This window comes from Elgaria multicarinata, chromosome 12 (genome assembly GCF_023053635.1).
Source record: "Elgaria multicarinata webbii isolate HBS135686 ecotype San Diego chromosome 12, rElgMul1.1.pri, whole genome shotgun sequence".
NCBI classification, from domain to species: Eukaryota; Metazoa; Chordata; class Lepidosauria; order Squamata; family Anguidae; genus Elgaria; species Elgaria multicarinata.
The window spans coordinates 5,800,597-5,865,020 of NC_086182.1; the positions used below are offsets into that span (position 1 = coordinate 5,800,597).

Sequence of the window (64,424 nt, forward strand, 5' to 3'; positions counted from 1 at the left end):
GTTTTAAGCTTCTGTATTTTATATTTTATGCCGCCGTACCTGATGGTTTTAATTTTTGTGAACCGCCTAGAGAGGTTCGGCTATTGGGCTTTGTCGAAATAAATGAGTGAATGAAGCTCGTCATGCAGGGCCAGACCTCTCATGAGGCAGGGTGAATCCCCTGGCTCAGGCGATGACATGGGGAAAGCAGCAAATTGTGCCAGGAGGGCTGCCTTCTGCCACCTTGCTGCAGCGAGGTGGATGTTCTGGAAAGCCTGGCCATCCACTTTCCCACTGTGGAATCTCTTGCAGTGGGAAAGGTGGCCAGCAGGGCTGTCCAGAGATGCTGCCCACCCTCCAGAACATCTACTGGAATGCCGCCACTCCACTCTGCCACTCCGGCAAAATCTGCAGCAGGGGCCATCCGGAGTGGCCACCTGTGCTCCGGCTTGCTCTGAGCATCTCAAAAGTGAAAAAGAAGGCAGGCAGGTTCTCTGCAGAGAAGCATCAGACAGAGAAAGTGGCTGGCAGGGCTCTTCAGACGGTCGGCCCGGCCCAAATGTCTGGCTCTGAGGGGGTCCTTCCTCAGAGCCAGGCATTGTGGGAGGGGTGTCCCAGGAGATCGCCTCTACCGCCGGGAATGCTGGGAGTTGCAGTCCAACACACCTGGAGAGCATCAGGTTAGAGGAAGTCTGCTCTAGAGCCCCAGGGGAGGGTGCTGAAACCGGCTCGCACTCTGAAAAGGCACCTCCCTGCAAATCTCCATGCACCCCTTGCCAGGCGAAAGAGAAACTGTGGCTTGCCAGTGGAAGGGAATAGAAAGCCGGGGCTGTCCCTGGTGAATGGGGCCAACTGGATTCCATGTTAATTAGCGGGAGGGCGCCTCATTTGAACAGCTGGCTCAACCGCACACCTGGAGGCATGTGGGTGGGTGGGGGGTGAGACAGAGCCCCTCCAGGGCCATGTCTAACAGATGGTTTTGTGGCTGAAATAGCAACCTGTCCCATTACAATATTCAAGACGGAAATATCTGAATGACTGAGGCCTAACCGATATTCAGAAGAATCTTTTTTCTTTTTTAGCGCCAGGGCCCCTGCAGAGATGCTCAGGCATGGCTATTGAAACCTCCAGAGGAATGGGGTTTCAGGGCCAGAGCACAGTCAGAAAGAACGCCTCTCTTTATGCCCTATCATGGCAACGCTCTAGACTTGCTAATGTTTCTCTTAATTAGCTATGTCGTTGTGCCTGTGTAAGGTGACCCTATGAAAAGGAGGACCAGGCTCTTGTATCTTTAACAGTTGCATATGAATTTCAGCAGGTGTCATTTGTATGCATGCAGCACCTGGTGAAATCCCCTCTTCATCCCAACAGTGAAAGCTGCCGGAGCCCTGCCCTCTTTTAAATGTGGTCACTCTAGTATAGCTCCTGCAGCTTTCACTGTTGGGATGAAGAGGGAATTGCACCAGGTGCTGCATGCATGCAAATGACACCTGCTGAAATTCAATACAACTGTTAAAGATACAGGAATCCGGTCCTCCTTTTCATATGGTCACCCTATGTAAAAGCAGCCTGATACGCAGAAATTTGGCAGGAGAAGCTTTGCTTGCCATAGAAAATACTGACGGGGTGGGCAGCTTTACTTTCTTTATAGCTCTCTGTTAAGGCAGGGGGCTTGAACCTCTTTCAGCCAGAGAACTGAATCTCATTCCAGTGGTGGGTGCACCCAAGGCAAAAGACAGGGCCAAAATACCAGCATCATTTAACTTAAAGCTTTCACTGGCAGTAACACAGTCTTGGGTGAGGCATTTCAACTTTTGAGAATAGGTGGGGGGAACCACCCAAAAGCATGGACAAGGGAATGGGGTTTGGGCTGAATTGGGAACCCAGGTCTAGATTTGGCCCGCATGCCTGAGGTTGAACACTCCTGTGTTAAAGGCACAGCAGCAGAGCAAAAAACTAAGGTGGCAACTCTTTAGATAACTCATCAACGGAAACCTTTTTTTTGGAAACTGCTTATGGACGGCCTTAGTAGAGTAGTCATTCCCAAACTGTGTGCCATGAGGGAAATGATCAGGGGTGGGGAGAAATAAGTTAAATTGTTGGAGTGTCTGGACCAGGTTTGGGTAGATCCCAGTGGAGGCAGGTGGCTCCGTTGTTAGTGGGGTGGTGAATCCACTCCAGGTTTCTCTCAGAACTTGTCAGAACTCTAAAGGAGCTATTCAAGGTGCTCCAGACCTTGGGTAGGACCTTTAGAGTTGTGACAGGTTCTGAGTGAAACCTGGAGTGGATTCACTGCCCCACTGACATCAGAGCCACCAGCCTCCACTGCCTATTCCATATGTTCCTATTCCCTACTCAGGCTTAATGCTTCCATTGAGCCATAATTTGTGGAGACACACACCATGTCATTTGATAGTGAAGAGGCCGGACCCTGAGCTTTTAATTCCTCTGCCATTTGGTAATATTCATGCACTGAGGTCTTTTCAGTACACTTTTGATTCCTTTTGAATTACATTTTAATTTAATATTAGACTGCCTTAACTCCCCCTCTCCTCCACAAACCCTGAAACACGCATTTCCAGCCTTCTCTCTCACTTTCTGTCGGGGAGAATGATTGACAGCAGGCCTTGCGTCAACACGCGGCATCGCTGGGCATTTTACGGTGACTCCTGTCTGCTCTTGATGAAACGATTGAGTTGCAGCTCAGCTGGCCTAACAGCTGCCATTTTGTTTCCCCCCACAATTCACCGTGGGAAAAACAAAATGGCAGCTGCCAGGAGGCTTGTTCTTTATGGTACAAAAAGCAAAAAGAAGAAGAATCATAGAATCATGGAATAGTAGAGTTGGAAGGGGCCTATAAGGCCATTGAGTCCAACCCCCTGTTCAATGCAGGAATCCACCCTAAAGCACACCTGACAGATGGTTGTCCAGTGGCATCTCAAATGTCTCTAGTATGGGAGAGCCCACAACCTCCCTAGATCATTGGTTCCACTGTCATACTGCTCTAAAAGTGAGGAAGTTTTTCCTGATATCCAGCCGGAATCTGGCTTCCTGTAACTTGAGCCCATTATTCCGTGTCCTGCACTCTGGGAGGATCAAGAAGAGATCCTGGCCCTCCTCTGTGTGACAACCTTTCCAGTATTTGAAGAGTGCTATCATGTCTCCCCTCAGTCTTCTCTTCTCCAGGCTAAACATGCCCAGTTGTTTCAGTCTCTCCTCATAGGGCTTTGTTTCCAGACCCCCTGATCATCCTGGTTGCCCTCTCTACTGAACACAGTAGAGCAGTCTGCCACTCTGTCCTGCTATAAGGCAGGGAGGGCAAAACTCAAGGCCTAGGGGATCTCTAGAAGACCATGCCCCCTTTCCCTGGCCCCATTTCCATCCACCACGGTTTGCTTGATGGTTTTCCAGCTTTTGTGCATTTCCCCCCCATTCTAAAAGGCTGAAATTCCTCTCCTGAGATTCAGTACCTAGCAGTAAGCCCATGAAGATAAAATGTGCTAGTATTTTTGTTTCTTGTTCCCGGGCCTTTTGCCTTTGGCCCTGCTCACCACTGCAATGTGTCCAAAAACGTCTCTGAAATTGCATTTGGCCCGTGGGCTGAAAGAGGTTGTGCACCCTTGCTAAAGCTGCAAAGAGGGCCCACCAAGGGCACTTTGCAGAGGGCCCCCCTCAAAGCTGTAGCTAGCCCTAAGTAAGAGACTGACACCAAAACAAGTAGAGCAATAATAATTCTATATATTGCCTGTGTACAGGAAAGAGAGAAAGAAGACATTTTGCTGCCTGAAGCAGAGGACAAGATGTCGCCACTGTAGGGCCGGGCAAAGCTGGTAATAGGCCCGGGCCAGATGGGGAAATGTAGGCCTCATTTCAAACTGCTTATTAAGTATATTTTAATGAGTTCTAAATACATATGAACTAGAACGATTTATAGAAAAGGTAATGGCAAGCACTTTTATTCAAGATGTATATAAGACATCACTTCTTCACATTCATCAACAACAACAGAAAAATCAAGCAACTTTGCCCAGGGGGACCCAGAATAGCCCCCCTCAGAATCATAGGCCCATGCCAACTGCCCCCACTGCCCCCCCACCCCCCTGCGCAGCCCTGACCAGATTTTTGGAAGGCTAAAGATTTCTTAAAATCAAAAACAAAACTTGATGCTAATGCTTGCAGATGCCCTAACAGCTGCTGCTCTCTGGGTGATTATTTCTCTCTGCCCGAGTGGCAGGGCCGACCCAAGACATTTTGCTGTCTGAAGCAGAGGACAAGCTGGCACCCCCATCCATTTCATACACAAAAGCTGACTGGATAGACAATTTGATCTTTCTTTGACCCTGGCAATGTGACCACTTCCTTCACTGCACCTGAGGGCAGCAGGCTCGCTTAGGGGGTGCAGGGCAGACCGCCTGGGTCACAGTGCTCTCCTCCAACACATTGTTGCCACCTCCCAGAACCTGCCACCTGAGGTGACTGCCTTACTCTGCCTAATAGGAGGGCCGGCCCTGCCACCTAATCATATAAGGAATCTCCCTTGTCATGTGAAGTCTCACCTCTAAAAGTAAACTTTTTAGGTGTTAAATGTGAAACAAGCCTTGAGTTATTATAACTCAGAACTTTTAAAATGGGACCTTGGGGGACTGAAGTTTGGGAAATTCTGCCCTGGAGACAGTAACGCCGGGACAGCGCTTAAAACATGTGATGGACGTTTCCAGCTTAAAGTCAGAATCTCGTCTTTGCTCTCTCTGTCGTCTCTGTTTCTAATTTCTCAGCGAGATCTCTTGACAGCATCTTTATGGCCAGCTATTATTGCTTGGAAAGTGCTCAAACCGCCCCCCTCCTCCTCTGGAATCTGTGTCCTGGACAGTCTGTTCATTTGCCCTCCAGATCTTACTCATGCTTGCAATCCAAGCGTAATGCCTGCACGGATCTCATCCAGCCTGTGAGCTGCATTTGGTGATGTAAGCTGATATTTTAATTCTCTTACAAGGAATGGTGTTTAGAGGAATGACTTAAGTGGATTACTCATCTTCTGTAATAACTTGGCAGCACTCCCGTTTCTATTCCTAGACATGACGCTCGAGGCTTTGATTCTTCTCCCGCTTTTCTCCTCCCCCCCCACTTTGGTTTTTTTTTTTTTCAATCCAATTTACGCTCATGTGTTTTCCAACACCTAAGCCTGCCCCACGTTGTGGCATTGCATTCTGGGGGATGTAGTATGTTTACATTTGAGGCGGAGGTGCCTGAGGCAGGGAAGCCAAAGGGCGCCCTCTGTGGTGGTCAAAGATACGCATGAAATGATACCCTATTTCTTCGATTCTAAGACGCACTTTCCCCCCATATAAACTTCTCTAAAAATGGGGTGCGTCTTAGAATCGCGGGTGTGTCTTAGGTTTTTTTTTTCTGTTGTTGGTACTGAAATTAGTGTGCGTCTTACAATCGATGGCGTCTTACAATCGAAGAAATACGGTAGCAAACATTTGGCCTAGCCCTGATCAGAGGAGATCAGTGTTTCTAAGAAGTAAACTTCCCTTTTATTTACTGAAATGCTGAGTAAACCCAGGACCTTTTTTTTCGTATGAAAGGTGATTCATAATCACTACCGGAAAGGAAGAAAGTCACCCAATACAGAGAATGTTGCTTGGAGGTAGAACAGATATTTTGCAGGTAAACGCATCTCCGGTTTAAAATTGGGGTGAGCAGACTTCAGCCTTGCAGGCTGCAGGTTGAATTTTTAGCAGAACCCCAAGATCTACTAACCGGACACTTGCTTAGAATTAAAGAATTCCAAGTCCTAGGATGTGTTTTGAATACCTGAACTGAATGGAGCTCACAGTCCTCTACAAAAAAAATCTACTCCTGGTTACCCCACATTTTCTTCATTTCAGCAGTATAATCCATTGAAGTATGTGTGTGTGTGTGTGTGTGTGTGTGTGCGCGTGTGTCATTTTGTTATTGCCATTGTTAAACAATCGGGGAGGTTGGTCTATACCGACTCGCAACGGCTCTCCAGGGTCTCTTTCCCAGTCTGACGTGGAAGAGCCACTGTATACAAAGCTTTACCACTGAGCTACAGCCCAGGACCGGCCCACCCACGATGCAGGGCGAAGCATCCGTATCAGGCAATGGAGAGAGATGAGAGGGAAATTGTGCGCTCCCCTCCCCATCCTTGCCAGGAGGGCCTGCTGCCACCTCCAGTAGGTGCTCTGGAAAGCCCTGCCAGCCGCTCCCCCACCGTGGCGTTTGCAGCAGCAAGAGAGTGGCCAGTGAGGCTCTCTGGAGAAGCCACCCGACCTCTCCTTCCCTTATTGTGCTTTATCAGAAGAAGAAGTGGCTCAGGAGCTCTCGTGAGAGCCTTGCAACAGCTTCTTCTAGCTGCACGAGTCTCTGTAAAGCTAATGTGGCGGTGGCAAAGGTAAGGGACGGGGGCACAGGATGGGGGAAGGGATGGAAGGGGCCCATGGGCAGCGCATCTTCTCTTGCCTCAGGCGACAAGAGACCTTGTGCCAGGCCTGCTACAGCCCTCCCACAGGCTCCATCCTGTAAGGTGCCAATAATCCCGGTGTACACCAAAGGTGTGAACTGACTCTTTTGAAAAGATGAAAGTTCTGTTTGAGGTGTTGAGTCTGAATTTAGTATAGTGGGTTGTAGCTAGGAAGTGCTGGATTTGCATTTTGTCTCTGCCATGAACAGAGGGAAGTCTCTTAGGGTGCAATCCTATGCATGTTTAGACAGAAAAGAAGTCCTACAGCTTCCAGCATGCCCCAGACAGCCATGCTGGCTGAGGACTGCTGGGAATTGTAGGATATTTTCTGTCTAAACATGCATAGGATTGTGTCCTTAATCTCTCTCCTTCAGAACCCTGTAACTTACCTGCTAGTATGTATATCTGATCATCGTACCCGTCCATTCCTCAATAAACTTAAGTTGATGACTCCATTTCATTCTATCTCAAGGACATTGGTTCTGTCATTAAGGGAAAAAATAATAATCATTTGACTATCCAGCGGATATTATGTCTGCCAAGGGGATGTTTGTGACTATATGGATATCATAATACTTATGACAGTGGTAGGGAACAGTCTGGATGTTGTTGGACTACAACTCCCATCAGCACAGCCGAAGGGAGTTGCTGTCCAACAACATCTGAAGGAGCACACGTTCATCCTTGACTTATGACCCACCCTACAGGGCTGCTGTAAGGATTACCAAGGCAATATTCCTGAAGCTCTTTGAAATGAGCTCTATGAAATGAGCTCCTGTTATTATTGCTATTGTTATTGGCTCATTCATACGTACAAGTTACCACTTAAGCAACAAGCGATGAACCTGCACTTCTGAACTGGGCCCGAGCTTTTTGAAGAGAGGTGGGCATGCAAATGTCAGAAATAAGCAGCAATTAAACCATGGGCAGAGCAAACCTATACTCACATTAAGCCGGGACCAAAGATATGCTGCCACTGTGCCAGCAAAACTGGCCCAAATATCCAATGTGTGTTTAGCTGAGGAGGGAAGAAGAAGAAGGTGCAGCTAGGAAATACAGAAACGGTGTCAAAACAACAAATGCCCAAACGCTTGGAAGAACCACTAGTGGCAAAGAATTGGGTGTGCTACAAAAACGCCCATGTGCTGCCCACACTCAACGGCAACCAATGAACTTGTCATTGTGGGCATCACAACACACGCAATGACGCCACAACCCCCCTACACCATCAGTCCCAGTGGCACCGTCAGCCCAGGGCCGGTGCCAGACTATTTTGCGCCCTAGGCAAGGTGAGCTACTTTTACACACACACACACCAAAAAATGCCAACTTTGATTTTTAAGAACATATGTTTCCTGGAAAAAATAAGCACAAATCTTGAAACTGCTAAATTTATTTTAAAGTGCAAGAAATAAGTCATGCCAATTATAGCAAACAAATTGGAAAGGAACGTCTATGGGTCTAAAATGCATTATTTAATAGGAATATCACCTCCAAATCATCCCCCCCCAACTCACACACGCGCGCACACACACACTCAGCATCACTTACTCCAAACAAACACACACATGAACACATGCATTCATTCAAAGACGCCCTGCACCCCATTCACGTTCTGGAAGTCCAAACATGGAGACGCCCACTCCCCATCCCAGCGTTCCTGGCTTCGCTTCAGCGGGCGAGATGGCGCTTCGCGCCCATCCAGCCAAAGCGAAGCCAGGGACGCGGTGTGTGTGTGTGTGTGTCTCCACGTTTGGACTTCCACCCGGAAGCCGCCCTCCAGGGCGGCTTCCGGGTGAAAGTCCAAACGTGGAGCCGCCCTCACACCCTAGCGTCCCTGGCTTTGCTTCGGCTGGACAGGTGCGGGGCACCATCTCACCTGCCCAGGCCCAGCTGAATCCTTGGGCCAGCTCACAGCCAACGCGCATGAGTGCTGTGCTGCGCCCGGCACCCCTCTTAGCTTGGTGTTCTAGGTGGCCGCCTGAGTGGCCTCTATGGTAGCACCGGCCCTGCATCAGCCCCAGCATCCCTTCTGGAAGGGGTTCGAATCCTCTTTTGCTCCCAACAACACACACAAAGGGAAGGAAGGAAAAGACGCACACGTGTACAGAGCCCACGTGGCTCCGTGGCCAGGATGCCTACAGAGAGCAAACACACACAGCCCACTTGAGACAAGGGTTCGAGACCTGGGAGGGACGAAACTCTGTACCTAAGCAGCCAAAGAGGAGGACATCCCACAGGGCCACATCCTGACAGCAGCAGCTTTCAGCCGCTCACTGCCTAGGAGATGGTCCTTTGAGCTCCACTAGGGAGAAGGGATGGACATGGCCTGCATTCACCTTTTACACAGTTGGCTCAAACCCACTCCTCAAACTCTTCGGATCAGTTCCCTTACTGTAAAGCCACAGTAGCAGGCAGGAGTTACACATGTCACGGAGCATTTGTCTTTCTTCCAGCTGCAACAGCCAGCCGGAGAACCCCGGAGCACATCAAGATGGCTGACATTTTACACGCAGGGGGTAAGTGTGTTCCTGGGTCAAATCCCAGCATGGCATTTATAACGTGTTGTGATTGGGTGCTGAATTACACCATAACCAATTACCATCATGGCAATGTGGGGGGCGGCAGCTATTTTTTAATCCCTCCTTCCATTGAAGTCAATGGGAAGGAAATTCTGTGTGTCTGGAGCTGCTATAAAATGTCATTGTGGATGGGCCCGTGGCTGTGGCCTGGAGGCTTAGAGGGTACAGCATGAGTGTGCACCAACCACGTCTACCCCATGGCTCCAGCCTGTTCCACAGCCTTTCTCCACCGATGTATCTGGCAGATGTGTATTTGGTGTTCTTCCAGTAGAGCAGGGCTTCCGCCAGATCCTGGTGAATCTTCAGTATAGGATTGTGCTTTAAAGCATCTTATAGCACTCTGTCGGCTTTGCTGCAACAGGCTAACCTGGCCTTGGGTGGCCTTGGGTCCTGTTTTACAGAGGACTGTGCTCTATTTAGAATGTGTTCTCTCTTTCAAAGGCAGCCAAGTCTGGTTTAATAAGATAAAGTAGGGTGACCATATGAAAAGGAGGACAGGGGTCCTGTATCTTTAACAGTTGCATAGAAAAGGGAATTTCAGCAGGTGTCCTTTGTATATATGGAGAACCTGGTGAAATTCACTCTTCATCACAACAGTTAAAGGTGCAGGAGCTATACTAGAGTGACCAGGTTTAAAAGAGGGCAGGGCACCTGCAGCTTTAACTGTTGTGATGAAGAAGAAATTTCATCAGGTTCCCTATATATACAAATGACACCTGCTGAAATTCCCTTTTCAATACAACTGTTAAAGATACAGGAGCCCTGTCTTCCTTTTCATTTAGCTCCGGCTATTGGGCGGTATAGAAATGTAATAAATAAATAAATAAATAAATATGGTCACCCCAAGATAAAGAACAACCAGAAGGGAGAGCAGAGCAGGCGCTGTGACATTGCCTGTTAACTGTTAGCACCTAGGTCACCTGCTCCCATTACAGTGAGCTGTATAGTATTTCTGTTTACATTTGAGTAGTTATATTTTTAGGCATACATATACATCAGCATATGCAAAGGTTATTCAAATCTACATCCTCTTGTCCGATGTGTAAGGTTTATGCTGTTTTAATCTTTTAATCTTTTTGATAGTTTAATTCTTATGTATATACTCTCCATATTTTAGATATTTTTATACTGTATTTTGTATTTGTGCTTTTAACCTGTTGGTTGTTTTATTATGGTTTTAATTTTGTGAACCGCCCAGAGAGCTTCGGCTATTCTGCGGTATAAAAATGTAATAAATAAATAAAATAAATAAATACTGTAAATAAATAAGTGCCTAAGCTACTCCTGTGGATGTTGTTTAAATCACTGTAATAGGCTACTTTAATTTTTTTATTTGATTAATGCAATTTATACTTTTCCTTTAAATGTTCTGAAATATTTCGCTGTGCATGAAAAATAATAAGAATATTTTCTTTCTTTCTTTCTTTCTTTCTTTCTTTCTTTCTTTCTTTCTTTCTTTCTTTCTTTCTTTCTTTCTTTCTTTCTTAATAGGTAACTGTCTATACAGAAGTTTTGTGCTAGAACCACACTTCCCAGCATCCACTAGGACAGAGCAGGCGGGCACCTTCCCTTTGAGTGATGGCCGCTCCCGCTAATCGCCTGATCCTAGCGCCCGGACCCGCCCTATCAGCGCGCAGAACTAAGCGCTGAACGAGAGTTTAGCGGAGCGAGCGAGCTGCTGGCTCAGTTGTGCGGTGGACTTAGTATCACATGGGCGCTGCTGGTGCTGAGCCGGGCAGGATCTGCGCTCCGGGCGATGGGTGAGCGAGCGCTGCTCCTTTGCGTCCTGACTGAGCCCTGCGCGTTTGGGAACCGGGAGTCGTGACTTGGGAGTCGGGCGCGCTGAGGACTAGGAACTTGTTTGGAGGCGTGTTTCTTTTGGCTGGCGCAGCTTTGTAGAGGAAGGGTTACGGTGCAAGTGAGGAAGGGGGACAGTTGGAGAAAGAGGGCGAAGCTGGGAGGTCCATCTTGGGGTTTTTATTGTTTCTCCGCAAACTTTCTCTAAGGTCCTATTTGCGTTTAGGCGCACAAACTTGGCTGGAATGGAGGTTTCTGCTCAGTGTGATCTTAAAAATGAAAAGAGGGAGGGGGAGGGAGAGTTCTGCGCATTTTGTGGTGGGCGCACCCCCCCCCCTTTGAGATGTATTCATAGTTTTTTATTTAGTTGGTGTCTAACCCTCGCAGCCGGATAAATCACAGCAGGTTGCACCCTTCTACAAACCTAAGAAAGCCCCGGCTTTCCATAAGTCGCCCGAGGAGGTGTTAAGGCATGGGAAACGACTCCGAATTAGACTGTGTCCTTGTAGATCTGCTTTTTCTCCCCGGTACCCTCCTTGGGGGCGCGGGGGGGGGGGGCGGAAGAAAGAAGGCGGTGTTTTATTTTATATTTCCAGGAGAGGGTTATTTTCAGTTGTTGGACTCTTGAGAAGATGGGTGTGTGTGTGTGTGTGTGTGTGTGTCTGGATTCAAACGTTGTGATTTTATAAAAAACAAACTTTTTTTGTTTTTTTGCGTTGGAAATAATCCGACCAGTCTCTATGCAAATTCTCCTTCCCGTTCTGTGTGGCTCAGCATATAATTCTTGGCAAGGGGATCTTCGATTAAGTTGTAAAAGTCACTGAGTTTGCATTTCTGAGCAGGTGGAGGAAAGAACAGAAGGCGGCAGAGGGAGTGTGTTCTGTAAACTAGCCAATTTTGGGGGAAACTTTTAGTTTACTGTTAAAACAAAACAACACCCCCTTTTTTCCTCCCCCCCTCCGACAAACACACACTTGGTATTCGGAACACTGTGTCTGTCAACCCCATTCACGTGACCAGACCCTTTTTTTAAAAAAAAAAAACAAAAAAACAGCGCCAGAACCAATTTAAACTCTCAGAAGTTTTCTTGTGCTTTCTCCCCTTAAATGGACACTGCCCCCCCACCCCCTTTTAAAGTATTTTCTTGGCTATCAGGGGTTTCCTGGTAATTTAGATCACATTTCTCCTTCTTTCTCTTCACCCCCCCCCCCCCCCTTTTCCAATTTAGTAAATTTCAGCACTCCTCTCTGATTTTGTCATCCATCTTCCTGTTGCGGTTTTTAATCTCTGGCTGTTCTCAGTTAATTTATTGTGTCAGCTGTCAGCAAAAGCCGCCCTCCTTCCCCACCCCCGCCCCCCAGTTCCCAGAAGGCTCACGGGTTGCCTCGTCCCACATTCGCCCAGCCTCTTAAGAGTTAAACCTGTAATATTGAATGAAATGTGTACACACAGTTCTGGTTCCATTGTACTCTGTCATTTCCTGTAAGTGGCTTGATCTACATTCTTTGAAGATGCTGAAGGCTTTGCTGCTTCCGCGTAAGCCAAGAAATATTTTTGTAGGTTGTTGACCTTCTCTCTCTCCCCACGCCACTCCCCACCCTGTGATTTCTCCCCCCACTTTTTTTTTACTGAATAATGTATCTGCTTGGAGGAATTGAACAAGTGTTCCCACTCTTCCTTTCCTCTGCTCCTATCGGCATGCCCTGGAAGGCTGTGCGAGGAAAATGTTTGATGCCTGTGTGAGAAAGAGAGAGAGATACAAATCGCTGTGAAATACAACCACATACTGTCATTGTTGGCAAAGTCAGAGTTGACTAGGAGCCAGAGAATTCTGAAAAGGCAGCAGGGCCCTTCTGTTCCAGTTTAGAATGGTGTTGCAAGGGGGTGGGGGAAGGTTGTTTAATGAAATTATCCTGGTTCACACATACACATGCTCTGCTGTTCTTTCTTAGGCAGTCACTTTTTGTATTCTTGGGGTGGGGGGATGCTGTATTCTCCGAGTGCTACCCTGGAACGCTGCAACTCCCCATGGAGAGTTAAGTTGTACTATTAGGGTGTCATGCACTCACACCATGGTCTTTCTTTCTAAGTTTTGTATTTCAGATTCAGCATTGAGAATAACTGCATTTTGCAGCCTGCATAACCTATGCATGTGGAGAGAGTTTGTGGAACTTCTTTCTTCCTCTGCTGAAGTTCGTTGTGCCATTTTTAACCTATTCTGCCATTTTTGGCATCATTTCTTCTGCATGGGAGGGGCAAAGGCACTGAAGCCCCACAGCAATTACTGGAAGGATTTTTAGCCACCCTCCTGAGATTGCAGAAGAACCCACGGCCCACCTGCTTTCCAGGGTATTGTTGGGCCCTTAAGGGCTAAAAACTTGCTCTCCTTACATGAGACGTTAATCCCCACCCCAAAACTGAGATTTCTCATTCAGCTGCCAAACTCTGTGCCCTTTCAATTTTGGGGCTCTTGTGGAATCACTGTGCCCACCCATTTCTGTATAGTAAAGTTAGCATCCCCTAGCAGCATAGGGCTGCGCAAATGCGGTCATTTAAGGCGTTAAAGTACATTTTACCCGGGTCACCCATGCTTGGATCTCCTTGCATTCCTGCACTTACTGTGCAATCCGGCCCTCAGATGGGATGAGGTCAATTCTGGGGGTGCTGAGGAATGAGTGTGCTTCCTGGAAAATCCCGTCTAGAGGCATGAAGGTCTTCTAACTTTCCAGGCTGTGATTGAGGCAGCATTGCAACATCCATTTCTGTGGAATATCAACAGTCGCCTTGCTTCACTTCCTTATAAACTTTGTTTAATACTTCTAACTACACCTTGATTAAAAGTGGGTCGGAGGCCAAGTAAAGCTGTTTTGGGGTGGGGCATGGATCTCTCTTTTCTAAAGAAGAGCTTGGGCAGAAAACCCCCCCCCCCAACTTTTTGAACAAATACAATGAGCTCATCTCCTTTATGTCGCATCTCATTTCTATGATTCATGCTGAAGTTTTGAAACCAATCTGTGGTACTTCTCTTTAATGGCATGTGGTTTATTATTATTTTTTGTTTAACTTACTGGCATTGACTATTTTATTTCCCCATTTCATCCCCTGATCTTTTGGTATGTTTCTTGGGGCTTTCTTTGTTCTTAAAGTGACTTTCTGTGGAAGAACAGTCTTGCTTTTGTTTTAACGACTGCAGATTGCAGTTCTGTGATCTTTCCTCGGGCTGCTTGCTTCATAGAAATTGCCTTTGTGGATCAGGCCAATGATCCTTCTAGTCTAGTATACTGTGTCTGTCAGCAGCCAGCCAGAAGCTGGGCATGAGTCAATGTGTAGTTTATCTCTGGCATCTGCTAGATGATTCCTAAACGTGGAGGTTCCATTTAACTTTGTGGCTATGGGCCATCGAAAGACCTGGCTTGAATCATAGAATCATAGAATCATAGAATAGCAGAGTTGGAAGGGGCCTACAAGGCCATCGAGTCCAACCCCCTGCTCAATGCAGGAATCCACCCTAGAGCATCCCTGACAGAGGGTTGTCCAGCTGCTTCTTGAATGCCTCTAGTGTGGGAGAGCCCACAACCTCCCTAGGTAGCTGATTCCACCGTCACACTGCTCTAACAGTCAGGAAGTTTTTCCTGATGTCCAGCCGCAATCTGGCTTCCTTTAACTTGAGCCCGTTATTCCGTGTCCTGCACTCTGGGAGGATCGAGAAGAGATCCTGGCCCTCCTCTGTGTGACAACCTTTGAAGTATTTGAAGAGTGCTATCATGTCTCCCCTCCATCTTCTCTTCTCCAGGCTAAACATGCCCAGTTCTTTCAGTCTCTCTTCATAGGGCTTTGTTTCTAGACCTCTGATCATCCTGGTTGCCCTCTTCTGAACACGCTCCAGCTTGTCTACGTCCTTCTTGAATTGTGGAGCCCAGAACTGGACGCAATACTCTAGATGAGGCCTAACCAGGGCCGAATAGAGAGGAACCAGTACCTCACGTGATTTGGAAGCTATACTTCTATTAATGCAGCCCAAAATAGCATTTGCCTTTCTTGCAGCCATATCGCACTGTTGGCTCATATTCAGCTTGCGATCTACAACAATTCCAAGATCTTTCTCGTTTGTAGTATTGCTGAGCCAAGTGTCCCCCATCTTGTAACTGTGCATTTGGTTTCTATTCCCTAAATGTAGAACTTGGCATTTATCCCTATTAAATTTCATTCTGTTGTTTTCAGCCCAGCACTCCAGCCTATCAAGATCACTTTGAAGTTTGTTTCTGTCTTCCAGGGTATTAGCTATCCCACCCAATTTGGTGTCATCTGCACATTTAATCAGCGTTCCCTGCACCTCCTCGTCCAAATCATTAATAAAAATGTTGAAGAGCACTGGGCCCAGGACTGAGCCCTGCGGCACCCCACTCGTTGCCTCTCCCCAGTTTGAGAAGGTTCCATTGATAAGTACTCTTTGAGTCCGATTCTGTAGCCAACTGTGGATCCACCTAATAGTTGTTCCATCTAGCCCACTTTTAGCTAGTTTGTTAATCAGAATGTCATGTGGTACTTTGTCAAAAGCTTTGCTGAAGTCAAGATATATGACATCCACAGCATTCCCACAGTCCACAAGGGAGGTTATCCTATCAAAAAATGAGATCAAATTAGTCTGACAGGATTTGTTCCTGACAAATCCATGTTGGCTTCTAGTAATCACTGCATTGATTTCAAGGTGTTTACAGATTGACTTCTTTATAATCTGCTCCAGAATTTTCCCAGGGATGGATGTCAGACTGACTTGTCTGAATTTGCCCAATCCTCTTCAGAAAGCCATCTGAGCAAATTTTCTTACCTTGTGGCAATGAGTTCCTTGAGTGAATTGGGCACTGAATGAAGCAGTTTTTCCCCTGGCTCCACTGCTGCTCAGCTTCACTGGGCATCCTTTGAGTTTTAGGGGTAGCGAATGTTCCCTTTTCTCACACCTTTGTTTTATTCGCACGATCTGAGACTCGGTTCCCTCATCTCTAAAATGGGCTTAATAGTGGTGGTGCTTCCCCCTTGGGGGAGGGCTCACAAAGCTTTAAATCTATCCCAGATGGAATGACAGACAATTGGGTTGAGGTCAGCACATTCATCTCTTTGCTGGGGTTGCAGGAGGAGCAGCCGCCGGATCCCCTGCCCCTCCCATCCATGTGTCAGTTCCACAACTGTGCATGGAAAACAATTGTTTTCATTGAAGCCAGCAAATTGCTAGAGTCTCACAAGCAGCTGTTTTACAAAAGGGGTTTGAAGGCCGGGGAAGGGGAGGGGTGAGGTATGATTTTTTTAAAAAATTGTAAGAACAGGTGCTTTCGAGACACTGGCAGAGAGCCAAAGTACCCCAAGTGCATGGATTACAGAGCTGTGGTTTTTGATTTAAATCTTTACATAGGACAGCTTTACGTAGGCAACAGGAAGGATTAGTTCTTTCTCCCCCCCCCCAGCACCCCATTAATTCACAAGGGCCAATAAATGCACCCCATAAACCATGCAAAGCAAGGGGACAGGTTCCTGCAAGCACACTTCGCTAGAATGTGTTTATGTTTCCCCTTTGTGGGCAGGTTGTCCTGTTTGATTTGCAAGACCTAGGAATATGCAGTCAGGAGAAGGAGCCCAGTAGGGTTAGGGGTGACATACTGTAATATTCCCAAATCTGGACTAAAACTCTCATCAGCCCCATGCTGGCTGGGGCTGATGGGGCTTATAGTCTAACACATCTGGAGGGAACCAGGTTGGGGGAAAGCCACTGCATTTTTTTTTGTAAAGTACAGCTACGTTTTTCAACGTTTCAAATTTATTATGAGACTGTGGCATTAAGATAGGTCCAAAAAGAGAGGTGTGTGCCTTCCCCCATTTCCCTGGCTTCTTCTAAAAGTGAGGTGTGGCTTCCATGCTGAGAAAGGAAGCCCTCTGTGCATGCTCAGAGACTTATTATGGAATCAATAGTAGAGTTGGAAGGGGCCTCTAAGGCCATCGAGTCCAACCCCCTGCTCAATGCAGGAATCCACCTTAAAGCATTCCTGACAGATGGCTGTCCAGCTGAAGGCCTCTAGGGTGGGAGAGCCCTAGGCAATTGGTTCCATTGTCATACTGCTCTAACAGTCAGGAAGTTTTTCCTGATGTCCAGCTGGAATCTGGCTTCCTGTAACTTGAGCCCATATATCTTTCTGTTATCCCAGTTGTTCCTTTGAGGAAAGGGCTTGGTGAGAATGGGGTTGATTTTGAGAATATTAATTGTGTGAGGTTGTTGCAGCAAAGACAATAAAATATGGAGGAGAAGAGGAGGAGCTCAGTGGGTGTGGCTAAAAGGACAGGAGCACCTGCAAGAGATTCTGCCCCCTCCCTTATTACAGCAATGGGGACATGGAATTTGGGCCCAGGTTCTACTCAATTGGCCAGAACACACCTGCCAAGCAAACCTTCTAATACTGTCCAGGTTTATTTATATTCATTCCTAATCACGGTGGTAGCTTGACAGCTTGAACACTATTCCTAAATCGAAGTTTTGGGGTTGGCGAAGGTGGAGCAACAGATGATCCATTTCTTTTACTAATAGTTGTCAGGAATTATTAGAAAGGCAAGTCCAGCCCAATCCAGACGGAATCAATTGCTGTTTCTGCAGTGAATGAAGGGAGAAGTGAGAAAGAAAGAAAGAAAGAGACATGGGATAATCTAGGCTGTCTTCCTTCCTGCGCATTCCCCTGGTTCTGTTTCTAATTTAAATTGTTTGGGTTTCATGGGTCTCTTTTCTCTTTCTCCCCCATCACCCCCAAATCTGTTCTCAGCCCTTGTATTCCTCCCCCCCCCTGCCCCCTGGCATGGTTGCCAGTACCCCCTCCCCTCCTGCCTTCTGAATTTCTGCTGTAAGCCTTGCGAAAGAGGCCAAGCAGATTTCTCTCCCCCCCCCCCCCCCCGCTCCTTCCTTTTGTTTCCTGAAGTTGTCATCATGTCCAGTAATCCTCTCAGAAGCTGGACTTGTTTTGGCTGCTGTGTGCTATGATCTCATACTCGGAGAACACTAAACTGGGAAGGCTCCCCCCCCTTCCCTCTCTCTTTTTTAAATTTTCTCCCTCCCCACTGCCTTTTTGTACAGTATGTCACTGTTTTGCATGAGCTCATTGACCGGGTGGAGTGGGGGGCAGGAATGACACACAAACCGTTTTAGCAAACATGAGCTGGAAATGGATGTTGTGGGCAGAGGTGGCTAGAAACCATTCAACGCTTGGCCCACTTTTTCGCGGGGGGGGGGAGAGAGAGAGAGAGAGAGAGAGAGAGAGAGACTGATTCTTCATCTCCACATGGACCCAAGTGGTCCACTTTTGTGCTCATCCTCTCAGTCCTTGCTCTCCACACATTCTCTTTTTAAAGGGCCTTTTCCGCACGTCAGGTGCCGGAATCCTGCCTTTGAAGCGGAGAATGTCGCTGTGATTGTGAGTGTCTCTTGTTAGTTCCCTTTCCCTGTGTAAACTAACTATGTGAAGCAATATGGAATCAATCCCACGAATGCAGAAGGGGTTGGGCACCCTGGCTGTGACCCAAGCCGCTCATAAGTTGGGCTGGTGATTGATTTAAGAACTCTTAGTTGACTGTTCTGTCTTCTGATTGGTTACAATTAAAAATGCATATTTGCCCCAAAACAAAACCCAGCTCAGTATAGTTTGCTTTTGAAGGAAGTGTGAGAAATTACAGCAAAGTGAACAAAAGCTGTTCCTTGTTGGTAGAAGGAAAGGCCTTCTTTAATATGTTTTGTTCTGATTCCTTCTGCTGGGTCTTTGGAGGCTCAGAATCTCAGGGGGTGGAGCCTGCTGGAATGGGGTGGAGCTTAGTGATGGCAGCAATAGCAGGTGAAATAAGGGTGGAGTCTAGGGGTACGGGGGGGGGAGAGGGTAGCGCCTGGCCAATGGAAAGGGAGCCTGATGAACGTGGGGGTGGAGCAAATAGCAAGAGCACCAGTGGTGTAATGACTCTGCCCTCCTGCTCAGAATTCCCTGCTCCCTCTGAGCTTAGCTGCAAACAACGCAGTAGCTGGGGGTGGGGGGATGAATTGAATATATTGGTCTTTGGTGTAATGCAAAGCATTTTGTGGGGGCTTAGTCTTGAATAGGCAATTAAGACCCAAAACACTGGTTCCTGGTTGAGATATTATTATTGCTATTATAGTTGTTGTTGTTATTACTACTACTACTACTACTACTTTTATTTCTATACCAACCCATAGCTGAAGCTCTCTGGGCGGTTTACAATAATTGACAAAAATACAAAATACAGCATAATAAAAATAGTCTAAAAAATTTAACATAGAAAAACTAAAGCAATGTAAACTGCTAAAAAGAAATAAACAATATTTTTAATAATAGACCTGTTCTAAAACAGCAGACATAGGTGCTTCTTAATATATTGTAAAATGCCGGGCAGTAGAGCGCGGTCTTCACCTGGTGCTGAAAAGATGACCGTGTTGGCGCCAGGCAGGCCTCAGTGGAGAGCTCACAGTTGGGGGGCCACCACTGAGACGGCCCTGTCCTTCGTTGCCACCGTCTGAGCCTGAGCCCTTGGAGGTGGCACTTGAAGGCAGACGTTAATTGTAATGTCCGGGGATGTTTAGGTTGGGAGAGGCGTTCCATCAGATATTGCAGTCCCAACAAACCACTGGAGACTGTTTGTTGATATATAGATCAAGACAACTGCCTGCATTTTTGGACTCTCCTAGGGTTTGGTGGTGGCGGCGGCGAAACTATGGAGACAGTCATGATGAGTGTCTGCACTTCAAAATGTATCACCTTGCCACTGAAGAGCACTCCAAGAAAAAGAGCCCATATATTATCAAAGGCTAGCATTGCCAGAACTCCTGAGGCTCGGACCCTGTAATGCAGGGGGCGGAGCTTTCAAGATAGGAGGTGGTGCCAGACAGATCCTGGAGCAGAGCTGAGTGGGGTAAGGGCGGAGCTTATTGGTGCCTGGGAGGGGCAGAGAATGACACCTGGACGAACCTGGAAGTGGAAGAACCTGGCTGTGAATGGTGTCCTATGAATGTAGCTGATTGAAGTGTCTCTGTGCCTAATAGTGGAGCTGTTGTGCCAAGCAGAAATTAGCCTCCTGCTCCCTAGATAATTCTGGCCCCTCACCCTGAGATGTTTTCCTTCCCACCGGAGACCTTGAGAAGGAGCCTGAAGCTTTGAGTCAAACCTTAAGCAGGCCTTCAGATATTGGACCTAAAACTTCCATCAGCCCTAGCTAGCATAGCCCACAGTGAGGGATGCTAGGAGTTGTAGATCAAAACATTTTGAGGGCTACGGAGTGCCTGTTCCTGCCCTTAGTAGGCTGGAGCCAGAACAGCTTCAAGATAAACAAGCGTGCAGCACCAATCCTCAGCCCCACCTCATTGAGATTTCTCCCTGCAATTAATTGGATCCCTCAAATGAATCAACTAAGGATTACTGTGATGCCTTTTAGAACTGAAAGGTTCACCCGAAGCAGCTTACAAACAGCAAAAGACTGCTAATGTAATACCATGAAACACTGCATGAAAACCACACTATCATTCCAGAAAATCGAATAAGCGGAAGAGCAGCGGTTGGACATTTCTATCCTGATTCATCTGCTCCCCCCCCTCATAACATTTCCATCTTGCCTGGATTAACATTCAGCTTGTTTGCCCTCATCCATCCCAAAATGGCGTTTGTTCGGAAGTCCACGGCCTCCTTGGAGTCAGTGGATGGAAACGAGAGGCAGAGAGGTGTTCCATCCACATGCTGATGACTGTTTAACCTAGGGGTGAGGGTTGTGGCCCTGTTCTCCTGGGCCTCTCAGCAGCTTTCGATACCACTGACCATGGTATACTTCTGGGCTGCCTGGCTACATCAGGACTGAGAGCACAGCATTACCTTTCCCGTGGGCTTTACACGGTGGTGTTGGGGGACTTCTGTTCTGCCTCACGCTCATCAGCCGTTGGGTATCACAGGGTTCTATCTTGTCCCTGTGCCGATCAACACTTTCATGGAAGTGTTGGGAAAAGTGATCCCAGAGGGTTGAGCTAAAGTAGCAATGGGGGACATGTCGCCCTCCAGATGTTGTTGGACTGCGACTCCCATGATTCCTTACTATTGACTAGAGGTTGATGGGCGTTGCATCGCATCCCCTGAATTGCTTCCTTGGTATAAGTCATCTGCCAGGTTGGCCAAAGTCATCTTCCCCGTAACTAGGCCAGATGCCAAATTGGTATCCACCATGACTGCCTGGGTTTGAGATGCCACCATCCTCTCCACAACCTTGCTTAGGAATGGAACATTTGACACCGGTAGATGGTTATCCAGAACCACAAGTCCCAAGCTCGATTTTTGTTCTGGTGCACAAGTCTTGGTACCACCCCTTTAAGAGAGGTTGGCATACTTCCTACTTACTTCAGAGGGCCAGGCCGCAACCCTGGCAGCTTTTCATAGCCAGGAAGGGCAAGGGTCCTGACCGCAGGTGGTAGGTCTCAAATCAAGCAACTTGTCCACATCCTCGGGGTGCAGAAGCTGGAAGATATTCAGAACAACTTGACTGGACCATGTCTTGTCCATATCCCTTTCCGACTCTGTCAAAACTATGGTGTCTTATTACGGTATGGATATGTACCGTATTAATCGGCAGGATAGTTGATTCAGGGTGCAATCCTATGCATGTTTACACAGAAAAAAGTCCTACAATTCCCATGCTGGCTGTGGAATGCTGGGAGTTGTAGGTCTTTTTCTTTCTAAACATGTATAAGATTGTGCTGTGATGTGCTGGTTTTTGAAAGGTAGATTTAAGTAGCTACATTTTCAAGAGCAACAGTGAAATATGTGTGTGAACTGATGGATGTACCCAGAACAATACATCTGGAACTGCTTACTGTTCCTTTTGAGTGGAGGAGGTCTGTGCTCCATGCATGTGACCGGTCCATCTTCCCCTCTTCATAGTGCCTCAAATCCGCTGATGTGCATTCCGTCATGGAAGGGCCCTTTTTGTTGTGGAAAACTGGATAAAGTGAGGCCATGAATTACTTCCTTCACCCCCACCCCTTCCCTAGCTGTTATCTGTGAAAGCTCCTCTCCAGTTTTTTTTTTTGGGTTTCGTTTCATTAGGATGTGAAATTCTGCTGCTGGATGGTACAGTTGGATCTTTGTCCTACAGTCTGGCCTGACCTGTAGGTAACCCCCTAATCCTGATCTTTCTAAAGCATGTTTGTATGGAGGGGGAAAGAATTCTGATGCCACCATGACTCATGTGGTCCTCAGTTTCTCTGAAGAGCCATCAAGAAAAGGATGGGGCAGGGGGAGAAGGCGAATGAACACACACACACACACACATACATACCGGTCACACAGTGGTTTCTGGCTCCCAGTTACCACTGACCCATGCAAGATTTGGGCTGGTGACCTGAAGAGATTAACGTGTCCTGTGCCCCGTTACTAATCTCCCCCCCACTGTTGGCATGTAATTCATTAAGCTGTGGTAGGATGTTTTGTGATCGGCTTGAGTAGAAGACTGAAGTCTCAGAAAAAGGACCCAGGTGGCTAAAAATATGGGGGAAGAGGAAAGGGAACCAGTGAGTCGAAGAGTAGATTTGGCACTTTTTAGCCCCTTCCTTCCACAACGCCCCGCCCCCAATACCCCCTTGTCACCTCCTGTCTCTCATAGGTTGTCAGAAATGGCCCCATTTTCATACTGGGAGGGAAGTTCATGAGAATGTAGATTGTAAGCTCATTGGGGCAGCAACACAAACCACCTGTTTTTGTATCGAGGCTGAGTCCTGTGTTCAGTGACAACCATGAAGAACTTGGGGCCGGTGCCAGACACTGGTGGGACCTCGGTCGTGGTGCTGTTGACAGATGAGTCCTTCCACTGTCACACATTTGTCCCCACTGGCCATTTCCTCCACCGACTGAGCAGGCCTCGTCCAAGCGTATTTTCTGGGACAGGCGGCAATGGTATTGGATGGAGCGTAGCTGACTGCCTCCTCTTCCTCCCATTCAACCTGCCGGCGAAGAAGCGTGTTGGCAAGGGCTGGTGAAGTGAGCGACTGGTCCTTTCGGCACTCGCCAGTGCTTCTGCCAGCCACCATCTTAGCTTACCCCATATGCAATGCCAACCTAATCTTAGATGGCAGCACTCCTCCAAAGGTGCTGCTGCCTGCGCCATGGGATCAGGACAGGGAGCAGGTGGGCTCTTGGCAACAGCCCAGTCATGCTGACCCCTGATTTATCTTCTTCCTTTGGTGGTTATATCAGCTTTCCTCCTTCCCAACCTTATCCCCTGTAAAAAAGAAGGGGGGGGAAAAAAGGGGGGGGAAGACACCCACATGTAACTCTATCAATCCAGAAAGCGAATTGATTTTGGAAATCAATCTGAGGTTTCTTCTTGGGAAAAAGCAAGGTCCATATAATGGCTTCGAAGTTTTCTGAGTATAGTCTAATTTGGCTTTCTTGGTGAAGATGCAAATGCAGTAAAGGAAAGGGTGTTGAAGGGTGCAGAGAGCACCGCATAATATCACCCAGTGCTGTTTTGTTTTGGATAGTGATAAGAGGATGGTGATAATGAGCATTTTGAACGTTCAAGCCCTTCAAAAACATTACCTCAGTAATCCTCACAACAACCCTGTATGGTAGGTCAGTATTTCTGTCTATTGCAGATGGGAAGATGAGGATGGTGGAGTTCACCTCAGGGGTACAATGAGATTGTAGTTGTGGTGAGATTAAAACCCAGGAATTCTCCCCTGCAAATCTTGGTATTTGAATATTCAACCCCAAATACTCCCTGAGTACTTACTGTTCATCAAAGACTGTATTTGACATGTGGTGAAGTTTGATTTCAGTATTTGCCACTTGGTGGTATTTGACAACTGACATGAAATGGTGTTTTTGACCATTGGCATGTGATGGTATTGGATCGATGATATTCAATGTAATTTAGTACTTGACAGTTGACAGCTGTGACTTTCGTATTTCATACTTGCCAAAAACAAGTCAAAATCCCCATGTTCAAAGCACTCTTGACGTTGAGGTAAAAGTGTGTATTTACTCTGAGTTCCGTTTTGACACGTAAATGGTGAAATTGGAAAGTTTGGCAGATTTCAAGTATTTGGGAATATTTGTTTCACTTGTACTCCATCTAAGGCCAGTATGGAGTGAAAGTCCCAGATTAACATAAGATGGTGAGAACACACAGCCACAACCACCAGGGTCACGTGATCCACTAAACTAACATGGTTTTTACTGCGGGAGGTGATGCCGACAGGCCCTGTATCCCATAGCACAATACTCCCTAAGCTGGTGTCCTCCAGATGTGTTGGACTACAATTCCCATAATCCCTGCCCATTGGCTTTGCTGACTGGAGCATTTGGGAGATGCAGTCCAAATCATCACCTCTGATTCATTCATTTTTATAAGTGGCCTCGGACATTTTATGGAGAGATGGGGTGGTTATTTAATAGCTATCTCTCTGCTGAGGGATTCAGGCTGTGGTCTACCAACCACTCCGCTGTGATGGGGTGGAACTTCCAGAGACAGGCTTTCTCACAAGGAGAGCTGCTCTTATTTTATTTATTTATTTATTTATTGCATTTCTATACCGCCCAATAGCCGGAGCTCTCTGGGAGGTTCACAAAAATTAAAAACATTCAAAGTATAAAACAACAGTATAAAACCATAATATAAAATACAATATAAAAGCTCAACCAGATCAAAACAGCAGCAATGCAAAATTACAAATTTAAAACACCAAGTTAAAATTTATTTATAGACTGTTAAAATGCTGGGAGAATAAAAAGGTCTTCATCTGGCGTCTAAAAGCATATAATGTAGGTGCCAAGCGAACCTCCTTAGGGAGCTCATTCCACAGCCGGGGGGCCACAGCAGAGAAGGCCCTGCTCCTGGTTGCCACCTGCCTCACTTCCTTAGGCAGGGGCTCGCAGAGAAGGACCCTTGAGGATGACCTTAGGGTCCGGGCAGGTACATATGGGAGGAGGCGTTCCTTCAGATAGCCTGGGCCCAAGCCGTTTAGGGCTTTAAATGTTAATACCAGCACTTTGAATTGGTCCAGGACCTGGACTGGCAGCCAATGAAGCTGGAAAAGGACTGGCGTGATGTGGTCTCGTCGGCCAGTCCTTGTTAGTAACTGTGCTGCCTTGTTTTGTACCAGTTGAAGTTTCCGGACTGTTTTCAAAGGCAGCCCCCCTCTTACCTAGGCCGGCTCTGCCATTAGGCAGAATGAGGCAATCACCTCAGGCAGCAGATGTTGGGTGGCAGCCTTCTGAACCCCCCAAGCTAATCTGTTTGAGGACAGAGCCATACAACTTGTCCTGGGCCCCTGAAGCTAGTGCACCAGGTGTGGTGATAGAAATTACCAGGGTGGATTTGATTTAAATCAATTTGATTTAAATTACTACTCAGGAAGACTTGATTTAATCATGTGACTCCCCCCTCCCCTCAAAAAGGCACTCTTGCTGGTATAATCTTAATATTTGCAACCAGATGAAGGTTTCATTTTTAGAATAGCAACTTTTCAGATTAGTTTTACAGTTATACCAAAAATACTGATTTGGTTATACTATTAGAAACACATCATAGATAGATAATTATGAAATTATTGCGAGGTGAACTACCTCCAGTTTAATAGGTTAATCATTTGTATTTGGACAAAGTTTTTGCTGAACTTTATTGGAAGTAGAAAAATAATCTTTCAGAAACTTCTGAAAGAGCATGACATTGTGAATGGATTAATGGAATTCATTTACCAAAACATTTAAACAGCCTCATGCTACATAATTAAAAACTAATCCTTATTTCATGATGAATAAACTTTGGACTATAATGTATCTTAAATAGAAAACTATCTTTAGATAGATTTTTCCTCAGAAAGCATTTTGTTTAAAAAATCCAATTTAAATTTTAAAAAATCAGATTTTTTTTTAAAAAAAATCTTTAAAAAACCATTGATTTTTATCCACCCTGGAAATTACCCATTGGCAGCGTTGAAGTAAAATTCGACTTCCACTCCAGCTGGCTTCTGGACAGGGAAACGGGAAGGGGCGCCATCTTTCCTATTGCCTCAGGAAGCAAGTTGTCTTGGGCTAGTCCTGATTCTTGCTACCTCTTTGTCATGATAGACACACGATACAGGTGTACAAATTTTTGCGTGGTTTGGAGAATGTGGATAGGGAGACATTTTTCTCCATCTCTCAAAATGTTAGAACTCAGTGGGGTCATCCCATGAAGCTGCTTGGTGGGAGATTCAGGATGGATGAAAGCTTCTTCACACAGCGCATAGTTAAACTATGGAATTTGCTACCACAGGACATAGTGATGGCCACTGGTTTGGATGGCTTTAGAAGGGGGTTGGATAAATTCCTGGAGGAGAAGGCTATCAAGAAGGGCTAATAACCCTGATGGCTGCACACTACCTCCAGTATCAGAGGCAGTATATCAGTGCACACCAATTGCTGGGGAACATGGGTGGGAGGTTGCTGTTGCCCTCATTTCCTGCTTGTGCGTTTTCTATAGGCAGCTGGTTGGCCACTGTGAGAACACAATGCTGGACTAGGTGGACCCTTGATGTGATCCAGCCGGGCTGCTCTTAGGTCTTTGCTTCACTCTGCCCTCAGCTGCAAACAGGATCCAGCTCTGGACTCATACCTGACCAAACAGGGAACGTGCGCCAGAGGCAACCTGTGTTTCCAAATTCACGAGAAGAGGCGTTTGTGTTGAGAGTGGGGCCCCGGAGGGCTCGATCGCGGCAGTTGGTCGAGCAACGTCTAGGAGGGAAGGATGTGGTTGCTGGGGGCGAGGTTCACACCCTTCAGGAAACCACCTTGAAAGTGAAAGCGGAAGCTAGGCAGTCTTGCCCGTCTGCCAGAATACGCTCTTGCCTGCATGGAGATGTGTGTCCAGACAGGAAACTGGCGAGCTACGTACGTCAAAGCAGGCATCTTGGAAAGCCAGTCTGGTTGCCGGGGTGGCTACATCTTAGCCTGTGTGTGTGTGTGCGTGCGTGCATGTGCGTGTGCCTTAGAGCCAACATCTACCTCCTCTTGCAGGCCTGGCTGAGATTTCTTGTCATGAACAGTGCCACACCTACTACCAGGCATGGTCCGTAGCAGCCAGAGATACAGAATTTGGGTTCCCTTTGAGGGCAGAGGAGCGGGAGGTGAACAGAGCTGATCCTTGGGGTGCAAAAAGCCTAGAGGACAAGGCTTTGAGTGGTCCATTTGGTTATTGAAGAGGCAACCAGCAGCTGAAAGCAGGTGTGGACTGGGATAAGTTGGGGCTGTGCAAATGGGGTGAGTGAAGGTATTTGAGAGGCAGGCTAGCAGGTCAGTAACATCCGAAACAGCAGATCCGTTGTTCCAGCAAACACTAGATCTCAGATGAGCTGCTCCATACCCTGAGCAGGTCTTGATCATGACAACCGCCAAAGCCCCTCCTGTTAGGAGTTGCAAGAGACTGAAAAGGGGCAGAGTTCTAGCTTTGAGATGGGTGCTGTGAGTTTGCTGGGAGGCCTCAGGAAGGGTGTTGCTGGCCTCAACCGGACACCTCTTAGGGGAACCCAAGAAGCTGCTTTCCACTATTTGTCCACCGAGCCCAGTATTGTCTACTCGGGCTGGCAGCAGTGGCTGTCCAGGGTCTTTGGCTGGTCTGGGCCTTTTGTGTCATCCGCTACCTGATCCTTTTTAACTGGGGATGCCAGAGATTGAACCTGAGGCCTTCAGCATCCAAAGCAGGTGCTCTATCACTTGAGCTGGTGCCTTTCCCCAAGGAGAGAGAGAGCTGTAGGCGATGGGTTAAGCAGAGCCCGATTCAGAAAAATGCCAGACTTGGCATCTGGCAACTTCTCCTCCTGTCTCCCCCAGATGGATTTGGATCCTGCAGGAGTTTAGAGTTGGGTCCCTCTGGCTCCCAACATCTCCAGGCCTGAGAAGGGCTGGGTCCATGACACCCCTTGCCTGAGTCTTTGGCTTTCAGCAACTTTCCTCTCTTCTCCCTCGATGCAGCACCCAGCCTTAAAGGCAAGCGGAAAAAGAAGAGCATCCCCATGGCTGAGACCGAATCGGAGAACACTCCAGGGCCATGCCCAGCGGAAGAAACTGCAGTGGGGAGTCCTGGTGCAGAGGAGCATGAAAGTGCTCCGGAGAAGCTGGACCAAGTGGTGAGTGAAAAGAAGAACGCTGATATGAAAGCAGAGGGTTGAGTCTGAACATGTGTTCTTTCCACATTTTCGATCTTGTTCTCTGTGTCCTCTGGTTTCAGCTGGATCTCTAGATGGTTTGGGTGCACCTGTTGTTCCGATAGCTTATGCTACCTGGTAATGATGGGAGTTGCAGTCCAAAACATCTGGAGAGCTCCAGGTTGGGGAAGGTTGGTTTAGTTAGTGCCATGAATGACCATGGCAATTTACAAACTCACATAATGTGTGTGTGTGTGTGTGTGTGGTGGTGGGGATGACAACAGCAAAAATATGTGCCAGCTTTGAGTAGCATAAAATCTAAATTTCGACAAAATTGGAGACAACAGAGAAAGCGGAGAGAAGGTAATAGGAAGAATGTTGATTTCACTTTTATCCCACCCTTCCTCCAAATATTGTGGGGGCAGATAATGCGATGGTCTCTCCCTCCCACTTTTATCTTTACAATGACCCTGCGTGGAAGGTTAGTGACAGGTCCAAACTCACCCAGTAAGTATCAATGGTGGTTGCAGATTTGGATCTAGGTCTTTAGGGTCTAAATCCAACACCTAATACTTCTACAGAGTGGGCAACTTGTGGCCCTCCAGATGTTTTGGACTACAACTTCCATCAGCCCTAGTCACCATAGCTAATGGTGAGGGATAATGGGAATTGTAGGTCAAAACATCTGGATTGACCACTCCTATGCTAAACCAACCTGGCACCTTCCAGCTGTTTTGGATGACATCACTCAATACTCCTGATTCACGGGTCATGCTGGCTCTGGCTGATGGGCGTTGTGGCCCTGCCATTGTTTTAGACATCAAAATTCCCACCCCTTGTCCAAAACATTTCTCTTTAATACATGTATTTTAGCATAGAATTTTGCCTAAGATACAAATTTTTGGCTAACGATTTTGCTAATATGCATTTTTGAATGTTATTTTCATGAATATATGCATTTTTGTGTGCATGTTTTCTGAATATACACATTTTCTATGCGTTTTCAGATTGGAGAATTCCATTACAAAATTTGGAGAAGTGCAAAGTTTGAAGGGTATCTGAGTTTCAGTTCGCATATTGGTTTGAAAGAGCACAATGTGAACTGAACAAATTTCTCTCCTGTCACTAGTTTACAGATAACATGAAACCACGGACTATGGTTTAGGCTAATCATAGTTTGAGCTTCCTGCTCAACATTCAGTTACTTAGAGCTGCTTCTTTGCATTCTTCCTCCCGCATCTGTTCAGCACTCAGTTTTATAAGTTCATACCCCACCATCTCCATGGTGCAGTAGCCCTTTAAGTACAGTGATGGCTCTAACCGTGGTTTATCAATGCTTTGTGAATTCAGACCTTATAGTAAGCCACAGTTTGCACAAACGGTGGTTTGCAAACCTGCTTCAATCTGAGATATCAGAATCTGGGTTTTTTCAGTCCCAGCCAAATTAATGTTTGGGCAGTCTTGAAGTTGGATGTGAAAGCAAACCAAGATTTCATGTTATGTCAGAACCCAACCAGAGATTTTCCCCACTTTTAATGGAAGTCTGGTAGTGCTTGAATTTCAATGGCAACAAAATTGGAGTTGGAGGTAACACGGAATTTCATTCTAAATTTAAATATACATTTCTTCACATTTTTATCTAGTACCAGATTTTGAATTTTGCTTATCTTCTGTTTCAGCTTAGGAAAAAAAGTACAATTCCTCCTTATGATTTGTGCTAAAGATGGGGAAAAATTGACACTGAAGGTGTGAAATGAAAGGTCTTGGGGTCCTGCAGAAGGGCTGGCTTTAGGACCCAGGAGTTCTGACACAAATCTGCACCAGAAATCAATCCTTCCAAGCATGATTGGAATCCAGATTCCTGGGATGCCAGTTGCTGATTTGCACATGATATATTTTCTATTCCTGCCACTACAAACACAAGTGGCAGCTTCCTCTCTCCTTTGCAATCCTTTTCTCCCATGACAATAACTAGCAAGTGGTGTGTGGCGGTGATTGAGAGAGTTATAAGAAGGACAGAACGGAATGGCTGCTCCAATGACATGATCCATCTGTAGTTGGGCTGTGACCCAATAGTTGAAGATGAATGGAGTAGAATCCTGGACACATGAAGTGGCAAAAAATTAAATTTGGTCCAGCAATGCCAAATTCCTTCAAATGTGGAGCCAGTCAGGGGATGCACGCTCCCTCCCCCTCCTATTCTACCTGCTCTTCCCTCGGCCACATTAACCATAGTTCAGCATTAGATCTGCACTAATGCAATCTGCAGTTCATGCTAACCAGAGTGCCCATCTTAACCGGGGTTTACAAACCATGGTTAATATTAACAAGGGGAGGGAGGAGGACAAAGCCTGTGTGACTGAAGCTGGCTCCCAGAGCAAATCGTGATTGGTAGGAAGCCAGCCTTAATACCTGCACTGGAAGTTTATAAGTATTTGATGTGTGTGTGTGTGTGTGTGTGTCCCCGGTTTGCTCCTTCATTTTTGCCCTGCTTCCATGATTACTTATCCTAGGATAACAGCTCTGAAACTCACTACATCTTCCAAATTGTTGCCCTATTGTAGGTGCGACTTGGAAATTGAAGCAAGTTGATGAGCAAGCCGGTTCGAACATATCTGAACAAGCTGAGAAAATACGGTTACTCGCTTAGGAATAAGCCAGGACCGTAAACTAACCATGCCTTAAGATCCTGGCTTAGAATACTAGAGTTGGAAGGGGGCTATAAGGCCATTGAGTCCAACCCCCTGCTCAATGCTTGTTCTGAAGCTGGTAATCATAGATTCCTGTTTCACCCAAACTGGGAAACGCTGGTTAATTAGGGACTTCCTGGAGACCACAGATTGCATTAGTGCAGATCTGATGCTGAACCAGGGCTCGTGTGAAGGGAGGAGCAATAGGGGACCCTGCATGGGAAAATGCTTGTTCGTCCAATCGTCCAAACCACGTCCGAGTCCCCTAATATGATTGGGGGGTTGACACCTCTGTAATTGTTGTGGCATTTAGAAACTTCTGGGCTGGGTGTTTTTGTGCCTTTTGCCTAGGGTTGCAGGTAGGTTTAAGTAAGAAATGGAGGGAAACTGTCAAAAATTTCCAAGCCAGAGGTGTCAACTTCAAAAGAAACTGAAAATGCAAGTGTTTTCTATGTTGGCAAGAAAAACAACTGTGAACTTCAGAAATGAGCTCTCTATTGCCAAGAAATCACTCTCTCTCCTGCGAAATAGATTATTGGGGGAAATCCTCTCTTCTTCTTCAACCCACCACCCCGCAAAGAAAATCTGCACTAAATGAATTGTGCAGAATTCGGATTGCATTGGTAGGGAGCAGGGCGGACTGTTGCTGACGTTACTAGTTTTTTACTCCGAATCTTCTCCTTGATCATTCTCCCTTTCTTGCTTCAAGAAAATAAAATCTAAATGGTTTGAAAACCTGGATAATAAATGTGGAGTGAAATTTCGTTTAGAACACAGGCATGGGGGCAATGGAGAGGCATAGGAAACCGGGCAGAAGCTGGTGGTAAACGATTCCATCTCGGCTCCTGGGCATCTCCCGGACTTGCTTCCGTGTCTTCCGTGTCTTCTGCCTAGGAGTCTTGACGCATCCGTCCTGTCAAGCAAAATGGGCTTGAGCTCCATCTCAAACAGGTGGTGGGGGTGTGACTTTTGCTCCAGGTGGCTTTGGCGGAAAAGCGACCCATGGTGCAATCCTGTGGGATCGCAGCCAGTTAGATGGATGGAAGCTTCTCATCTCTGAGGCTTCCGAAAAAACGTATGCTCTGTCAGGCAGGGTGGCAGGAAGATGGAGGTGATTTTTCAACTGCTGTTCCTCTAAAACTCTAGAAGGGCCCCTGAGCCTTTCTAGCTCTGTCTGTGTCCCCCCTTGCTCCCCTCCCCCCAGACAACCATTTACAGTATTGCATCTACAATGCACGAATTCTGCCTTTCTGGACAGAAGATTTGATAATATTCCAATCTTTGTATTTGTGGGTTTGGGGATGTTGAGGGTGTTTTCCGCTATTTGCTAAGGTCTCCCCTCTATGACCATCCTAGGAGTAAATTTCTTGCTGTCTTTCTCCCATGCCTGTCAAACAGGCCTCTCTTCGAACAGATCTGTGCTCTTTTTTCTGGCACTGATGTTTTTACCTCTGTCCAGGTAGCAAAATTTGCCTTTGCAGCAAGGAAAATAGGCTCCAAATCCCAAATGGCTTAAGGTCCCGTTAGAGATGTGTATTTATAAATATGTGATTGCATTGTAGTGCTTCTCTTTTTATGTATTTTGTGATGGCCTACGGCTCTAAGCAATGAAGTTACTACTAGGGCTGTGCAACCCACTTGCCTCGGGTTTGGAAATCTGGATCACGGAGGCCATTTTATGACCTATCCGCCATCCGCCCAGCCCTCGGCCCCCATACAGCCTACAACTCCCAGCATGCAGTGCCGGGGAGGGCTGTACTTACTGGGTCCCAGGAACAGAGGGCATATATGTACTCACTGCCCCCATCGCTGCCACCTCTGTGCCATCGCTGGCTTCTCTGCTCGGTCAGCCGCCGCTGCCGCAATCAGGAATATGCCATTGACCCTGGGTGGTGGTGTCCCCCCACGTGTTCTGCAGGTGCCCTGCTTCCCTCAAGAGCCACCCACTTCCTTTATCAGAGTGGGTGACTCTTGGAAGAAGCAGGCATCTGCAGGGCGCCTACAGAACATGCGGGGACACCCCCCCCCAGGGTCAATGGCGTATTTTTGATTGCGGCAGCAGAGAGGACACAGGATACTTCAGATCCCAGCCTCTCCTCTCCCCACCCACCAGAACACCTCCTTTTCTCTCTCTCTGAAGTCAAATTTGCAGTCTTGAGAAGCAGCCCCGGTGGTTCTTTCTGCAATGGCAGCTAGGGTGTCTGGGAAGGGCGCCTATCCCAGAGACCTGCCCCCCTCCCAAGGTCACTTTCCCAGGGCTGTTAGCTTGCTCTCTCTGTGTCCATTTGTGTAGTTCCAAGCCTAGGAAGGCGTTGTGGAATCCATCTACCGCCTCACAGTTGTACAGTATAGACCCCTTTGCCCACGCACAGACTCCCTCTGCACCCCCACACTTGTTTTATCTTCACAACAGCCCTGTGAAGTAGGTTAGGCTGGGAGATGGTGACTGGAACCAAGGCCACACAAAAAAGGAGAGAGAAGTGTTTCTGAAAGCCCCTGACATGTTTATTCTGCCCAGCACGTTTCGGAAATACAATTCCTTCTTGGGAGAACTCCTTCTTGAATTAGTTTCAACAAAGGACGGAACGGAAGGGCTCATTCCTTCCCATTTGTGGGAGGATGAGTGAAAGCCCCCGAAGGAGGAATCGCATTTCCGAAACATGTTGGGCAGAATAATAAATATTTCGGGCACTTTGAGGGACGTTTGTCTCCTGGTTTTCTGCAGCATCCCAGGGCCTTTCTCTTTTCCTGGCTCTGGGTCCAAGGTCATCCAGAGAGCTTCATGCTTTAGAAGAGTTGGAAGTCATGCGATGCGGGAATATTTGCCTTCGGCGTGCACACACATGCATGTGCCTTTTGAGCTGCCATAAGCCCTGGTCAAGCAGGTTTTGGAAACAATAGAGCCACCTGCAATCGCGGTTTGACCAGAACTGATGGTGGGAACAGTGTCTGTATCTTATTACCACCATTAGTCCGGGGGTGAAAAGGGACCGTTTTCTCTCTCCAGCCAATGCTTCCTCATTTCCCTAATCTGTGCAGAGTCGTAGGCTCCAGATTTTCCGAAGGGCAGATTCTGGATACGCCCATCGCATCGCTGGGAAGTATACCTTGAAAGAGGACTTCAAACGCTCCCAGCCTGGCACTCCTGCTGGTTCAGAATTAGCTTCGTTTGAAAAGAAAACCAGGCCCATAAATAGCGCCACAGCTAAAATAACACGTCTATCGTGAGCGGCGAAAAGAATAGAAAGGAGCAGAAGTTCTGGGAGCCGAGCAGCTGCCTTGACCAAAAATAGCAGCAAGTTTTATAACTCCGGAAAATTTAAGACAAACAAACGCAAAGCGTTTTCTTTCTTTTCTTTTCTTTTCCACCCCCTCTTCAGCCGAGGGAGTGTGAGAGCGAAAATTTGTGCTGTTCTGTTTTCCTGGAAACAGCCTCTCGTGTTCTCACACATCTCCAGCGCTCTGACCAAGTTGGCGGTCTGCCCAGTAACCAAACAGAATACACTCAGCATCCCTCTTTAAGCTGAACAAGCTGGTTACTCTTCGGAGCTAATAAATTGCCTCCAACCACAAAACAGGCCTTGACGGGATTGAGCAGCCGCCAGTGGCGGCTGGTGGCTCCGACGTCAGTGGGGCGGTGAATCCGCTCCGAGTTTCAGTCAGAACCCGCCAGAACTCTAAACCCGGAGCGGTTCTGACTGAAACACGGAGCGGATTTACCACCCACTGGCAGCACCCCTCTTGGTGTGTGGTGGGTGAAAGGAGTCCATCCGTTTTCTGCATGTCTTGCATGCAGAATGTATGTTTAGGAAAAAGGCTTATTTCCCATGCTCCCCGTTCCTGATGAAAAGCACTCGACGCGGCCACCATCAAAGCAGTATCAAAGAACCTAAAAACTAAGACTGAGTTGAAAGTACGGGTTCAGTCATTTCCTTTAAGCGATCTTTGAGTGTTTTTGTTTTGCTCAGTGTTTTCATGGCTTTCTCTTGGCATGCGTCGCTGCTGCTGGGTTTAGCTGTGACTGGATCGAATTGTATTCTAAATGTGGTGCGTTTTATTGTTTCCTAACTCTTGTGAGCTGACTTGAGAGGTGTTGGGTGTTTTTTACTCTGATCGATGGGGCCTAAATGTATTCCACGTTATTTCAGCTCAAAATTGAGAGCTACATTTATGTTTGTGCATTTATAAATGTATGCCCCCCCCCATCACCCCAACCACCCCAAGCTTAATTTATTTTACTGCTGCTGCTAAAATCTTACCACGGTCCTGGTGGCCGCCAAATATTTTTTTACCCAGCTCTGAATTCTCTGACCTCTTCCAAGCTTTGCTACCTGATCATAGAATCATAGAATAGCAGAGTTGGAAGGGGCCTACAAGGCCATCGAGTCCAACCCCCTGCTCAATGCAGGAATCCACCCTCAAGCATCCCTGACTGATGGTTGTCCAGCTGCCTCTTGAAGGCCTCTAGGGTGGGAGAGCCCACAACCTCCCTAGGTAACTGGTTCTATTGTCGTACTGCTCTAACAAGTCAGGAAGTTTTTCCTGATGTCCAGGCGGAATCTCGCTTCCTGTAATTTCAACTTCTGTGTCCTGCATTCTGGGAGGATCGAGAAGAGATCCTGGCCGTCCCCTGTGTGAGAACCTTTCAAGTATTTGAAGAGTGCTCTCATGTCTCCCCTCAATCTTCTCTTCTCCAGGCTAAACATGCCCAGTTCTTTCAGTCTCTCTTCATAGGGCTTTGTTTCCAGACCCCTGATCATCCTGGTCGCCCTCCTCTGAACATGCTCCAGCTTGTCTTGATCTCCTTTCAGCTGGGATTGAACCCGGGGCCGTCTCCATGCAAAGCAGGTGTTTTGCCGCTGAGCTCTTACCCTCCTCCCTGAAACAGGGCAGATGCACTTGAAGTTGTTGGGCACGAGGACGGTGGCGGACTGCGTCCGCCTTCTGGTGCAGCCCTCGCTGCGCTCTCCAGAGAAACATGCTCCTTGATATTCTCTTCCCCTGCTAATTGACTCAGGGGTTGCAGGTCACGAGTTCCAGTGCTCTGGCTTATGCAGCTGTTCAAAATGAAAACAGGGTCCCATCTGTTTTCTGTTTGTACCAGAGCTAATGATTTTGATCCCGTAAGAAGCAGATTGCTTTAAATTTAGGAATTGGCTTAAAAGCTGCCCCATTTGAAGCTGCTTTGCAGAGACAGGGTGATTGGGTGGACCAGGACTGGGAGTGAGCAGAGCTTGAGGTGGCATCTGGGGTGTGTGTGTTAAGGGATAGGCTGCCTAATGGTTAGTGGCGGAGCCGTTTCTGACGGAGCGAGACAGCTGGCTCAGGAGGCAAACTTCTGGCACCATGAAACGGGCAACAAGTAGCTTTTTATTTGTTTCGTTAGTTTTGCACGTGGGTTGCTTGTTTGTGCCCTAACTCTCAGGTCTGTACATTGCCATGTGTTTGGTTTTTAAAACTGATGGTTTTTTGGGGGGTCACTTTACAATGCTTGAAGAGGGGATGAAGGGCCAGGGCTGAAGCTTAGTGTTGCAGCGCAAGTTTTATAGGCAGAAAATCATCCAAGTCCCTCCTCCAGGTGCCTCCTCCGAGCGAGGCTTGGAAAGTGGCAGCAAGGGAGAGGGCCTTCTCTGGGGTGGCCCCCTGATTACGGAACCATCTCCCCAATGAGGCCTGCCTGGGGCCAACACAGGTATCAGCAGCAGGTTAAGACCTTCCTCTTCTGTCAGGCATTTGGCAGCACATGGTGAGGTTTTAATCAGGTCTTGATTTTTTTTCTTATTGTTGCTTGTTTAAATTGCGTTTCGGTGTATGTGTGTGCTCTGTCTGTTTATATGTTTGTATGTAAATGGTTTTTATAAAGTATTTTTAAGGTTTTAATCCAGAGAGCTTTGGCTATTGGGCGGTATAGAAATATAATACTGTAAATAGATGAAATGAACAAAATCCCAGGTTCATTTCCAGCAACTGTTTGGAGATGTCTGGAACTGAAGATCCCCCTCTCTAAGGCCCTGGAGAGCCACTGCCAGTCAGTGTAGAACCAGGGTGAGTAGAAGTTAGAACTCCGGATCTGTGGACTTCAACTCCCAGTCTTCCAGCATGGCTAATAGTCAGGAATGCTGAGAGCTGAAGTCCCAAACCTTTGGAGAACTACTTCCTGCCCATCCCTCGTATATATCGTTCTTCCCCAGCTGGGTGCCTCCAGATGTATTGGATACGACCCTATGACCCACATCCAGCATAGGCATACTGGCTGTGGGTGATGGGACTTGTAGTCCAGCACATCTGGAGGGCCCCAGATTGGGGAAAGCTGGTGTAGCCATCACAGCGGTAGATGTATCAATGGTCTGACTTGCTATAAAGCAGCTTCTCAAATCCTGTGGTGTCTTGAATAGCGCGCCTCGTCCCAGCAACGTATGACTTTACATGCTCCCTTTCCAGGTTTTGGAGAAGACCAATTGGATTTTCTGTCTCCAGCACCCACATGTTTGAGGACTACTGGCCAAGCATTTAGAATGCCGCATATTCTTCACTTAAGGGTTGAGGCACATGTATACCCCCAAGATGTATCAGTTTTAGACCTCTTTAAGTGCCATGGCTCCCCCCAAAGGCTTGTGGGTATTGTAGTTTGGTGAAGGTGCAGGAAATTGTCCACTGGAGATTTCTTCGGAGCCAGACCATCAGTCCATCCACCCAGTAGGGATGTTGGAAAAATCCGCAACGGAATCAAATGTGTTCGGATTGCAATGAATCCGATCCGCGGATCCCACAGCGGACCAGCTTTCCCCAAGTTGTGTGGTTTCCACGGAATTAGGCTAAAAATATACATTTTCTTGGTCAGCTAAAGCATGAAAATGTGCATGGGGTGGGATTTGTGAATTTGCGCAAATGCTAAATTGCTCAAGTGCAGGACTTGGGGAAAAATCAGTTTCTGTCCATGATTGGAAGGCAGAACCAAAGGCACCTGGCATTCCATGAAACACAGACGGAACGGCCTTTCCAAAATCCGCACATCGTTACTATCAGAATTCCCTACTTTGTGTGGTGTTGGCTTTCCTGGAAATCCAGGCAAAGAACGCTCTTTGCCATCCTTGGTGCTCAGGATCCTTCTGAGAGCAGATGGGGGCGGGGGGCAGTAATCCTGCATCCTTCTTCGCACAAGGTTGGTGCCCTCCCACTGAGCTACCGCTAGAGTCTTGCTCAAACGACATAGACCTGTTTATGTCTGTAGCAGCGCCTGCCGTTGTCCTTTGTGTGGGTGGGCTAGCTCTTGCTGGAGTCCTCCAAAAGTTTGCACTGCTGCCGGGCCGCGTTTCCAGCTTGGCTGTGCAGGGTTTCAGCGGCATCCAACAGCACCTTCTGCGCTCCTCCACTGAAATTGGTGAGTGCTTGACCGTGGGCCATTTCCCCCTCAGGAATCTCCAGCCACGAAGCCAGAGGGCCCCTCCGAGGCTGAGGAGAAGAGCCCTGCGGAGGAGTCCGGAGACGAGCAGACACCGAGCAGCGCGAAAGAGGAGGAGCAGACTTTCCTCGTCAACCTCTACAAGTTCATGAAGGAACGTCACACGCCCATCGAGAGGGTGCCTCATCTTGGCTTCAAGCAGAGTATGTCCTTTGCCTTCTTTTACGGGGAGCCCCCCTGCATTTTCAGATATCCTCTTCCTCCTTCAGGGTGTGTGTGTATGTATGAGGGCCGGCTCTGCCGTTAGGCAGAATGAGGTGGTTGCCTCAGGCGGCAGATGCTGGGAGGTGGCAGCAACGCGATGGCAGAGAGAGCTCTTCACCCTGCGGCCTCCCTGTGCCCTCTGAACTAGCCTGGTGTGTTCAGATGCAGTGGAAGATGATGTCCCAGGTTCTGTGTCGAAGACAGAGTTTTCTTCCTCTCCAGTCAGCTTTTGTACATGGAACGGGTGGGGTGGAGTGGTGGCATCTTGTTCTTCACCTCAGCTAGTGAAATGTCTGGGCCAGCTCTGGTGTGTGTGTATTTGTGAGGATGGATGTAATATTGAAGACACTTACAGGCACTCGTGCCATGGTAGCTGGCCACATCACGAGGCACACTCATGCTTAATGGTGCCATTTTGAGTGGCTTGCAGATTTTTAATCCTTTTGTCCCCAAACCTCTTTCCCCCAGCTTATTTTGTAGTTTGTGGTCAGGCCTGATCAAATGCCCATGTCTTGCTAAGAAAGCGCACACCTGTCCCCGAGCAATGCTATCCCTCAGACAGGTGATCCTGTCCCTTCCTTCGAGGATAGGGATGTGGGGAATGCTAACACAGGGGAGAGAGAGGTGTGTTTCACCTGGAAAGTGGAACGCCCGCCCTCCAGATTGAATGGGTGATCGCTTAGGGCAGGTCTGCCTGTGTTTGTGCATTGCTTGATTGCTTATAGCGAACAGGTGATGTGAAAACAGAAGGTTTTTTTCTCTCTCCTCTGCTCTAACCCACTGCATCTCTTTGCAGCCATAAGGACTAGCAGCTTATTCAAATCAAATGTTGGATTCTTGAGAAGCCGGGTTCTGCACCTAGACCTACATTCTTCTGTTTTTCTGTGCTTCCATGGAAATGCAGCACCTCTTACAGGCTGCACTTATGCCAAAGATCTTTATTGTGTCTTGCTACTCTAATTCCCTCTTTCTTTCTTCCTTTTAGTTAACCTATTTAAGATCTACAAAGTTGTGGAAAAGCTGGGAGCCTACGAACTGGTAAGGAAAAAGAACTTCTGCCTTACTATTTATTTATTTATTTATTTATTACATTTCTATACCGCCCAATAGCCGGAGCTCTCTGGGCAGTTCACAAAAATTAAAAACATTCAAAGTATAAAACAACACTATAAAACCATAATATAAAATACAATATAAAAGCTCAACCAGATAAAAACAGCAGCAATGCAAAATTACAAATTTAAAACACCAAGTTAAAATTTATTTATAGACTGTTAAAATGCTGGGAGAATAAAAAGGTCTTCACCTGGCGTCTAAAAGCATATAACGCAGGTGCCAAGCGAACCTCCTTAGGGAGCTCATTCCACAGCCGGGGTGCTAGAAGCGAGGTTGACACTTGTAGAAAACCTCTCCTAAAAATGTTTCGTAATTTTCAGTTTCCTTTCTGGAAAATGGGCGGAATAAAACTTTAAGGCTGGTGTTATGCCAACGTAAGTGGCACTTTGCAGAATAGGAAAAGCAAGAAACAAAACCAAAACCTGTTTGTAAGCCCCAAGGAGCTTACAAACCAAATATCATGCGAGCAAAATCTGTGAAAGACAGTAGAGCAGTTTGCGAACGGGCCATGCAAGGGCTGACACGCTGATACTGGGCCCGATTTGGGGCACGCTCCAGTTAGGGTAGCAGGAAGGTGCTTTCGTTCCTCAGCCCAAGAAACTGAGAATAATAATATAGTGCAAAACTGCCCGACCTGTGATGCATCATTCCAAATGTCAAACACCCAACGCAGCACCCCAGCCCTGTGTGCGACGGTCCCTTAGGGCCTGCTGCCTGCCTACATCTGAAAAAGCGAGGTGTTATTGAGCTTCGGGCAGGCTGTGGTGCAGGGCTGTGTTCCACCCGGTGGGTCACGGAGGCCAAAGGTCATGTCTTTATCTTGGAAAGATTTACATCGCCCTAGAAAGGTAGGATAGCATTCCACTCACCCCACCCCCCAATATTGCAGATGGGATTGGGGGTGTTGCCTGAGCCCCTGGGCACAATCAGGGCTCAGGTAAGATTTGAACTGGGGACGTCCCGACCGACCTTTTCGCTGCTGTGCTTTGCCCAGGTGTTAAGTTCATCAGAGGAGGGCCTTCTCTGTACTGCTCCAGTAAGAGAGATACATTAAACACCTGCAAAAAGAGGGGGCTTTCTCTGTGGTGGCTCCCAACTCTGGGATGCCCAGACCCGCGAGACCTACCTGGGGCCAATGCTGGACTCTTTTTGGTGCAAGGTGAAACCCTTTTTAATTGTACAGGCATTTGAAAACAAGCCATTTTAAAATATAGTTTTAGATTCAAGTTTGTGCCTTTTTACCTGATTGAAATAGTTTCATGCTTTTTGATCCGTTTGCTGGGGGAGGAGTTTGATGCTGAGTTCGTGCTGCGGGGCCCGACTTGATTTGTAGCAAGTCGGGCCACCTTGTGCGTTTTCTGGGAATTTTGCACTTTTTTTTAAGGTACTGCAATGTCTGCAAATTACGGCTGGAATTTCTGTAATTTGCACAGATTGCTTAGAAATGTATGCAAATTGCAGAACCTTAAAAAATGCAAAACATTTTCCAGAGTTTTGGGAGCAGCCTGCAGATCAGCTTGCAGATGCAAAGCGAGTAGTACATGCCACGGAACTCCATTGAGACAAAAAGAGACTGCTGGCTCCAGTGTCAGTGGGACGGTGAATCCGCTCCAGGTTTCAGTCAGAACCAGCACCTTGGCTAGCTCCTTTAGAGTTCTGGCTAAAACCTGGAGTGGATTCACTGGCCCACTGACCACCTCGGTGTTTTGTATTTGTGTTGTACCCCGCCTCGATCCAGAGGGAGAGGTGGGTACGAAATAAATAAATAAATGTATTATTATTACTATTACCTTGGATAGCTTCTTTAGAGTTCATTTCCCCACTGATATCGGAGCCACTGGCCTCCATTGTTACACACTTCATCTGGAGGCAGTGAGAGGATTTAAAACTTGATGCCTCTTACAGTCAAGATTCACCCGCCCCACTGACATCGGAGCCACCAGCCATGATTTGGCGGCAGAACAGATGGTGGGAGAAATGCCCCGGGTCAATCTCCAGTTAAACGGAGCCCCGTTAGGAGGGCCCAGTGGGACCTAGATGGTCAAGAGGCCGACCGAAAGGCTGCCCCGTTGGTTCCGCCAGTGCGCCTCCATGATTACAAACAGCATTTTGCATCTCCAACCTCGGATGTTTCCTCTCCTCGCTTCCTTCCTCCTATCAAGAGATTCGGACCCTACTGCTTCCATTCCGCCCCCTCTCTTTTCCAGTTGTGAATGTTTCTGCATTCTTCTGGCCAGTTCTCCTTCACCTCAAGTTTGCCTCTCAGGGCTTCACCTGCTGCTGCTCCTTCTTCTAGGTCACGGGAAGACGTCTTTGGAAGAACGTGTATGACATGTTGGGGGGCAGCCCGGGGAGCACCAGCGCTGCCACCTGCACCCGCAGGCATTACGAGAGGTACGGCGTCTTCCTGCTCGGTTTGCACCAGTCCTGCCGAGGAAGGAGGAGGGACAGGAGGCTTCTGTTTGGGACTGGGGTGGGGTGTCTGGGAAAGGCGATGGGTCCAAACATTTCCCCAAGGGGAAATACTCAGATTTTGTTCTTGGACGGAATGCTTTAAGTGGATTCCTGCATTGACCCGGGGGTTGGACTCGATGGCCTTATAGGCCCCTTCCAACTCTGCTATTCTGTGATTCTATGATTCTACAAATGAATAAAGCCTTGAGTCAAATACCGTTTTAATCAGCAGATCAATCAACGGATGCTTTAAAGAGCAAACCTATGGCTCCTGGGCGAGCGTCCCAGAGATGGCTCAGAAAACCCCTTCCTAGGTCAGAGACAGCACTCGGAAGAGGGAGTCTGAAACCTATTTATTTATTTATTGTATTTGTTGCATTTTTATACCGCCCAATAGCCGAAGCTCCCTGGGCGGTTCACAAAAATTAAAACCATTCAAAGTATAAAACAAACAGTATAAAAACATGATATGAAATACAATATCAAAGCACAACCAGGGTAAAATCAGCAGCAGTGCAGAAATACAAATTTAAAACAGCAAAGTTAAAATTGAATTTATAGACCGTTAAAATGCTGAGAGAATAAAAAGGTCTTCACCTGGCGTCTGAAAGCATATAACATAGGTGCCAAGCGAACTTCTTTAGGGAGCTCATTCCACAGCCGGGGGGCCACAGCAGAGAAGGCCCTGCTCCTGGTAGCCGCCTGCCTCACTTCCTTTGGCAGGGGCTCGCGGAGAAGGACCCCTGAGGATGACCTTAGGATCCGGGCAGGTACGTATGGGAGGAGGCGTTCTTTCAGATAGCCTAGCCCCAAACCTACCCCCTGAGCTCTCGCAGCTGGCGTGGAGAGAACCCTGTGGACCGTTTGGCCGAGGTCAGGAAATCCGAGGTCGGAAAATCAGTCTTGGAGAAGGGAAAAGGGGCGTTCTGGTGGGTAGGGGTGGGGGTAGGTGTTGTGGAGACCACAGACCGGGATATGATTTCTCCTGAGCCTCCTCCAGCCTCCTTTCGTCTGCCTCCAAAGCACCCTTTCTGGATGGGCCGAAAAGCAGATCAGAAGATGGAGAGGCAAATATCAACTCTGCCGTTCTTCCCACCCTGCTGGTTTCAGCCCGGCTAGATCTAGGAAACTCACACTCCTCCTAGTTCGGGGCCTTCCAAGCAGCGAGGACGTGGTCCGTAGGATTGCGCCCTTAGTTGGTGAATAGGTTTGTAGGCGTGTTAATGTATGAATGAAGACAGTTTTTAGTGGTGGGTTTGCGAATTTTGTGCTCATTTTCAGGTTGCTTTGCTTCTGGTGGGTGTTACACTATTAGTGATTTGAAAAGGAACTTACTGCAGAGGCCCGCGGTCTCTGAAAATCAATAGTTTTGGTTGATGAGATTGGAGGCCTCCTCCAACATCTCCTGGCAACATGCTGATTTTGATTTAAATGGAATTAACTGCTCAGTTCAAACGAAGCTGGCGGCTCTCCGAGAAAAAGGACGCAGAAGCATCTCGTTTTGGCTTGTTCTGCTTTTGGCATCTTTTGTTTTGATTTCAAGATTAGGAGGTTTTATAGCGTTTCGGTTTTCTTTTGGCAAGGAAATAGATGTTAGCGGAAAGAGAAAAGTGGGTGAAAGAAAGGGTGGGATTATACCAAAACGGGGGTTTCCGCTGGACCACTTTGGACCAGTGGAGGCAGGTGGCTCAGATGTCAGTGGGGTGGTAGATCCGCTCCGGGTTTCCAAGGGGCTTCTGGGGCCCTTTAAGGCCCCCACTGGCATGGGGGTGCGGAAGAGAGAAACCCATTTTCCCCAAGGCTGTAGAAATTGCATATTTTCTCTCTTCACTCTGGCATTAGAGTGGCGGCAGAAAACATGCAATTTCTGCAGCCTTGGGGAAATTACGTATTTCCCCCTGTTGCGTTAATGGTGACTGCCATTAACACAGCAGGGGAAAAGGACAAAGGGGGCATAGGTCAGGGCGGAACTGTACCCAACCGCTCTTGGAAGCTTGGGAAAGGTTGGGCATGGGCCTGCCCCGGTACTGGGTGTGTCCGCCGGGGCCTGTGTGGGCCCAACGCAGGGGCCTCCACTGCCCTCGTGGGCCCAGGCGGATTTTCGCCTCAACGGCAGCTGCCCCGTTGGCTGATTCCGTGTGAAATTTCTCAACCGTGGATTTGCGGAGAACAAGCCTGCGTTGTTGTGGCGTGGAGCCATTTCAGTGTCTTGCTTTCAATTAGTGGGATGAAGATTCCGGGAAGCTTTTCTGGGCCACGGCTTCTTAGCTCACGGGCTTGGCATTTGCTTTGCAGGCTGGTCCTTCCGTACGTACGGCACCTGAAAGGCGAAGACGACAAACCCCTGCCCCCCATCAAGCCCCGGAAGCAGTACAAGGTGTCGAAGGAGTCGAAAGGGGACCAAGGGAGTGGCGGGGCGGAGAAGAAGAGAGCAAAGAAGGAGAAGCTGAGGGACCAGGTAAGGCATGCTCACCCAGGTATTTGGGGGGTGGGGGGGTTCAGGTGCGCAAACCTCCAGGTGGTTTGGATGTTGGGAACGGTAACCCCTTCCCTGTGATTTTTATTGATTCTGGCAATATTAAAAGCCAACAAACAAGTAAAAGTTTGAACACTTTTGGGGCTTGACTGCCCTCTGGTGGCTGACCAGGAATAAAAGCAAAAGCAAGGGGAGGAATACCGTATTTCTTCGATTCTAAGACACACTTTTTCCCCTAAATAAACAGCTCTAAAAATGGAGTGCGTCTTAGAATCGATGGTGTCTTAGAATCGAAGCAATATGGTAGATGCAAAAAGACTCTATCCTATTAAAAAAGAGTCTGAAACATCCATTCTCTCTAGCTTTATTGCTTTTAGAAAGCTGAGCAAGCAGGGCTTTATAAGATTGCATTGCAGGCTGATTGGGGCCTACAGCGCGCCCCGTGCAGCTCCGGCCCTCGTCAGCCGCGCCGGGAAGACACGCGGCTCCAAGAGTCAGGAGGCTCACCCCCCCCCAGCACCGGGTCCCCCCCCCCCCCACAGCCGCTGCGCTGGGAAGTGCGCGTCCCGCCTGGAACTCCTCACGCCCGCGGAAAAACCTGTGCCCAGAGGCTAGAGAAGTGCTGCTCCACCGAAGCTGCTCTCACGCGGCAGCTTCAGCTCCAGCCGTCTCTCTCCTCCTCGTGCAGGCAGGCCTCCAAAAGAGGAAGTTCCTGCAGCCACCGCGAGCCGTGCAAGCGAAGAGGAGCTGGGAGGGAAAGTGCCTGGTTTTTTGCTTGCCCCTAAGCCCCTCCCAGCCCAGTGGCACCAAAACCCAGCTCTTTCTAAGATATTTCTAAGAAATTTCTAAGAAATTCTACTCATAAAAGATATTCTAAGAATTTTTTTTTTCTTAGAGTCAAAGCTTTTTTTTTCTGTTGGTGGTACTGAAATTAGTGTGCGCCTTAGAATCGATGGCCTCTTACAATCGAAGAAATACGGTATAACCATATTTAGTTGGTGGCCTTACCCAATATTTATTTATATATTTATTTAATTTATTTACATTATTTATATGCCGCTCCCTAAAAGGTGTCGGAGTGGTAAACACCAAATAGAATAAAAAATAAAATAAAATAAAGCTCCATATTGTAAAAGAACAAATATTTCTTTTAAATCGTTAAATAATCCTTAGGGGTGCATGGATTATGTAGAGCCTATTCCGTCTGCATTTCGTGCATTGCGAGCTGCCTTTTATTCTGTTGTCCACTCATTGACGGAATTGGATTTTTTTTCCAGTTTCCCAAATTTCCCCAAATTCACATTTGTGAAAATTTAGACTTTAGAAAATGTGCGGATCCTCCAAAAATGTGCATTTTTTGCTTTCGTCTATTCAGTTTCAGTTGGTGTTTTTTGTTTCATGTATTTTTCTATGACTAAAAATTCGCGTAAAATTCCGGAAATGAAAAAAAGTGCCCCCGCGAGACTTAGGAGAAGCCGGTTTGCTATGGAATCTACAGGTTAGATTCATAGAAGACCAAACTCATTTGATTGCCTTACGACTTCCTCTGATATCCCTAACAACAAAGCTAAGCAAAGGAGTGGGGGGGGGGGTCAAAAGGAAGGGGCCCAAGTGGACTCCCCGGTCCCAAGCCTAATTCATCAGGCCATCTCCTAATAACTCTTCCATGCTTTGGGGTGGGAATCCAAGCCAAGCGGTTTGGATCAGAGGTGGGCAGACGCTTCGTTTGTGAGGTTTCCGGTTTTTTGCCAGGGCCTTGAAACTCACCAGCCAGAGACAAGTCGCTCGTGGGGTGTGCAGAGCCTGTCACAATATATGCAGATGCAGAATTATATGCAGATATATGCGGATATACAAATAGTTTCTAGCCTAGGCAAACCTGTTTTAGATGCACAGTCCTGTGGTTGTTTGTCATGGGGAGATCAGTGCCGGGATAGTCTTTGTATCCCAAGTGGGGTGAAACCTGCTGGGATGGGAAAAGGAGTCCAATTTTCCTGCTCTATGCAGATAAGCGGAAGCAGTGGAGGCTGGTGGCTTGGATTTCGGTGGTCCTGTGATTCCATTCTGGGTTTCAGTCAGAACCAGGCAGAACTGTGAAGGAACTCAGAACCTTTGATATAGCTCCTTTAGAGTTCTGGCTGGTTCCGGCCGAAACCCAGAATGGAATCGCAGCCCCACCGAAATCCGAGCCACCAGCCTCTCCTGAGTGGAAGCACCAATTTCACCCCATGTTGCCTCCCCCTGTCTGGACAATGCCTCTCCCAGCCCCCACCTGTATGGTGAGCCTCTTTTTCATTGCAGGTTCTGCCGGAGACGCTGAAGCCTGATCCCGTCTCGGCCCCCAAGCCTGCCGGTGGCATTGAGCAGCCTCAGCCCCACGAGCAAGCCGAGGGCCGCCTCCCCCTTCCAAATGGCCGGGAGGTGCCCGAGAGCCAGCCCCTGGATGGCTGCCATGGCAACTGCAGGGCCCACGGCTGCTCTGAGGCCTACAAGCGGCTCTTCTCCAGCTTCTACTTCAAGGGGAACCACGGCATCATGTCACCCTTGGCCAAGAAGAAGCTGCTGGCTCAGGTGAGCAAGGACGAGTCCTTATACTGCCACGAGAAGCACCTCAGCCACTGCCCGGAATACACGAAGATCCGAATCCGAGACAGCCCTGGCTCGGACCCAGAGGCCGGTCCCAAGAATCCACTGGTCGGTCACCACCACCAGGAGACGCAGAAGCCGGGGCCGGAAGCAGATGCCTCCAGAGGCCCGGCAGGTTCCTCCCAGGTCTCGAAAGCCAATGAAGGAATGCCAAAGGTGTATCCGAGCCCCAGGGAGAGCCAGATGCCTCAGAAGGCAGACAGTGGAAGCTCTGTGGGTCTCCCGTCACCGGGCCCACTTATCTTCCGAGGCTATTTCCACACATCCAGAAGTGATGTCATGAAGCCCAAGAGCTGCCATCCTCTCCGAGGGCCCGTAGAATACTATCCTGGTTTCACGGACTTCTCAGAGTCCTGCTCTGCCTATCAGCCGCCCGGGAAGGATGCGCTGTTGGGCAGCCTGCCTCAGAACAAGCAGGAGGTCTCGGAAGACCAGCCCGAAGACCTCCGCCGGAAGCCGAGTCAGCCCCTGCCCTGCTGGAGAGGGGACGCCCCTCCGTCCTCGGCCTTCCAGATAAGCAGCCCTGGCGGGAAGAGAGGCTCCTCCCCTTTCCCGCACGCCAAGGTCTCTTGGGTGCCCCCTGTGGCCAACCTGGCGAAGGTCAGTCCGCAGGTCCCAAAGAACGGAGGTCCGCCCATTCCTCAAGGCCAGGCCGGTGGCTCGGGTCCGAAGAAGCGAGCCTCGGAAGAGGACTCCTTCCTGCACGGCAAGAAGCTGAAGGCCGTTTCCCCCTTCGTCAAGGAAGTGGAATCCAACAGTGGGCGGGAGCGGAGTGGTTCCCCGGGCGGCCAGGCCGGACTGGCAAAGCCCAAGGCGACGGTGCCAACTTCGGGATTCCCCGTTGCTCCCGTGCCTCAGGTTCAGGACATGTACAAAGGGACAATGCTGCGACTCCCCGTGAACTTCGGCAGCCCGGGGGAGCATTTAAAGGGACAGCCGCCCTCGCTGGTCCCGTCTCTATCCATCAGCCCTTTTATTATCCCCGCCTTTCCGACCCCGTTACTGACTGCGTCCGTTCAGCCCTCCGACCTCTGCCAGCCGCTGGGTACGACCCTGGTTCACTACCCCACCTCTTACGACAGCGCTCTACGCCACCGGCTGTACCCGGTCTCGACGTGGCACAGCCAGCCCGCCTACGCCGCTCCCCACGTGCCGGCCTTCCACCGGAACACCAAGCTGTAGCCGCCCTCCGTGGGCCTCCAGAGACATGTCGCGTTTTGGACAAGGCCCGAAACGGCATGCGAACTGCAGCTGGGCTGCACTTCTGCGTTTTGACTGTCCTCTTTCAGGCGCTTTCTCCTTTTCTTTTCTTTTTGGAAAAGCAGCAGGATGCTACAATCAGGAACATATAATCTTCTCTCTCTTTTTTTTAACTCTTTGAACCGTCTTTGTATTTGGTATGGTATGCAAATGACTTGTGCTTAAAAAAAAAATAACCCCAGTAGGGAACAAAGTTCATATAAACAGAGATTTATATCTGTGGTAGTGCTGGACCGGATTCCTTTCTAATTCATCTATACTCTCTAGGCGCAACAGAAGTTGCCGGTATGGGCCCGGGGGGGGGGGGCGTTTGTGCAAATGGGGGGGCACGTAAACCTCAACAAGTAAATGCTAACAGTTGCCAGCAAAGAGTTACCTTCTCTCCTGCATGGGGAGCTTCAAGGTTTGCTGGGGATCTCCAGGTGCCGTCCTGTACTGTAAAACCCCTCTGCCATTCCGGGGTCCCTTTCCTCATCCAAAACTTGCTTCGTTTTGCCTCCTTGCTCACCCCAGTGCTTCAGCGTTCAGCAAGGAGGAGAAACGCTCCGCCTCCCCTCCACCCTCCCAATTCTGTAGGCAGAAATAGTGAAAGGATCCTGTTGAAGGGGCTTGTGCTGGGGCTAAGGCACTATTTCCTGAGCATCTCATGGCCCTAGCAGATTTCTCCTCTTCCTCAACCGCCCTGAATTAAGTTGGAAGCACATCACACCTTTCTACCCAAAATGGTTTACTCTTGAAGGGTTAATTCAAATGCAACACTCCCAAGTGCAAGGAATCTAGCCACGGTGCACTGGAACTGTAGTTGGCTTTCTATACAAAATTTATAATACCGTATTTCTTCGGTTCTAAGACGCCATCGATTGTAAGACGCACACTAATTTCAGTACCACCAACAGAAAAAAGCTTTGATTCTAAGAAATAATAAACGCACCCGCGATTCTAAGACGCACCCTGTTTTTAGAGATGTTTATATGGGAAAAAAGTGTGTCTTAGAATCGAAGAAATACGGTAATAGATAGTACAATTTAACTCTAATTATTTGAAATAGTTATATGAACAGCCAATAGGTTTTGAAAAACAATATCAATAAAGGTCTTCTCAGTCAATTTTGCAAAAGCGTTATACTAGGCGATCTACAGTTGTATCTGGCCGTCTACGAGTTTTTACGAACCTCTGGGGAAACTCCATTTTGAGCAGGATGTCTCCCTCCGGTATTCAGATAGACTTAACTCAAACACTTTTCATTTCTTTTTTAAAAAAGAGAAACTCATAACTATTTGTAAGGACTGATACTGTTGGAAAACCAATTTAACATGCTTAAATGACTGAATTACCAACAGTCTGCTGGTTGGTAAAGGCAAGACAGCCTTGGTTTTTTTTAGTAGGATAACTGTTTCTTCAGCGCACAGTTCCCAAAATGTCAAATACTCGTATGTCCAGTCACTAACACAGCAGTCTTGACTCTTGAAGGGTGTCAGGATGAAGAATAATTTGCTCCTACATGAGCAGCCGCCTTCCACTTGTTCCTGTATTAATTACAGATCACGGTTCTGGACTAGGATTACCCCCCCCACCCCCCAGCAAATGACTTAGATGTAGAAGCGGAAGAGCCAGGTTCCCACTGAATGATTCAGTTGCACCCAGTACACCAGGACAACAGTTGGCATCTGAGACTGATTAAAAAGTTTCCAGGGATTGGGATCCTGGCCCTCTGATAGTGGAGCGGCCTGATTCGCCTCTGACAAAGGTGGAGATGGATCGGGTCGGGGGGGGGGGGCTGCGGATTGAGGCGAAGCGGTTCACCTCGATCCGGACGCAGGTAAGTGGGGGGAGGAGGACTCACCTGGCGCCACGCCGCTGCCGCAGTCTGCACGGCCTCCTCTTCCAGCTTGAAGCTGGGACCTCAATTGAAGCCCACGATGGACTGCACTGGACACAGGTAAGGGGGCGGGGGGGAGTTTGGCTTACCTGGCTCCGCCGCAGTCCATGTGGCGACGGCGGTGGAGCCAGGTAAGGGGGCGGGGGGCTTACCTGCCTCCGTCGCGGGCTTCAACTGAGGGCCAGGCCTCAAAGCGGAAGCAGGCCTGGCCCTCAGTTGAAGCTCGCACCGGACCATGACGGAGCCAGGGAAGGGGGGGGGGGGAGTTTCACTTACCTGGCTCTGTTACCGCAAGAGGAGCCCACGACGGATCCCCCTGCCCCTTTACCTGGCTCCCTCCCCCCCCCGGCAAGTGGCAGCTGCCATTTTTATTTCCCATAAGTCTCCTGTGAATGATTCTAAGAACATAAGTGCCATGCTGGATCAGACTGAGGGCCCATCACAGTGGCCAACCAGATGTCAATGAGGGACCAACAAACCAGGGCATGATGAAACAGCACCTGGTGAAATTTCCTCTTCATCACAACAGTTAAAGCTGCAGGAGCCCTGCCCTCTTATGAATCTGGACACTCTAGCTATATTAGAATTATACTAGAGTGACCAGATATGAAAGAGGACAGGGCTCCTAAAGCTTTAACTGCTGTGATGAAGAGAGCATTTCACCAGGTGCTCCATGCATACAAACGACATCTGCTGAAATTCCCCCAACTGTTAAAGATACAGGAGCCCTGTCCTCCTTTTCATACGGTCACCCTAGCTGATTATAATTCGTGTAAGTACAATGAAATTTTTATTTTGAAAACCTGATACCATCAATGAGCAAATGATGGAATGAAAGATACGTGGCAATCCACAAAAGACAGGCAAGATGGATTTAACAGAAGCTGTTCATCCCATTTATTTATTTCATTTATATACCTCCCCATAGCTGAAGCTCTCTGGGTGGTTTACTAGCATCCCATACTCCCCCCCCCCCGCCACCTTCACTCTACAAGCGAGTGGTCCATCCAGCCATTTGGAACAAGGTATTAGGGCACAAGTCAAGATATGTGATGAATCGCGCTGTGAATCATAGAATCATAGAATAGCAGAGTTGGAAGGGGCCTACAAGGCCATGGAGTCCAACCCCCTGCTCAATGCAGGAATCCACCCGTGTGCACAAGGGGCCTCTCAAAATACTCCACCCCATCTGTGGGAAGAGAAATGGGACGGACTATTTCTCCGGCTTTCTCCCCGGGGGATTTCCCACAGGCAGGCATCACCATTGGCAAGGGTTGTAGAACAGCTTCTTTATTTTGGGGGTGGGGTGGGGTTTGAGGGTTGCGCTGCCATTGCAAGTGGTGTGTTGGCAGCCTGGCCCCCATTTTGCGTTCTCCACAATGTGCCATCTACCTAGCATCACTCCAGGGCATAGAGGGGAGGGAATGCAGCCACAGCAAAAGAATAATGGCTATAGTGCCCACCCCCCTTCCTCATTACGGACTGGCTACAGAGTAAAACTAACAAAACCCTGAACTTCCCAGATAAATAATTGTTTTGAGTAGCAATTTCAGGAAAGGATTTCTACTCTTGGGTAAAAGATGGAAGGGCTGCGGAGAGCTGGGCCTGTTCCACAGAACGGAGCGAAACACTTGTGGCTTTCAGGTGCAATTGGGCAAAACCAAACCAGTGTGATTAGACAGGGCTGCTCCGGGGTCCCCTTCCGGGCTCCCGCGGCCACCGGAACGAAATGCTGCAGAGGAACACTGCGTGTGATGGCATGGGAGGCTGCAACCTTGATGAAGCTCAGCGGGTCTAGGCCTGGTCAGTTTCTGGAAGGGTGACTACCTGGAAACCCCATGTACATTGATTCCTGCATTGAGCAGGGGGTTGGACTCGATGGCCTTGTAGGCCCCTTCCAACTCTATGATTCTATGATCTATGATCTAAGAAAATGTGGAGAAAATTCTGCAAAGTGTCCTTTTATTCTAGGAGGTAAGAAAAGAAAACAATCTCAGGAATTTCCTGAAAAATGTCTTGCCCCTTAAAGGGGCTTCCATTTTTCTGCCTCATTCCCAGGGCATTTTATAATTTATTTTGAAAGTGTGCTGCTGGTATTTTTGATGTTACCTAATCTATGCTGGGGGATGCACCTACAAGCATCCCAGACAGATGGCTGTCAAGGTCTCCAGCAAAGGAGAGTCCACCATCTCCTGAGGCTGTTTGCTCCGCTGTCAAACTGCTTTTACCTTTTAATGTTTAGCTGAAACCTGCTTCCTTGCAATCTCCCTCCGTTGAATCAAGTCCTGCCCTCTGGAGCAACACAGAACAAGCCCACTTCATCTTCTGCGGGGCAGCTATTCCGATACTTGAAGACTGCTGTGTTCTCTCCCCGGTCTTAATCTGTTGCTCGAACCCGCTGCACAACAGAGGATTTGTTTTGGGGTGTGCCGTTGCAAGCGCTGATTGGTGTGAATCAAGCTAGCTTATCAAATTACGGATTGGGTTCTTTGCTGTAAAGATACGTTCCCACTTTCCCTGTTTGGCACTCTCTTCACCATTAGATGGCAGTGTTTGCACTTGTATTTGTGTTGGAGAGACTGGATTTTGAACATTGTTATGGACGGGAGGGGGGGGGGAGATGGAACACCCGCTGAAAGTTTAGCCAGTCTCACCCCACCCCACCCCACCCCTGCCCATAACAATTTTCAAAATCTCCTTGCAATTGAACTAGGAAACAAAGAGAACACAATGTCAGCGGCCCTGTAACCAAGGCCTGGTTTTCCCAAACCTTTCTCTCCTTTGGGGAACAACCCATTTGGCGGGTCTCATCTGCAGCCTGCTTGAAATGAAAAGGAGTATAAAAAATAAGAGCAGTTCCGTGGTTTGCATGCCTTCCAATGAGCAGGGCCAGTGTCAGACTATTTTGCGCCCTAAGCAAGGCGAGCTACTTGCACCCCACCCCTCAAAATTGCCAACTTCGATTCAGCTGTTCAAGAAGAGTTTCTGCACTGTTATATTTTACTTTTATTGTTTTTTCTTAAAACAGCTAATTTGTATAAAACAGTGACCCTTAAAGGTCAGCACTGCGCCCCTCTGAGGTCTGCACCCTAGGCGGCTGCCTAATGGGCCTAATGGTAGCGCCGGCCCTGCCAGCATCAGACTTTGCAGAGGGAGATGGCAGGTGGTGAAAGCAGGGGAGAGGAGGAGTGGGGAGTGGAGGTCGGTGGTGCCCATGTCAGTGGGGCAGTGAATCCGCTCCAGGTTTCAAACAGAACTCTAAAGGAGTTCTTCATACCTCGGATAACCCCTTTAGAGGTCTGCCTGATACCTGCAGCAGATTCACTGCCCCACTGACATCGGAGCCACCGGTTCCCACTGCCTCCTTCCCAGCTCTCCCACACTGCTAAGGCTTGAGGGAATGGCTTTCACAGGCCTGCAACATGCTGCGCTGGGGATCAATTTACTTAGGGTGACCCTATGAAAAGGAGGACAGGGTGTGATATGTGGATGTAGATACCTTTAAGAGGCCTGTAGCTGCTAGTCTCCAGGTCCTCATCGAAGGCCTGGGCGGGGCCTCTGTTCCAGCCACTGGGTGGTGTGGGCCTTGCTACAGGGTTTTGGAGTGTCGCTGTTCTAGGAGGTTTTAGTAATAAAGGAATCCAGCAAGGAAAAGACTCTGAAGTTATTGCCGGGTAGTCTAGGGGCAAGTGGCAGGCTGAGCAGGTAAGCTCACCCGTATGGTCCCTATGCCTGAAGAATAGAATCATAGAATCATAGAATAGCAGAGTTGGAAGGGGCCTACAAGGCCATCGAGTCCAACCCCCTGCTCAGTGCAGGAATCCACCCTAAAGCATCCCTGACAGGTGGTTGTCCAGCTGCCTCTTGAAGGCCTCTAGTGTGGGAGAGCCCACAACCTCCCTAGGTAGCTGATTCCATTGTCGCACTGCTCTAACAGTCAGGAAGTTTTTCCTGATGTCCAGCCGGAATCTGGCTTCCTTTAACTTGAGCCCATTATTCCGTGTCCTGCACTCTGGGAGGATTGAGAAGAGATCCTGGCCCTCCTCTGTGTGACAACCTTTTAAGTATTTGAAGAGTGCTATCATGTCTCCCCTCAGTCTTCTCTTCTCCAGGCTAAACCTGCCCAGTTCTTTCAGTCTCTCTTCATAGGGCTTTGTTTCTAGACCTCTGATCATCCTGGTTGCCCTCTTCTAAACACGCTCCAGCTTGTCTGCATCCTTCTTGAATTGTGGAGCCCAGAACTGGACGCAATACTCTAGATGAGGCCTAACCAGGGCCGAATAGAGAGGAACCAGTACCTCACGTGATTTGGAAGCTATACTTCTATTAATGCAGCCCAAAATAGCATTTGCCTTTCTTGCAGCCATATCGCACTGTTGGCTCATATTCAGCTTGTGATCTACAACAATTCCAAGATCTTTCTCGTTTGTAGTATTGCTGAGCCAAGTGTCCCCCATCTTGTAACTGTGCATTTGGTTTCTATTCCCTAAATGTAGAACTTGGCATTTATCCCTATTAAATTTCATTCTGTTGTTTTCAGCCCAGCACTCCAGCCTATCAAGATCACTTTGAAGTTTGTTTCTGTCTTCCAGGGTATTAGTTATCCCACCCAATTTTGTGTCATCTGCAAATTTGATCAGCGTTCCCTGCACCTCCTCGTCCAAATCATTAATAAAAATGTTGAAGAGCACTGGGCCCAGGACTGAGCCCTGCGGCACCCCACTCGTTGCCTCTCCCCAGTTTGAGAAGGTTCCATTGATAAGTACTCTTTGAGTCCGATTCTGTAGCCAACTGTGGATCCACCTAATAGTTGTTCCATCCAGCCCACTTTTAGCTAGTTTGTTAATCAGAATGTCATGTGGTACTTTGTCAAAAGCTTTGCTGAAGTCAAGATATATGACGTCCACAGCATTCCCACAGTCCACAAGGGAGGTTATCCTATCAAAAAATGAGATCAAATTAGTCTGACAGGATTTGTTCCTGACAAATCCATGTTGGCTTCTAGTAATCACTGCATTGGTTTCAAGGTGTTTACAGATTGACTTCTTTATAATCTGCTCCAGAATTTTCCCAGGGATGGATGTCAGACTGACTGGTCTGTAGTTCCCAGGTTCCTCCTTTTTGCCCTTTTTGAAGATAGGGACAACGTTAGCCCTCCTCCAGTCATCCGGCACCTCACCCGTCTTCCATGATTTTGCAAAGATAATAGACAAAGGTTCTGAGAGTTCTTCTGCTAGCTCCTTCATTACTCTAGGATGCAGTTCATTGGGCCCTGGAGATTTGAACTCATTCAAGGAAATTAGGTGTTCTTTGACCATTTGTTTATCAATCTCAAACTGCAATCCTGCCCCCTCAAACTGCAATCCTGCCCCCTCAACTTCTGCTTCACTTTTTCCAGGGGGGTCATAGACCCGCTTTTGGGAGAAGACCGAGGCAAAGTAGGAATTGAGCACTTCAGCCTTTTGTTTGTCATCTGTTATCAATTTGCCATCCTCATTAAGCAGTTGAACCACCATTTCTTTCCTCTGTCTTTTACTACTCACGTATCTGAAGAAAGCCTTTTTATTGCTTTTAGCATCCCTCGCTAATCTCAGCTCATTCACAGCTTTAGCCTTCCTGACGCCATTTCGGCACTTCTGCGCCACTTGTCTGTACACTTCTTTTGTAGCCTGGCCTTCCTTCCACTTCCTATATGTATCCCTTTTTGTTTTCAGTTCATCAATAAGCTTTTTGTGGAGCCACATTGGTTTCTTCTGTTGTCTTCTATCTTTTCTCCTTGTTGGAATTGTTTGTAACTGTGCCTTTAAAATTTCATTTTTTAGATACTCCCACCCATCCTGCACTCCTTTTCTTTTTAGGCTCCCTTGCCATGGGACCTTACTTGTTATAGTTCTGAGTTTATTAAAATCAGCTTTCCTAAAATCCAGAGTACGTGTATGGCTACGCTCGACTTTTGTCTCCTTCATAATCAAGAATTCAAGTATGACGTGGTCACTTTCCCCCAGAGTTCCCGTAACTGCCACTTTATCCACTAAGTCATCCCTATTGGTCAATAACAAGTCAAGGATTGCCGATCCTCTAGTTCCTTCCACCACTTTCTGTAGGAGAAAGTTATCACCCATACATGTCAGTGTAAGGAATGGTGAGTTGTCTGAGGATGAGGACTCTGGGGATGAGCAGCCACAGGCGGGACCCAGTACCAGCTTGGCTGATCAACAGCCAGCAGAGGCCTCATCCAGTGCAGACTTAGAAGAGGAGCAAACAGACTTGTTACACGTGCCCTCGTTCAAACAGCAAAGGGCAGAGAAGGAGGCGTTACGTCGATCTAAGCGGATTGCTAATAAACGCCAGCTGAACAAGGAACAGCTGTGAGGCTGAGCTGGTGTATTTAGATAGCAGTCTGCAGACCAGGAAATTGTCAGAGCTTATCTGGTTTGCCTGGGAGAAGCTCTGGACCGTGTACCCGTGACCGTGCCGTGTTCCTGCCGTGTTGTATCGTTTTGGACTCTGGACTTCTTGGACCTCGTGACTCTCTCCTGCCCTTTGGAATCTGGACTGGCTTATGGATTTTCGTGACTCTCTCGTACCCTCACTGACATCTGGAATGCTTTATGGACTGCCTTTGTGTTTTGCGTAAGCAACCAGCAATTGCTCTATGTATTTCTGTTTCAGCTGTGTGACCAATACACCTTATTAGTTACTTCTTTAATTGCTGTGTTTGCTGTTTCTTGGCGTGCTTCCCAGTCTGGGCACTCTGCCCAAAGAGATAAGCAAAAGTGGCTGGTTTCAGACCGGCTTCTTCAGGACAGAATAAGCTCTGACCAACGTTTTACCAGCACTTTTTCTGTTAAGAAAAATAAGAATGGAAAACCTTTTGGAGCAGCAGAAGCAGTTAGCTACTCAGGTGATCCAGCTCACGCAATTAATCACCATGCTCCAAGCGCAAGTGAATCAGGCAACGGCTGCAGCTTCTCAGCCTCCGCCGCTGCCGCGTAGGAGTAAATGCTTTGCAACCATGCCAGAGAGGTTTTCCGGAGAAAGGGGAATGCTGGACACTTTTCTTGCAAACTGCAAATTGCATTTCAAGGTCCGCCCGGAGGATTTTGTTACAGATGGGCACAAAGTAGCTTTTATTGTGTCCTTATTGTCTGGGTCTGCAAGCAAATGGGTTACACCTTATCTCAATCAGGATAGCCCTTTGCTTGACAACCTGGATGCGTTTCTGAAAGAAATGACAGCCATCTGGGGAGATCCGGTGAAAGCAGAAACAGCTGAGCACTGCATAAGGGAGTTGCGTCAGGGAAAGGGGTCAGCGGCTGAATATGCTACTCAGTTTCGTCTCCTGGCACAAGACCTGACTTGGAATGACAGTGCACTTCAGTCACAGTTTCGTTATGGCCTGGCAGAGGAGCTGTTGGACGAATTGGCACGCTCAGCACCGCCTACATCATTGGCTCTGCTCATCGAACAGGCCACCCGGATGGATGCTCGCTTATCAGCTCGTCGTTTGGCACAAAAAGGAACAACAGGATGGAGAGTACAGCCAGTGGTGGAGCCAGCAGCAACACCTGCAGTCGTGGTCTCGCCCTGTACTGGGGAGGAGCCCATGCAGCTGGGAGCTGTAAGAGCACATCTCTCTGCGGCGGAGAAGCAGCGAAGGAGAGCGGCTGGCGTGTGCTTATATTGTGGACATGGGGGGCATTTTGCTCGAGTCTGCCCTGCCAAAGGACAGAAGGGGTCTTTGTCGGGAAACGGGACTTCCCAGGCTTAGGAGGGGTCGCTAGCCTGGGAATTTTGGGGGCAGAGGCAGGTGTGCCTCATGCAGAACCTAGAAAAGACCCTCTACTGGTCTCAGCAACGTTGTCAGAGGAGCACGCTCAGGGGTGTGCAGTGGGAGTTATGGTTGACTCTGGAGCATCCAGCAATTTTATGGACTGGGCATTTGCTTCCCAACACAATTTCACACTAGAGCCGCTGGCAGAGCCGAGGCAGGTGGAGACAATTGATGGGCGACTTTTAAAATCAGGGCCAGTTACACACCAGACCACTCTGTTGAGGCTGGAGATCCAGGGGCATGTGGAGCGCCTACGTTTCTATGTGGCAGCAGTACCACATTTTGCAGTGGTTTTGGGGATGCCATGGCTCACGCAGCATGATCCCCATATTTCATGGGGTCGGCGGGAAGTACTTTTTGCTTCACCCTATTGTCAAGAACATTGTTGGCCAGAGCAGGTGCAGGCAGCCGTGGCAGTGGTTCCAAGATCTGCGGCCGCAGATCTTCCAGCAAAGTATGCTGAATTTGCGGATGTTTTTGACAAAAAGGAGGCGGATAGGCTTCCACCGCATAGGCCATATGACTGCACCATTGATTTGTTACCAGGGGCCTCTATACCAGCAGGGCGCATTTATTCCCTTTCAGAACCAGAGTTGGCGGTTTTACGGGAATTTTTGGAGACCAACATACAGAAGGGGTTTATTCGCCCTTCTAAGTCGCCTGCAGGCGCACCCGTATTCTTTGTACGCAAAAAGACAGGGGATTTGCGTCTCTGTAATGATTATAGAGGTCTGAACCGCATCACAGTGCGTAACCGCTACCCCTTACCATTAATTCCAGAACTTTTGGAGCGCCTGCGACATGCGAAGGTTTTTACCAAATTAGATCTTCGCGGGGCTTATAATTTGGTGAGAATCAAGGAAGGGGACGAGTGGAAGACTGCTTTTCAGACCAGATATGGGCACTATGAATATACGGTGATGTCGTTCGGATTATGCAACGCCCCAGCCGTATTTCAGCATTTTGTTAATGACATTTTCAGGGACTACCTGGATCGCTTTGTTATTATTTATCTGGATGATTTTTTGATTTTTTCCCCCAATCAGGAGGCGCATGATGCTCATGTTAAGGCAGTCTTGCAGAGACTTCGTGAGCACAGGTTGTACGCAAAATTAGACAAATGTGCGTTCGATCTCACGGAAGTGGACTTTTTAGGTTATAAGATCTCTGCAAAAGGAGTGGCGATGGATCACGCCAAGGTCGAAGCGGTCCTGTCCTGGCAGTCTCCTAGGACTCGAAAGGAGGTGCAGCGCTTTTTGGGTTTCGCGAATTTTTACCGGCGCTTTATTCCAGAGTTCGCGACTCTGGCGGAACCCATCACCCAGTTGCTGAGGGGCAAGACGGGGTTTCGGTGGACACCGGCAGCACAGGTAGCTTTCGAGCAGCTGAAGCAGCGGTTTACGGCAGCCCCAATTTTGCAGCATCCAGATCCACGTAAACCGTTTGTGGTGGAGACGGATGCGTCAGATGTCGCCGTAGGTGCAGTTCTGCTGCAGGCAAGTACAGCAGACTGTGGGTGGTTGCCTTGTGCGTTTTTTTCTAGGCAGCTTACTCCACCAGAAAGAAACTACACCATCTGGGAGAAGGAGCTCTTGGCAGTAAAGGCGGCCTTCGAGGTGTGGCGTCATCTGTTGGAGGGGGCGGAGTATCCAGTAGAGGTTCGAACCGATCACCGGAATCTGGAGTATCTACAAACAGCCCGGAAGCTGACACAAAGGCAGAAGCGCTGGGCTTTGTTTTTTGGGCGTTTCAACTTTCGGTTGAAATATGTTCCTCGGGCCCAAAATCGCCAGGCTGATGCCTTGTCCCGCAAGCCGGAGTATGCAGCGCAGACGGAGAGGGAGGTGCGGTCAACGATCCTGCGACCCGAACATTTTGCAGCAGCGCAGGTGCCCCCGACTTTGAGGGAACAGATTCGCCAGGTGCAGGGGCAGGACGCGTTGGTGCGGGAACAGGCAGCAGGAGGGGCCAAGGCACCGTTTCACATAAGAGACGGGCTCCTATATCACCGAGGTCGTTTGTATGTGCCAGCAGGGGTGTGTAGGGACTCAGTGTTACAGCTGTGCCATGACAGCCGACCGGCCGGACATTTTGGCATATACAAGACTTTGCACCTGCTATCTAGAGACTTTTGGTGGCCGAGGGTGCAAGCAGATGTGGCTCGGTACGTCCAGAGCTGTCCGGTGTGCCATCGGGCAAAGGACATAAGGGGGCGACCGGCAGGCTTGCTACATCCGTTGCCTACACCTGTGGGTCCATGGCGGGTGATTTCAATGGACTTTATTACAGACTTGCCATTGTCTGCGGGACACACCACTATATTTGTAGTGGTCGATCTTTTTTCAAAGATGGCACATTTTGTCCCGTGTCCAGGGTTACCAACCGCCCAGGAGACTGCTCGATTGTTCGTGGACAATGTGTTCAGGTTACATGGACTGCCGGAGGGGATTGTCTCGGATCGGGGAGCGCAATTTACGGCACGTTTTTGGAAGGCGGTGATGCAGGTTTTGGACATCAAAGCGCATATGTCATCAGCCTTTCATCCGCAAACAGATGGCCAGACAGAGCGGACAAATGGCACGTTAGAGCAATACCTCCGATGTTACTCTAACTATCAACAAGACAATTGGGCGGGGTTGCTTCCCTTGGCGGAATTCGCCTATAATAATTCTGTGCACGCCTCAACGCAGCAGACACCGTTCTTTGCAACCAGTGGTATGCATCCACGGTGGTTTCCGGCGGTGGTGCCCGCTACCAAGGTTCCTGCAGCAGATCAATGGTTGCAGGAATTACAGGCAGTGCAATCCATGGTGCAGGAGCAGCTGCAGGTGGCCAAAGAGGCCTACAAGGTGGGCGCTGATCGGAGGAGGCAGGAGGGGCCGGCAATCACGGTTGGTGACCGGGTGTGGTTATCAACACGGAATCTTCCACGGCATCGACCCTGCCGGAAGTTGGATGCACGCTTTATGGGTCCATTTTTAGTAACAGCACAGATTAATCCGGTGGCGTTCCGCTTACAGCTGCCTCGGACTTTCCGGATTCACCCTGTGTTTCACCGTTCTCTATTGGTTCCAGCAGCAGGGGTGAGGCCGGATGCTGGGTCAAAGGCTCCTCCAGTCCCAGTGTTAGTGGATGGGGAGGAGGAGTATGAAGTGGCACAAGTCTTGGACTCACGGAAACATCAAGGGCGTTTGCAGTACTTAATTGACTGGCTGGGTTATGGGCCAGAAGAGCGCTCCTGGGAGAATGCTGGGGATGTGCATGCTCCTCTCTTGGTGCAGGACTTTCACCTTAACTACCCTTCCAAGCCAGGCCCAGCTAGGGCGGCAGGAGGGGATTATGGAGAGGGGAGTAGTGTAAGGAATGGTGAGTTGTCTGAGGATGAGGACTCTGGGGATGAGCAGCCACAGGCGGGACCCAGTACCAGCTTGGCTGATCAACAGCCAGCAGAGGCCTCATCCAGTGCAGACTTAGAAGAGGAGCAAACAGACTTGTTACACGTGCCCTCGTTCAAACAGCAAAGGGCAGAGAAGGAGGCGTTACGTCGATCTAAGCGGATTGCTAATAAACGCCAGCTGAACAAGGAACAGCTGTGAGGCTGAGCTGGTGTATTTAGATAGCAGTCTGCAGACCAGGAAATTGTCAGAGCTTATCTGGTTTGCCTGGGAGAAGCTCTGGACCGTGTACCCGTGACCGTGCCGTGTTCCTGCCGTGTTGTATCGTTTTGGACTCTGGACTTCTTGGACCTCGTGACTCTCTCCTGCCCTTTGGAATCTGGACTGGCTTATGGATTTTCGTGACTCTCTCGTACCCTCACTGACATCTGGAATGCTTTATGGACTGCCTTTGTGTTTTGCGTAAGCAACCAGCAATTGCTCTATGTATTTCTGTTTCAGCTGTGTGACCAATACACCTTATTAGTTACTTCTTTAATTGCTGTGTTTGCTGTTTCTTGGCGTGCTTCCCAGTCTGGGCACTCTGCCCAAAGAGATAAGCAAAAGTGGCTGGTTTCAGACCGGCTTCTTCAGGACAGTCAGGAATTTCTTGGAAGGGCCGCTTTTGGCAGTAATGGTCTCCCAACAGATATCAGGGTAATTGAAGTCCCCCATCACTACTACATCACACTTCCTTGAAACACTGGCAATTTGTTTCTCAAAAGTTTCGTCCTCGTCTTCTCCTTGATTGGGTGGTCGGTAGTAGACTCCGATTATCATATTCTTTTTATTCCTAGCCCCATTTATTTTAATCCAGATGCTCTCAACGGGGCTCCCAATCTCATCCGCCTGTATTTCTGTGCAGGGATAGGTATTTTTAACATATAGTGCAACTCCACCTCCCTTTCTATTTCTTCTGTTCTTTTTGAACAAGTTATATCCTTCAATTGCTATATTCCAGTCATGGGAGTCATCCCACCAAGTTTCAGTTATACCTATCAAGTCGTATTTGCCTTCATGTAATAAGAGTTCAAGTTCATTCTGTTTGTTTCCCATGCTCTGGGCATTAGTATATAGACATCGAAGACCATGTGTTTTATAGTCTGGCTTTGTTCCTACCTTGTTGCAGACACTATTTTGGGACACTGTTGGAGCTGTTCTCTGTACTGTGGTGCATTGGCCTTCATCCATTGTTGCCTCAAAATTTATGTCTCCCACCCCCGTAAGATTCAGTTTAAAGCCCTCCTGATGAAGTTCTTCATGCTGTGGCCGAACTCATTCTTTCCAGCCCTTGTGAGGTGCAACCCATCCCTTGCCAGCAGTCCATGTTCCAAGTAGCGTAGCCCATGGTCCCAGAATCCAAAGCTCTCACGACGGCACCACCTTCGAAGCCAGTCGTTCATCCGGAGTATTTTTCTTTCCCTTTCTAATCCTCTTCCAAGAACCGGGAGGATGGATGAGAAAACTACCTGGGCCCCAAAGTTCTTCAGTTTCCTTCCCAGAACTTCAAAGTCTGAAATGATTTCTTCATAGCTCTGCTTGGCGACATCATTTGTTCCCACATGGATGAGAAGAAAGGGGTATGTGTCCATTGTCTTTATGAGCTTCGGTAACCTTTCAGTCACATCTCTAATCTGTGCTCCAGGGAGACAGCACACCTGGCGAGTCCATGGGTCTTCACGACATACTTGGGTTTCAATCCCACGCAGCAGGGAGTCTCCCACAACGACTACTCTTCTCTTCTTCTTGGTTGACCTACCTTCTGTCCCTTGGTCACTGTTGCGTGGTGTCTCCTGTACTTCCTCCTCTGCAAACTGTCCTTCAGTCTCATTCTCCAGAAGCTGAAAGCGGTTGCTTAACTCCAATGGCCCCACCGGTGCAGAACGCCCTCTAATTCCTCCTCTCCTAACTGTCACTCTTTTCCAAGGAGTTTCCTCTTCATTGGCTTTCCTCCCCTCAGCATACTCCACTTCGGCTTCAGCTGGCTGTTGTTCTTCAATCTCGTGTGCTTCTTGTTGCTGTTGCAGTTCCACCGTTTGGTCTAAGAACTCCTCGACTTCTCTTATTCCTTGGAGGGTGGACACTCGCTGCTCAAGTCCTCTCACTTTTTCTTCCAAAAGTGCCACCAGCTTGCACTTGTTGCAGGTGTACGCCATGTTGAGCTCAGGGAGAAACACGAACATTGCACACCCTTTGCAGGTCACCACCTCTAGGGACTCCTTTCCACCCATAATGTCGATTTCTGCTTTGATTTTTTTCCTTTTTGATTATAGTAGAATTGCCTTTGCTTTGTTGTGTCCTCTCTGAAGGTACACAACTATATGAGGATGTCTTAAGGGAAAGTAATCTTTTGGGGTTTTTTTGCTTTTGTTTGGTGGTTTGTGGTTTTTTTTTTCTCTTTATGTTTTTTTTTCCCCCACTTCTTCTTTTTTATTTTTATTTTTTTATTATTTTTTTATTATTTTATTTATTTTTTAAGAGGCCTCCCCCTTGACCTCCCCTGTCAAACTCCTGTTTGCTCTTCCTGTTCGCTCGCTCCCTGGGAATCTGGCTTACTTTTATAGCTCCTACTTGAGCTGGGCCAGCTGCTCTTCCCTGCTTCTGCTGTGTCCTACTACACAGGACTCCTGTATCTTTAACAGTTGCATAGAAAAGGAAATTTCAGCAGGTGTTATTTGTATATATGAGGAACCTGGTGAAATTTCCTCTTCACCACAACAGTGAAAGCTGCAGGTGCCCTGCCCTCTTTTAAATCTGGTCACTCTAGTATAGCTCCTGCAGCTTTAACAGTTGTGATGAAGAGGGAATTTCACCAGGTTCTCCATACATACAAATGACCCCTGCTGAAATTCCCTTTTCTATGCAACTGTTAAAGATCCAGGAGCCCTGTCCTTCTTTTCATAGGGTCACCCTAATTTACTCATGAGGAG

At 48.2% G+C, this 64,424-nt stretch overlaps 1 protein-coding gene across 1 annotated transcript; it reads left to right on the forward strand.

The window, feature by feature from the left end:
- The first annotated feature begins 10,717 nt into the window (after positions 1 to 10,717).
- Positions 10,718 to 48,559, forward strand: ARID5A (AT-rich interaction domain 5A). Its single transcript, XM_063138830.1, has 7 exons — positions 10,718 to 10,808; positions 27,867 to 28,021; positions 38,145 to 38,334; positions 39,381 to 39,433; positions 41,808 to 41,905; positions 44,261 to 44,423; positions 46,743 to 48,559. Exons 1-7 carry the CDS (start codon positions 10,805 to 10,807, stop codon positions 48,267 to 48,269), a joined length of 2,190 nt encoding a protein of 729 aa, XP_062994900.1. The 5' UTR covers positions 10,718 to 10,804; the 3' UTR covers positions 48,270 to 48,559.
- The last annotated feature ends 15,865 nt before the right edge of the window (positions 48,560 to 64,424 follow it).

Excerpts from the sequence above, each read along its gene's own strand:
- ARID5A (XM_063138830.1), top strand. Across the intron at positions 38,335-39,380 it reads TCATCTTGGCTTCAAGCAGA|TTAACCTATTTAAGATCTAC; the intron begins GTATGTCCTTTG and ends TCTTCCTTTTAG. Across the intron at positions 44,424-46,742 it reads AGGAGAAGCTGAGGGACCAG|GTTCTGCCGGAGACGCTGAA; the intron begins GTAAGGCATGCT and ends TTTTCATTGCAG.